We start from the raw sequence: 52,873 nt of genomic DNA on the forward strand, positions 1-52,873 counted from the left end.
TGGGTTGCCCAACGTTGGCAGAGTTGGCAATTTTTTTGCTGACCTATGCAACGTAGGCCCAACGTTGGCAGACTTGCCATTTTTGCTGACCTATGCAACGTTGGGCCAACGTTGGCAGAGTTGGCAATTTTTTCTGACCTATGCAACTTAGGCCCAACGTTGGGCCAACGTTGGCAGAGTTGGCCATTTTTGCTGACCTATGCAACGTAGGCCCAACGTTGGGCCAACGTTGGCAGATTTGGCCATTTTTGCTGACCTATGCAATTTCCAAAAGATGATTATATCCTCTTTATAGTCAACTAGCATGTGTTCCAACACTTATGGAGGTAACTTTATCAGAACAAAGAAATAGCCTACCATGAATCCTGCAGGGAGAACAGGCCAAACATCCATACCAATTGTGCTGTCAATATATTGTACAGCAGATGCAATAGTGACATTTAAAGTTTAGTTTCTCTAGTGACAGGCTTTTTTTGTTGTAAACTAATACTTTTTAGGACTTTTTCTAGGTCTGCAGGAGTGATAAATAGGCCTAAAACTAACATTGTGCCTGCAATGTTTGTGGTTATACGGCTAAATAATTTACATGGTTATTGAAAGCAACATGCCAATGATCATACTTCAAAATTAAACTAAACCCAATTTTACTTATTTATCACTTCTTGACAAAGCAAATCATAATGTCAAATGATGAAAAATTAATGTATGTAGGTTAGCTGAATTGAACAAGTGGAGTACACATTTAGTGACCCCTATTTGTAAACTTCAAAAAAATCAATCCATTTCACTATGAACTGCTTGTGTAAGATTAATCTATTTTCACTACAGAAAACACAGAAATTCTGAGTATAAATATGTCTTTACTGTAAAGTATGGTACATGATATCTTTTATCAGCCACCTCCTCCCAGCTGGGATTGGGCAAGAGACTAGATTGAGTCCAAAGATTCTGTTACTCCGGGATTTGTTTCTCATGTAATGATTGCACAACCTGAAAACTGCAGCACAATTAATAGTCCAAAGTGAGTTGAGTGAACTGGGATGAGACTGATCAACTGCCCTTAGATGGCCTCTGTTGTTACATGGTAAATAGTACTGCATTATAATTGAATCACATTATAATTTCTGGCTAGTCTTTATGTCAAAGAAAACAAACTTCACATCACAGAAGATGAAACAATGAGAGAGAAAAACGAACAGCATGGGAAATGTGATGTGAGTCTGAATCCAGTGAAACCCTTCGGAAAATTCACCATTTGAGAGTCTAGAGCATGTGTCATCACCAGCCGTGCTGGTAAACACACACACATCGAGTCACATAGCAACACTTGGGTGCGCAGGGTGCTTGTCCCCGTGGACTGCAAAAGTCATGGCACTGTGCTATGGCACAAAGGCTTCTGTCAAGAGATTCCATTCCCTCTCTGCATCTCTGTTTTGTTGGTTTTTCATGAGCAGTCACTGTAATTTCTCCAATACACAGTGTCATGAAATATCAACTCAGGTTGTGTCTGTCTTTAGGCTGTGAGGAAATTGCCAATAACACATTGAGTTGACCATGAGGGTCAGTTTCCATGGGGACATCTAAACTCAAGTTTCATTCTTTGGTTCAGTAGGCGCTTGCCGCGCTTCATTTGTTACCTGGGTGCTGTTCTCAGCAGGTTTATCTGTTATTGGCCTGTGGACCTCATTTGGGTCCATGTGTGATTCTGTCAATGTGTTTGCTTGTTCATGAGTCTCTGAGTGTGATTGTGCATCAACACCTGCATTTGTGTTTGCGTCCATGTCCACGTCGGCCTCGTGGTCCGACACACATCCGAGGCCCGTGTGACAGAGTTGGCGCTCCAGAGTGGTGATCCGCTGTTTGAGGTGTTGCTGTGTGAACGAGAACTCTCCGAGCAAGCGGGCGAAACGCGTCTGCAGAACGTCCAGAGATGACTCCAGCTTCTCCACCTTCTCGTCAGTATCCATGACGGTCAGAGCTCCAGCGGCTAGGCCTTCGTCAAGAAGCCCTTCCTTCATCAGGATCTCCCTGCCTCGTTCCTCCAGAACTTTCTTTGCATCAGGATACTCCATCACAGCCTCCATCAGGTCGTCTTTTGACAGACAGAACAGGTCAGAGTAGCCGATGCTGCGGATGTTGGCAGTTCGCCTGTTGCCCATTTTGCTTCCTTGAATGTTGAGGATGCTGATCTCTCCAAAGCATCCACCAGCAATCAGGAGAGCGTACTGAGTCACTCCGTCATCTGCCACGACAGCAAGTTTGCCCTCCTTGATGATGTACATTTCTTTACCAATGTCCCCTTTGCGGCATATGTAATCTCCTGGGCTGTACACCTGAGGACGAAGCTTCAGAACCAGCTCCACTAACAGTCCAGCTTCACAGTCCTGGAAGATGCGCACCTTCTTCAGTGTGTCCAGGTGTACGTTGATGGCAATCTCTGCCCGCAGCTTGTCCGGAAGGTTCTTCAGCACTTCCTGCTCGTCGACAGCTTTCTGATTGGTCCAGAGATAGTCAAACCACTTAATGACTCGTGTCTCCAGCTCCCGGCTGACTTTGCGGAAATGCATGTAGTGCTTGATGGCGTCTATACGAGCCTGGAATTCAGCTCGCGTGGCGTTCATGTTCGAGATCATGGAGCCCACGTTTCCCACAATGGTGGCAAAGATCAGCACACCCACCAGGAAGTCAAACACCACAAACACGTACTCCTCATCGCGGACGGGTGCAGGCATCTCCCCGATGGTGGTGAGTGTGAGGGTTGACCAGTATAAGCAGTAGACGTAGCTACGCGTCAGAGACCCATACTCTGGGTTTGTGATGTTCGGGTAAACCCACTGGTCCGAGCCAAAACCCAGGGATTTCGAGATGGCATAATAAATGCAGGCATTCCAGTGGATGATGATAAGGATGTAGAGCACTAGGTTGCAGATGCGGAAGATGTTGGGGTAGTTGGTGCGCGTCTCGGTGCGGTCGAAGAACTCAAACATGCGTGGGAAGCGGACCAGGCGGTTGAAGCGCAGTTGAGGAGTGTGGACTCCTGTGCTGATGTAGGCCAGGTCAGTGGGCAACATGGACAGTACGTCCATTTTGAACTGAAGGGTGTGGATGTAGGCGTCCCTCAATCTGATCAGATCTCTCACCAGCAGGCCCTGCTCCAGGAAACCTACATGGGACGTGGAGACAGGAACAGGGTAAAGACCTCCAGCCAATTGATGAACTCCTAGTACCTCAACAGTTCACAACTGTTTACAACAGTGACATACATTATTCTTTTTTTCATGAAAAATTCCTTCATGGCCTTAAAACTGCTTGTATCCGTATTTACATGCTTTATCTCTGATGTGGGAGAATGGGGGTAAGTTGCATACAGAGATCTAAACACATTTAACACAACAGAATGATCTCTTCTCTTTGATAGTGATTTTCAATGATATTGTACTTCTGTTTTCTGTATAATTTAAGTTTGGTGTTCATGAGTTTTACCTGTGCGTAAGCGTACAATGGTGTCCAGGATATAGATGGAGTCACAAAAGTAGTCCAAAACAAGCCACATAATAAGGTTATGGGTCTGCAGCTGGTCAAAACATGCCCTGTAAAAAAAAGAGAGGAAACAAATTTGGTTGCTAACTGCCTCGTGGCCTTTTATGTTGGTGAAAATACTAATATGGTCATGGAGGTGCTTCTTTTAGCTTGATTTGGGAAGAAACTATTGAGATTTATACAAACCTGGCCACCAATAAGACCCAGTTATAGAGCACAGCAAAGGCAATGACAAACAGCCAGCGGTAGTAGATGTCATCAGATGGTGATATCACAAACGTTTCCCTCTTCTTCCTGTAAGAGATCCATCCGCAACAGGAACACATTTTGCTTAGTACAGGAGCAATTTGCATATTAGCCTGCTACAGCCGGGAACAAAAATGTGGTCTATGGAAGAAGTCATTCCACTGTACTTGATGGCCTTGTCCATGTTGCCGTTGGCGTCGGTCTGAGTGTTGCTGATGCGGCTGGGTGGCGGCCGGAGCTCAGGCCCCCTGAAACGCTCCAGGAAGGAATCTGGTCGCTCTTCCTCTTCTACCAAACTCCGATGAGCCCAGTCTCTCAGAGTGACCACCAAATTAACCAGCCTTGGGGAGAAAGAGAAAGAGAAGGTTGAGTACATGACGGAGAGAGAAAAAGATTGAGAGGAGAAGGACGAGTGAAATGACATACAGTAGACACGCATAGCCTATAGGATGCGGTGTATACTGTGTGAGCTTCCATACCGTGACAGGGCACCTCGCCCTCTGAAGGAGTTTCTGGATGGTGCTTGAGGGTCCAAGTCTGCAACCCTCTCGAGTTCAGATGAGGTGTCATCACATACCGACTGAGACCTGAAGTTCACACGGCAGGTCATGTAGGAGCACTTACACACATAGAATCACCAAAAAAGGCATGCACATCCTTATAACTCACCGGCTGATTGTGCTGTCTGCTCCATCCAAGTCGTCTTCCAGGGCACTCCTCACAGACAAGCGGTGGGCGGACAAGGATCTATTTACAGCCCCCTGCCCTGTCATGATGGCTTCTGTAGAAGATAGTAAAGGCAAGGCAAGGCAAGGCAAGGCACATTTATATATATAGCACATTTCATACCAGGGCAGTTCAAAGTGCTTTACATTACAAAAAAAAGAGAGATGACATACTGTATATGCAATGAGATGATTCGGATAAAAAGTTATAAGATTAAAATAAACATAAGAAAAGTAAAGAAGCTCTTTCTTATAACCAGGTCCTTGTAGCGGGATTATGAAAATTGTTTCTGTTTTGCTCATTTATTGTTTGTACAGTAAAGAACAAAATTATTCATTCATACCCCTGCCAAATATTTTCTCTTTATCAATGTGTTTGTTCTGACTTCTGACTGTTTGTTGGCCACATCACATGTCAAAAGGTTGCAAGACAATGTGGTAGAAAGATGGAATCAGAAAAAAGAAGCATTTTTAATTTTTAAAATGGTGCGCCCACATTTAAAAAAATAAAAATAAATAATGAGTGGAAACATCTTTATTTGCCATCACATCTCTCAAAATGGTTCTTATAATACCTACCAGGCCTCTCCATATCTCCACAATGATTCTAAACCACACCTTGTTCCCATCCGGGTTTTGAGGAACGATTATTTGCCATCACTTTGGCTCACATTTTTATGGATGAGGTCTGGACTCTGTCTGGGCTACTCTAACATTTTCTTGTTCACCATTTATTTCCCATTTGGCTGGATGTTTCAGATCATTGTCTTGCTTAAAGGTCCAGTGTTGCCTATGAGCCCTATAGGTTCCCTGCTCCACATTTTTCTTCAGAATTTTTTTCCCTCATGATGCCATTTAGTTTAACAATGCTGAGGCCCCATTGTCTGAAAAAACACTCAAAGCAAATAGCTGTTCTCCACTCTGGGAATGGTGTTTTGGTGGTTGAAATTTTCATCCCATCCCAAAATGGACCACTTGATCATCATGGAGGATGATCATGAATCACTCTTATCCAAACATGCACAACTCCGCTTAAGTTATAATGTAAATGTAAATGGTAACACTAAAATAAGGGCCTACATTAATATTCTGGAGGAAAAGATTAGGCAGTCTGTCAAGAGACCTGCCCCAATAGATGCCATTGGACCATTAAACCCCAAAATGATCCAAAACGTACTGCCAAAATCATGGCAAGAAATAGTTAGAACAATATCAACATTTTAGAGTGCTCCAGTCCAGTCAGCCATTTTAGAGTGAGTCCAGGCCTCAATCTATAAAATAGAGCATATAGGCCAGAGTGATGGCAAAGAATTGTTCATGCCTAAGAACAAAAATGTGGTCTAGATTCATTGTGGTGATATGGATAGGATTGGTATGTATGTTATACATTATTTTGACACCCCATTTTTCATAAAAATGTTACAGATGAAAGCGCTTATTTATTACTATTATTATTTCTACCACATTGTCTCACAACCTTTAGGCACATTTTAGAACAAACACTGAAAATCAACATTAAATCAGTATTTGCCAGAGATATGAATCATTTTGCTGTACATAAATAATCTACGGAGCAAATCACATTTTATTGTGATATTTTGATTACTGCCTAGTTGGCTGGGTATGAGGGCCACTGAGTCAAAACACTGCAACACTTTTCTTGTTAGTTGGGCTTATTTGGAGTTAAAATCGTTGTTTTACGTACGGAAACCTAAGAAGCACTTAAAAACAATAGATTTCTCTTGAGATCTTAACATAATTCAGAATCTTGGTACTGATTGTTCCTCTTGTTCATCAGGGAGTTTAAATCCATGTAGCATAACATACCAGTAGTTACGAGACAGACTCGTGTGTCATTGTGCACCTGATGAGTAAAACGTCTGTGACTACGAGCTTGATGAGAGCTGTGGGACAGAGAGCCGGGGGGGTTGACTGCAAACACCCCCCCACACGGGGCTGCTGTTGCTATCACAACAACCACATCATCTACACAGCAACATGGCATCTATGTCCGCTATGTTTTAGCCATACCTTCTCTGAATCCAATAGCCTACTATGGATATGGACACATTGAAAAACGTGGTGGAGGAGAACATATATAGGTGAAAAAATGAATTCAGGCTAGATGAAGTACAACTAGAGAAGGCAGTGTAACACTGTGAAGAGAATACTGAATGGTAGACATTCGGGTTTATGGAAGAAATAAGAGAGAGAAGGTGACATGTACACTCTAAAGAGGATTGCCGAATGGATGAATGGTTGACATTCAGGTTTATGGAGGAAATGACAGGGCATTTAAACAAATGTTGCCAGTGTTTTGCTAATTGGCTCGTAATTATGGGAACCCCAGACAGCCCTGAAGACGCCAAGATGCTCAGTGCTCCCATGGGTTCCCTGCTTGGCTAACAACATCGCTCTCTCAACTGTCTAACATTTAAACATTTAAGAGTATGTACATAAACATTTAAGAGTATGTACTACATGAACATCACCTCAGATACAAATACAGAGTACAATATCGCATCCTATACAAACACAAACAGAAGACTCGCATTCAAGATCACATCAACACGTATATAAAAACAATGGCATCTTTTTAAAAAAATAAAATAAAAATCTATACTGTCGTAAAAGAATCCATCATCTATGCACCTACAAATTGTGTAAAATTATGTTTACCTTTGATCACTTTATTGCTCAAAATGGGCAAATCCTTGTGAAAAATTGACAAACATGTGCAAAACATTTGTATCCAACTCTCATCCTGGAGATCCCCAATGAAAAAGACTTCCAATACCACAGCGAGATTTAACAAAATACACCTCTTAGTTTAATCCTCTCAAAATATATCCACCACACGTCTTGGCTGTCAGAGAACCTGCCAGCGAGTTTACTTTCTGGACTATGAAACAAGAGAAGAAACACAGGAAAGATAGAGGGCACAACAGAAGGAGGGAGAAGAGGGAGGATAAGGAGAGAGTGAGAGAAGAAAAAAACAGGAGGCTGATTTGCTGATCAATTCCCACTGTGCTTCACTGGCCCTCCTCTTCGCTCTCTCTGTCTCCACTAACTCAGGTACTCAGTGGTGCACGGATCTGTGGTTGCACTGGTACTGGGACTTCTTGTGGAACTAATGAAGACCCTGTAGAATAAACTCCATGCCCCTCTCTAGTCTCTACCTAACAACACCCCTCTCTTCTGCAGCTTAGCAAAAGATGGGTGAAACATCTGGAAGATGCAAGGTTTTAGGTAATGATCTACTCAGTGATTCACATTTAACACTGGAGATTAAAGGCAATGCACATAGGAAAAGCATAACATTTACAAACACATTTGAAAGTCGCAAAATATTTATTGCATAGTAATATAAGAGGTACATCCATTTTCTTCCAGAAAGGCACCAACATTGAGTATACATACTAAGAAATTAGAGTGTGATCAAATGAATATATACATGATATATGTACAGTACACTGCAATATAAAATTGTAAAGCTACAATTTCCAAAACACTCCGCACCAACACACTTAAATTGACACTGGAGGAGAAAGTGTACAAAAATAAGAAAAAAATAGCAATAATTTAAAAACTGTAAATATTTCCATATACCAGTAATCGCAGCTTTAGTGTTGTGACACTAGAACAAAAGAAAATAATTACAATATTCCGAAACTAGTTTTCCAAACTTTCCTCCCACACCAATCCACTTGCATTCATGTCATTGCTTTCAGAGGAAAAACATGGCAATTAATGCAACAGGTAACGACTCACACAGACAAATAAATGTGACCCAACAGTTTCGATGTCAGTTCTATCAGACCTGGTCCCGTAGCTTGGCAAGTCTTGAAGACAACTCATCCTGTAAACATAAGAATGGTTGAAATTTCATGTAAACAAACAAACAAAGTCTGATTTAATATGCTCCAAACGGCGTCTTCTCAATCAAAATGGTATCCATTAAACAATACGGTCAATGCCTTCTCTCCATAAATAATCTATTAATAAAGCCTAATGCATGAGTTACATTTCAGATATCCTACCTGCTCTGCAGATGCCACACTTGCTGTAGCAAGCGATCCCGTTTGGCCTTCTGGGAGCTCCATATTAAGATCCAGTCTGTTAAAGTACAAGCATGCACATACACACACACACACACACACACACACACACACACAGACACAGACACAGACACAGACACAGACACACAGATACACACAGACACACACACACACGCAATTTAGTATCACTTGATCACTACTATATTAGACTTGTTTCAGTGTATGTGTGCATTGTTGAGGAAGAGCGACAAATGTATGTGTACATGTGTATGTGTGTGAGAGAGAGAGAATGTGTGCATTAATGTTTGAGACACTTGCCCTGCTTCGTCTGCCATCTCCCTCATCAGACCATCCACTTGACCCTGAAACATCAGACAAAAAATACTTTAGGAATGCTCTAAAATGTTCCATCATCTCGGCACACACACAAAGATGGATTCAGATGGAAAGTGAAACCCATTGATGTTGACTTTAGCGGGTACTGAGTAGTACTGCTTGTGAGACTACGGGTGGTCACCTGTGGGGTGGTCAGTGTGGTTGAGCTGCTCATAGTGTCCTCCATCTGAGCAGTCTGGACATCCAGAGTCTCAAACTGGCGTTCAAATTTATCCATCAAAGAGGAGACCTGCTCAATAGAAACAAACACACCTTACCATCTTTACTTTTAATAAAATGATTTAACTGTGCGTGCACGCACACACACATGCACACGCACACGCACACCTGATTAGTGACATGCCACTGATAACACAAGTGAAAAAGCACTACCCTCGACAGGAAACAATATAATCACAGGAAATAACTAATTCAATTGTAGATACTTTAGCAGATAAACCAAAACAGAGCTCAGTGACACTGAGATACAACAACAATGCCTATGTAACACACTGAAATGAAGCCTAAGGCAGATGTTGCCAGCGTGCCCAAAGCCACCGACATTCAATCAACACATTTGTTTTTGTGATGTTATGTAGTATGCAACACCAGATGGGTGCAGGGAAGATGAAAGATCTCACGGTCGTTCTTGGGCTGGAGCCTTTTGCAGAGCTATAGTATCTACAATAACTGACAGCATGATACCATTACCTTCTCCAGATTCATGCTCTTCAGCACAGCATCCATGCCCTTAACAACGCCAGCCATATCCTTGGTCACCTGTGACAAAGGTGAAAGTTATGCCAGTTGTAAACCAAAGACTTATGAGATCATACAGAGATAGATAAGGCACAATGTAGAGATACAGTATGACAGTTCACTATTATGGCTGTGTGCAAATGCTTATGTATAATACAAAGGGGTTTTTTTTAGTAGTAAGAATTTACCTTGTTCATAGTGACAGCAGTCTGAACCCTTGCTGCTACAGCATCAACACGTGCACTCATCCTGAGATAGTTCACAGATTGGCTTTTCTGTCGAATGGCATTCTCTGCATGGATGCGTGCTACTTCCATGTTTCCCTTTTGGATGGCCTGAAAGTCAAAATGAACATACACTACCAATGAAAACTAACCCTCTGACAACTAACACATTATATGGTCTAGTAGTACATCACATTCATCTTACCTTCTTCACTTTGGCCTTTTCAACTTTCTCCTCTTTATCACATTTTTTGGAGCTCCGCTGCAGCTCTTTAGCAGCAAACTTTAAGTTGAAAAGATGCTCTGGTGGAGAGAGTTAAGGCTACCTACAACACTATGTTGGATATTTCGAGTGGGTTATTATCAGCTGAGATGACTCACTATAATGTGCACCATTCCCTGCATCTGCTTTAGGGCCAAGTGACTTAACTTGTAATGCAACTCTGGATATAGGTAATGCGTCAGTTATAGGTAGTGCGGAAGTAGTTTCGGGAAAACTTGGCCTAACAGTTTCACGAAATATGCTCAGTTAGCTCGATGATAGGCTACTATTTATAACTAAGAAGGTATCTAGTTACCATCGAATCATTCTAATCAAAGCTGCATGGACAACTTAAGCTAACTTAAGTCAGGGAGCTGTGATTTCCATGTAACATATTTGTAGGCTATACCCATGAAAATGAAAACAAATCAATTTCCTCAGTCTCTCACCAACGTTATGGATTCAGCAACATAGCTCAAATACATTAGACCACAGTCCACATGATACTGTCTTGAAATACGATGCAAGTTAACATAATATGTGACCATTCACAGCGAAATCAGTCGTTTTGCGCACATCGTTATTTTGAGAAAATCAACAATAACAAACTTCCGGGTTAAAATGTTGAATTTCACGTTTTCGCATAATTCGGCTGTATACAGTCTACAGTTTCATATCGTGAACGCATTTCACTGAAAAACCTACGTTTTGACTGTTAAACCCGGCGAAGATTCAACACATTTGCTGTCATTCCCGTTGTGCACGCGCTGCTTAAACAGGTGATTTCTCCTCTTCTGGCATATCGTGACAGGAGAACCATGTCAACTTTGGATGCGGTTATCTTAGCGATAGTTTGTGTAATACCCTCGATATACATATCGTTGGAAAGCTTAGTTTATGGCCGTTCACGTGAGCACAATAACTTAATTTACTAAATTTTACCGAAACGACTGGTTCCGCTTTACAGGGTCACATATTACAAAATATCTATTCGCTGGAATTAAGTCACCAAAAAGAAATTCTGCGCTGCATTTTACGATACATATCACCTCACCTGGCCATACCATTCACGTTCATTTTTCCAATTTCATGTGGCCCGATTTTAGCAAAGGATACTGTCCAAATTCGGCATGTTGAAACTTTATCCGTTTGTGCACTTCTAGAGACAAAATCACGAATTGTTTTCAGCGTTTTCAATGATATCAGAAGGGTTGTACTGAATGTAAATACTTCCGTGTTGAACTGGAAAAAATGATACGTCAGTATCACATGTTCTGAGTCAGTTTTTGATGATGTCATTCCACAATGAAACCATTCGACTCCTCCCTTTCAATGCTTTGTGCTCGGCCCGGGTTATACGTCTCCCCAAAATAAACGTGTTTAAAGGTTATTCTATGCTTTAAAGCACGAGATACAACGACCCAAGCCAGTATATTTACTGCACATTCAAAAACAGAACTAAACGATTTGCCTGTTTGAACCATCTGTTACCATTCACCACTGCTATCCCTTCAGATGGGGGAAACAAAAGATGAACTTGTTCTTTATGATAATAATTGATCATGATAATAATAATCATCATCATAATAATCATACTACTACTACTACTAATTTAAAAGAGGGCTAGAGCTATCCCGATCTAGGATATTAATTCTCTATATTTGGTCAACCAACACCATTGCAAGACACATACAAAGCATATCACTTTAACAGCCTGCTCTAACCAGCAATTAAGTGAGATCAAAAAGTCATTGCTCCATTTCAAACTGACTATAAATCACAATGAATGATTCAAAAGATGACAATTGTATCCACTTCTCTGATTAAGGAAACATGTAGAGGTGACATGAAAATGTAAAGTTAATTCTTGTATACTTTAATCAAAATAAAAACACAACCAAAATATGCGTAGAAAAAAAAAAGACAAATCACATGAGCTTATTACATCTATAAAACATCACCATCATATTAACAGTGGCTTTCCCACCACTCAAGTCTATTAACACAAAAGAGTCCCTGAAGAGAGACCGAAAACCAAGATGAGGAATTGGCTCAAATTGTAGTCACATTAATGCTGATTGGATGGTCATACATTTGTGCTCCATGTTGATGGGTTTGACATTTGGTGGAGTCCCAAGTCTCCCTCCCTCAGGGGAGGAAGAGGAGGTATTATGAAAAGTTGAGAGTTAAAGAAATCATTCGCAACGTACAACAATCAAGACAGGAGCTTGGAGAGCAGTAGGACATTTTAAGGGACATATGAAAAAGACACGTGTGTAAAGAGATGACATTAGTAAAAAACCCGTTATCTGCTCTAAGTGACACTTGCTACAACACTAGACCAGCGTGACTCTTCGTCTTCTCTTAGGAGCAGATTTTGTGCATCCTGTGTGAGGCCTTGATCAAGACCGCAGAAGGAAAAAAAAAAATGTATTATAAATGTCTACCCCAATTCACCCACTGCACACTACCATCAGGCTACAATTCAGATCAAAAAATCACACCAGAGTTCAGGAGGTTGGCACCAAAGATGATTGTTCTTGAAATTGCTGGAAGCAGAAAGTAAAGCTCAGAGCTAAACAGTCTATAGGTGATCACTGTAATAATTAATAATAGTCTTTTGCTCTTCAGATGGCCTGTAGCGGACCAGATGAATCTCGAGGAAGCACGAAGCTGGCCGATGGAATCCGCCGCCATCCACACCTTCCACCGATCAGCTGCCAGATGTTTTCTTACCCATGTGCAAAATGTGTACTACTATTAGGAAGCGACAGCAACGTCTATCATAAAACAGTGTAATAAAAATATAAATATTATTTTGTGGTGGTCTCAAAACAGTCTTCAGTGTGAGGAGTGGAAAGAGAGAGAGAGAGAGAGACAGGGAGAGAGATGGGTCAGTGCTTGTCATGAGCCCACAACTCCAAACCAGACGCAAACCAGCAGACTGCAGCCCTTTACACAATCACCTACCCATCCTCGGTTTTAGGCAACACACAAGCCCCAGGTGACAGTAGGGCAGGGAAATGGGGGGGTGGGGTCTTCCAAAAAGAAATCGGGACAACAGAATGATCAGTGGAGGAGGAAGAAGAAAGCAGCACCATCTCCACATGAAGGGGGGTGGGGGGGCTTCCAAACTGTACTGTGAGAGCTACTGTGGTTTTTGATCTGAGAGTGAATGGAACAGCACCATGTTGGGTTTCCACAGCTAGTCAGTGTCTCGGTGAGGAGCGATGAGAGGAGAGGAGAGGAGAGGAGGAAGAGCCGAGGAACAGGGGATGCAACATGGAGGAGCTCATTTTAAGGCCCTGGAGCAGAGTAAGGCTGAGGTGGCTGATTATTGGAAAGATTGTTACCAAGAGGTTTCCTTGGAAGTAAGACACAGACACGCACAGACAAACAGAGCGGAGGAGAAAATGATGGAGGGGGGGAGAAAGTATTAAAGAAGAGTGTGAAAGAACAGAGAGAAAGGGAGGGGAGAAACGGAAAGATGGAGATACAAAAAGCACCACTGTCCGTAAACATACACTCCTACACAAATCAAAATAATTAAAAAAAGAAAAAAAAAAAGAAAAAAAATACAATAAAAAAATAAACTATACAAAATCTTTTAAAACATAATAAAAAATGATAAAAAGTCAAAATCCCTGCAGTATTGGTATTAGTGAGTCTGAGAGGAGGGCTGGGTGAGTGAGTGTGTGTGTGTGTGTGTGTGTGTGTGTGTGTGTGTGTGTGTGTGTGTGTGTGTGGGGGGGGGGTCAGTGTGACCAGCCCATGAGGTGGCTGACCCGGGCTTTCTCAGTCATGCGTCGCACCCGACCCGACCGCGACCTGCCCAGGTTGAGCGGGTCTGCGGCGTTCCCCTCCTCCTCGGACTCGTCGTTGTACAGGACAGTCCGTCGGCCCTGGTTGCGCGTGTTGACCCGGGCCGACTTCCCTGTTCGCTGGCTTGATCTCTGTCCAGCGGCCGTCTGTGGCAAGGCTGCTCCACTCTGCCCCTCCTCGTCTTCCTCCTCCTCCTCCTCCTCCTCTTCCTCCTCTTCCTTCTCCACTTCATCATCCTCTGGCTCCTCCTCTTCCTCTTCCAGCTCCTGCTCGGAGTCCTCCTCAACCTCCTTGTCTTCTTCCTCCTCCTCCTCCTCCTCCACTGGCTGCTCAACCTCCTCATCCCGCCGCAGTCTTTTCACCTGTGCCATCGTTTCGTGGCTTATCAGTTTTCTCTTTGTGACGGCGGCAACCTTGCCCTTGTCTCTATGGGAAAGGCGTGGCGCTTTACTGTAATCGTGGTCGCCGCCATCGGGAAACTGCCCCACCTCCACGTCACTCTCTTCGCTCTCTGACGAGGAAGAAGAGGAGGAAGACGAGGAAGAGGAGGACGACGACGACGATGAGGAGGATGAAGATGAACTGCCAGATGCAGGCATTTGTTTTGTGATTGTGCGCAAAGTGCCTCTCCTGTGCGACTGCCGGCTGCCGTTGACAGTTGGCCCATTACAAAGTTCTGGAAAACAAACACAAACAAATATTATGGCCACTCTGGGTACAAGAGCATAATACACTCAGCAGACTTCCGGCGCAACGCTTTGTGCATTATACTTTTGCACTTCTGCAATGACAGAAGGTTGCAGCACTGTACTGATAAACTTTACAATTTGACATGTAATCTTGAGTGTTCTGCATGCATGGAGAGGTTTCTGGAAGGTTAAGATATGCAGAGATTTTTGGCAAGTAAAGATATGCAGAGGCCTCAATACCAGAGTTTTTGGCAGGTAGCCCTCGGCTGCGCATTAATCTGTTGGCCCCTGGTTGTCCTGAGGAAGATGAGGAGGAGGATGAGGAGGAAGACGAAGACGAGGCCTGGCCGTCTTCATCCACAGAAATGTCATTGGATTCTGAGGCTGTTGAGATATTTGAATCTTAGATAGGGATTTGCAAGTAAAAGTATAACAAACAAACAAAGAAACAAACAAACAGTGCCCAGTGGGTTGGACTGGGTAACAGAGCTCATACCTTGTGAAACTGTGCGTGTGCGACTCCTGGATCGCTGCTGGGTTTTTGGTTTCTTCCCTGATGACTTGTTTTTCCCTTTGGGACTAAAGAATTGCACAAGATGATATGCAGAGATTAATCAACAGCAGTGTCCATACAAGGATTCTTTATAAAACAAAAAGATTTAATGTGTTGTCTTACCTGACTGGTGGCGATTCCTGTAACCGCTTGCTGTAGTTCATTCTCTGACGATTTCTCCGTTGGTTTTGTACAGCAGATTTATAATCTGAGATTATGGAGATGATCTGCCTCTCGAAGAATGCCGACAGACTCAGAGTCATACTGAAAATCTAAGAAATATCAGAAAACATTAGACCTGATCACTTCTAACCAAGAATCATGAATGAAACCATTTGTGAAAAGAGAAAAAAGTTGGGACAAGAAGTGTGACAAAGGTCTTTTTCTTTCTAAATAAGGACTCACCCTCGACTTTTTGTTTGGAGTGTACGCCTTTGAATTACTGAAAATCAGACGGATGTCTTTGGCAAACTCTGAGGGATTTTCATAATTCCCTACAGCTAATGTCTCTGACACAGTCCCCAAATCCATTGGAGTGTCAATGATATCTCGATAATCCTGCAAATTGCAGAGAGAGAGAGCAAAATTACATTTAAACCACTGAAAACAATTTCTCATAAATTGATGTAGCCACAGTAGTGACACCTACAACATGTTATCATAAAGCCTTTGAAGAGGCAGCTCATGGCAACGATAGGCTCTCAACACTCCAGAGAGGTCAATAGGCCATCTGGGCATCATCTCAGCACCAGGGTGAGAAACGCCAACATGAGGAAGGGCACTTACTGGATACTCAAAGAGGTCGACGGGCTGTCGGAACGGCTCCGAGTCGGGGCTGTCAATCATCCTGCGCAGGAGATCCTTACACTGGTTCCTCCACGCACTGATGTCCAACGCGACCCCTCGCTTCTGAGCCCCGGACCCGCCCTGCTGGTGGAGAACATTTAATATGCGTACATTAGAGCTATTTTGGAACCGCCGTGTTAATTAACGTTAAGCCCCAGAGGCTTGAGAGGGGTCGATCCATATGCTATTCATACATTTTTCAAAGATAAAAATAAACCCTACATCAACGCTCAGCCTCCCCTCTTTGAAAACGGAAACCTAAAACTTAAACACCCAAAATGCTGAGAGCACTGGAATCAGAATTCATGTCTTCTGATTTTTAGAATAGTCTACGACTGTTTCTTATCTTTATCTTACGCTTCAATTATGGCTAGAATTCACACATTTGACAGGACTAATTTCTTCATTCTGGTCCTGTATCGTTCCTGACAACATCTTTCTGTGACTGTCTTCAGAGATAACAGGGGGGGATATTAGGTTTTTGCTGTGTGATCCAGTTCTGCATGGGTGCATCCCCTGTGTTAGTAGTTATCTTCTTGCTGGATTGCCAGGGTACTACTGATAAGGCTCTGCTTCAGAGTGGCCTACGTAAGCTAGGATGCCTAATGTCTTCTCTCAGCAACCTGGAAAGACACCATTTTCCTGTTTAGTTCAGCTGGTGGATCTTTACGTAATGGCATGATGTCTCTCTCCCTTGGTGCACATTGTTGTAAATAAAATTCTGTTCCTGGATTGTCCTACCACTAACTGACTGGGTCCTGACTGAGTCATTCATCAGTGGTATGAAAACAACCCATCAGTACTCACTTGTTGACCAGTGGATGTCCCTGGGGTGTCGGAGTCAACATCATTCTGACACACACACACAAACAGGAAAGAGAGGGAAGAAGCTATTCAGCACCAAAAAAATGATTAAGACATACATGATCCAATCACATTATTGCTCAGACGACACGGCTGATCTTCAGACCAGACGGCCTCACCAGACAGTTGATAAAGCGAGATGAGTCGTAAGAGGATCATTTCCTGTATCTGTTTGGAGGTAGTAGGTAGGTCCGAACTCCAAAGTTTAGTTACTATTATCTATCATGTCCGAAAGAGTGTTTCATTGGCATCACACTCAATGACAATTAAATAGTACACATTATATTTAAACAATGTATTTATCTTCTCTTATTCAGAGAAAAGTGTATGCTTGACGTAATGGACACGCCTATTTAGGAGTTCGGAACTACATGCCATTTCGTTCCATTGGCCCTTTAATCCCTTTAAGATGAATCTTGGTAACTAGTAACAATCTGTGGCCTTACCTCCTCTTCAACACTGCTCAGCTCCATCTTCATCCTGTGGTGAAGGTCCACTATGTCCACACAGCTCTGATCGCTGGAAGAGAGATGGACATTCACAATTCCGAATGTGACTCATGGTCACAACACAATCAAGATCCCTCCATATTGCCAATGAGAGCTGTTACAATAACTAGAGTTTGACATAGATCGAGCTGCACATAACATTACTAACATCCACACCTCACACTATAATGATGACATGAAAAATTATATTGTTGGGCGTTTCTTTTTGGAGCAAGTGTGTGAACAACAGAAATACTGAAAGCCCATCAGAATCCACCAAAATATCCAAATATCTTTATTGTTACATTTGTCCATCACTGGCAGTGCGGACAGCCCTTAACAGACGGTAAAAGACGGATAATTGTGCATTAGTCTGTGATGGGCCCCCCATTATAAAACTTCATTAGGTGAGGAATAGTGAGCGCAAGTGCCTGCTGGTTCGCCGTACCTGATGAAGCGCAGCAGCACATCAGTAACGATCTTGGCGGCGGAGACGATGGGACTCTGTGGCTCGTTGAAGATTCGGGCGTTGTGCTCGATGTAACGCACCTCCCACATGAGAGCAGAAATTCTCCTACAGGGTCAAGAAGACGGGTTTATGCCAATGGAGCCACAATTATAAGTTCTTGTAGTCATAGGACTGTAGATAGATAGATAGATAGATAGAGATAGAAAGACAGTAAGATAGAAAGACAGTAAGAAAGAAAGAAAGAAAGAAATTTGACTGGGGAGTGAGGCTGTGAGAGCGCTACCTGTAGAAGCGGTTCCTGAGGCGCTGTCGGACAGTGCCGAGGTCAGTGGGGTAGGCCACCACAGAGCAGTAGAGGGGATAATCCCTCAGATCCACAGGACTCTTAAACTCCTTCGCCACATCTGAGAGCATCCAAGCAAATGAATATTAAAGTCTAGTAGGCATATTAAAACCTTTCCTAATGTGTTATAAATATTTAAAAAGGAGCACTTCAGGGTTTTGAGCTAAAACTAGAGAGCTAGCTACTTAAAAGGCATGCAAAACCTTGCAAACACCACCCAGAGCATTATTGGTGCCGTTAGAAGCTTGCTAACATGCTAATTGGTGTCTTGGTCTACAGTCAACAATGTTTCCTGCAAAGTGAATATCTTGGATGGCTGGTGGGAGCTATTTGTTTTATCTGCCTTTCAAAATATCTGACGGAATATGGTAGTCATATCAAAATAATACCAAAACAAGTTGCCTGATAACAGCATCTCTTAAAAAGTGGCAAATTGTTGCATAATGTTTGTATGAGTGCGGTCTAAAAATGAACTAGGGTAGGGGATGTTGCCTTTGAGGTAAATAATAAGTGGCTAATATCAAATCCCTCGTCAGTATCATATCCCAGGAGGTGCTGGCGCGCATCTCGTACCCAGAGAGAGCAGCTGATCGATGGCCTGGACCACTCGCTCGCAGTCCTCGTCCCGCGTCTGCGCCCCCCACTCGCCCTCCTGGGGTTTGTACAGGAGCGACTGGAACTCGGCCTCCGACACCTGGACACAAGCTCCGAACTCTTCTGGGAGCTCCGCTGGATGGGCAGAGAGAGAACAACTGGTTATTTATGAGGCTTTGAATATCAAGGTCTCATAAGGTGAATCATCTCACACTATTCAGTTACACATTCAGTTGAGCCAGATTTTCAAACCAAGAAATTGAGCTGGGCTAGAAATGTTTAGCAGCAGGTAATGACAACAAGTAATGTTTATTCATTTGGTCACATAAGACAGAGGCACATCAGAAGCGCATAACACTTCTTGATGTTCCTGCATCATGTGTGACCCTTTGGGTGTGTTCGTAAACTGCACACTGGGTACTCCATTTGAAGGGACAGAGCTTGACGTCAGTCAAACTGAAAACAGTAGAAGAAGGTGTTTTGAAGAATTAGGACAGATTAAAAAATGATTTACAAATGGCCGAGACCTTACTAAAGTAATTAAACAAAATTGTTTGCCGAGGTGTCAAATCACCTTCACTCTTATTAAGATCTTGAATGAATTTTGAAGCCAGATTGAATTTACAAAGACACCCAGAAAAAACAAACAATATAAGAGCTGTAACTGAATGTTGCTAGGCTATGCGGAGTACTGCATTCATACTGTAGGCTACTACTGTAGGAATTTCTATAGGCTCGCAAAATGTGTTTTTTTTCCCTCCGGTTTTTCTTTGCGTTTCTGGCTGGACCACGGACTGGGCCACGGGGAGGTTGGGCCGCATGTGGGCCGCATGTGGGCCGCATGTGGGCCGTCATTTGAATAAGCTGTACTTTGCTGCACTACCTTCTTCAGGTATCGGCTCCAGATCCCACGGACTCATTTTCTCTGTCTCTCCATTGTCCCACCTATTAAACACATTCTATATTAGCATTTCACACTTCATTTCCAGGCCTTAGGCACCACAGACATTATACTGTAATGATTGATTCCCCCTTCAATCCTTTCTGGAAACAAAAACAGAACAAAAGTCACATTCAGTACACTCAATACACCACACCCATACCTAATATTGTAGCACTGGAAGAGACTATCAGGATATTCTGGTTCGAGCGGCTGCTGGCTTTCCACTGATCCGAACCACCATGCGTCATCGATTATGCTCCTGAATCTTGAATCTAGTCACACAGAGACCACATTAGTGCCCATGAAGGACACAAGCATGGGACGAGCAACAGGCTCAGGATTTATGGCAAACTGACTCACTCACCAGGTTGCCAGTTGCGTTCTTTTGCCTCGTTGTAAAACTGCTGCAGCACCAAAAAGTCGATGACATCAGGCATGTCATGATACCTGCAGGACAAGGACGAGGGGCTCTGTGATTCAAAGTACCAGTCTAACCACGGAGTCGGAGAAGGTATGCAAACACCTTACAAACACCACAAGCAGTTTGCTTAACTAATAACGTGTCTTCTGGCAATATAGTTGCCAATCCCCTGCTGTGATATTTTAACTGGGTGGTCTGACCCAGATCACAGAAATGCATTGTGCATCACCCAGGAGGCTAGTTGCACAGAGAGGTGTGTATTCTTAATAAATGCTTTTACCATGAATATAAATTTGAGGATAATACCAATAAATTTTTTAGAAAAAGAGGCTTCAAAAAGCAACAAACTCTCTGTCACATTTGATGTTTTTTGCTCTCGAATATTGGCACAGGATGCCCTGAAGCATGAGACTTGGTTGTACTTGAGTGTGTGTGTGTGTGTGTGTGTGTGTGTGTGTGTGTGTGTGTGTGTGTGTGTGTGTGTGTGCGCGCTCACTTTAAAATGAAGGACTCATTAGTCATCTTCCCTGAGAGTGGGTCTAGGAAGGCCAGTTTGAGGCAGCAGAGGGTGGGCGGTCCCACCTCATACTTTATACCAATCACCTTCACCGACTCTTGATCCTGCCACAGGAACACACAGACCAACAGCAGACCTCATTAATGCATGAAAACAATGCATGGTAGCAAGGCAGATATATATATATATATATATAAATACAGCCAAGTTAGGGAGGCCAGTTAGCCCCAGGTGGCCAACTTACCCTGAGATCCAGTTTATTCCAGGGCTGTTTCAGACGATTGATATTGTAGGCTTTGGCCCTACGCACTGCGCGTACGTACGCTTCATGACCTTGGCGGAAGTAGATAAGCTATAAAGACAGAGGAGCGAGAGTTTGAGACCGTTTCAGCTACTTGTTGACGGTCAAAAATGATCACGTCTACATATGATCTGGCACTAGAGGTATAGATGCAGAGTGCAACTCTGCTCAACTTGTCAACTGATTCTGTGCATTGAAACTCGAGACACCTGACATACAGTTGACATGTGACCATTTACTCTAAAGGTTCGAGCTCCATACCTCATCCCCCATCTGAGGCACGAAGGGCAGTCGGCGGGCTGTGGTGTCGGTGACCCACGAAGGAGGGGTCCACTCAGCAGATGTACTGCCCGACCCGGGCTACACACACAAACACGCACAGAAAAGTTTCAACAATCCGTAGTGTTAACAGTGCCCGTCCAGCACAGTATTAGATACACAGCTAAGAGGCCTTCATAAGCAACAACACTGATTTCATGACATAAAATATTGAGTCAGATATTTAAGAGCATATACTATGTCTATTAGATGTTGCAATGGTTATATCATTTAGGTTAGAAAACAGGAATAGAAATATCAAACCTTTTTAGGTTCTTTTGGTTTCTTCTTCTTTTCTGCCTCTTTCTTTTTCCTCTTCTCCTCCTCTTCCCCCTCAGCCTGGGTCTCTCCCTCGTTCTCAGAGCTGCTGCTGGCCGGGGCTCGGACGAGACGCCTGGTGGACCGCTTCGGAGGCTGAAGGTTGATGCCTGCGTCGGCAGTCCAATCCGAGTACTCGCTTGACGAGTCACTGTAGAGAGAGGTGCAGGGGAGAGAACAGTTAAATTGTGATTTGAACTCGAACTATTAGTAGAGTCCTTGACACCGGACACTGGAACACCAGATAAAACGAATCAGCCGTCCACGTCGACGCCACCCTGCTCGCTCATTGAGGGTAATGAGGCCGCGCTGCTTGGCCGAGGGCATGTTTATGAACTGGAAACCAACAACAAACCTGGAGCTGCTGTCGCTCTGCCACTGAGCCTCTCCGTCTGAGGAGGCGTCGCTGGCATCCGCCTGCTCCTCTTCCTCCCGCTGCTCCACACACACACACACACACACACACAGACACGTTAACCCACAAACAGCAACGCAGAGCAGCTTTCTGAAGTACTTTTATCAAATTAGAATCGTTTCTGCCTCTGCCCGAGAGCATTTCCCAGATTGTTTAACCTCTTTAAGACCTTTCTAAAGGGGTGTCTGTCTGTGAACTCGGCGGCGTTGGTGAAATGAGCCCAACCCGGTAGCCCTACCTCTGCCTCGCTGTCCGAGTCGGAGCCGTGCTGCGAGCGGAGGCTGCCGCTGCGGCGTAGAGCGCGGCGCTCGCGGGCCGAGCGCGTGTGGTAGGAGTGGCGCTGCTGCTGCTGCTTCTTGCGCTGCGTCCGCCGCATGGAGCGCAACGACATGAACTCCGGCTCGGCCTGGGATGGACACACACGGACACACACACACACACACACACACACACACGTCAGCATCAACTGGGCTGTTGGAACGGACATCCTTGTCTAGCTCAGTTGATTAGCGTCATAAAATGGCCGGACTCACTCGTGTGGCACTTTGCACAGGTTTCCTCCTCTTCTCCGTGTTGTATAACGAGCGCTCGGACTCGCCTTTGGCCTGTCGACTCTGTTCCATCACTCTGAAACACACCACACACAGACATCAGCCAACCGCGTACAACATGATCACTAAATGGTGGTGTTGGTAAGAGCAACATAAACTGACAGATCCCTGAGGCTTTACTATTCCTTGATGATCTTGGTACACTTTCGACATCTTGCAACACAAAATGGATGCCTATGAGCCCAGAGTTACAAGTGCATAGCAACCAGAATGTTCCTAACGCCATTGTTTTTTTAGATCAATATTAATTATTTAACTTGTAAGGACATAACAAATGCACTTGCTTACATGACTTCAAATAGCAACAATATGCTGTTTAGAAACAATGGCGTGCCTGAGACTGCTTTTAAAAAGGCCTTTGTTTAAATCAACTAATATGCAACACACTTCAGGACATAAAGTCCTGAAATAAAGTGTTTTCATAAATGAATTGAGGAGAGCTCCAGCTTTGTCTTAACAAATGAATAACCTACAGCCACACAGGCCATGGCCAGATAGAGCCAGACTGGGTGCCCCATGTCCCCTCTAGAGCCTCCTGTACCTCAACATGCTGGCTGGGACTTCGTTGACCACCACCCTGCGGCTCCAGGCCAGCAGGTCTCGCTCGGTGGCCATCTGGCTGCGGGGGGCGTTGTTGTGCATCTGCCGCACCCCTTCCACCTGGCCGCTCCGCCGGAGGCCCACGTTGGGCGGAGAAAGGAGGTCGGCCCCTTCACCCTCAGCAGCTGCACCTTCACCTGCAGAAACACATCGAGTGGGAAAGGTGCGTCTGAGTGCCTAGTTCAGGTCTCTCTAAGAAAGATCTGTGGTTACTGGACCAATGTCATGTACGGTGAAGTGACCGGAGAAAGTCTATTGCTTGTGTACAAGGACTGATCAGTCAAAGCCATGGTTATGGAATAACTTTGCAAGATCTACACAAAATAAACCTTTTGTAATGATCAAATTATGTTGCCCTTACAAGTTTTTTTTTTAACAAATGCCCCCTATTCAAGCTTTACTCAATAGACTACAGTCTTTCAAGAATCTTTCCCAAATCTTGTCAAAGTCTTCTGGTGTTAGGATGGCTTTAGTTGCCCAGTTACTGTGGAAATAGCGTGGGTGGACTATGGGTGGCTCTGAAACACTCTCCTCGATCCTCGATGCTCGGTCCTCGAGGCTCGTTCCCACTGATCTATAACACTGGATAGACTATCCCATTGCTGCCACCCCATCATTCTTTATGTAGATCAGTGAGGACGAGGATCGAGGAAGGAAGGAAGGGAGGGTGTATAAAAGACCAAATGAGAGGCACCCTATGTGTGATGTGCCATAAAGAGCAGTAGTGTCTCCCTCACCTGCTTGCCGATCTGCCGGGACGTTTCACTCCCTATTCAAGCTTTGCTCAAGACTACAATCTTTCAAGAATCTTTCCCAAATCTTGTCAAAGTCTTCTAGTGTTAGGATGGCTTTAGTTGCCCAGTTACTGTGGAAATGGCGTGGGTGGACTATGGGTGATGTGCCATGTGCCATAAACGTGCCAGAAGTAGTAGCGTCTCCCTCACCTGCTTGCCGATCTGCTGGGACGTTTCGCTGGTCCTGCTGATGCTGCAGCTGCCTGATGAGGTCGTCCAGCGGGCTCTCCTCCGGTTCCTCCTCCTCCGACGTCTGCTGGCCAATCACCTGCTCAACCACCTCCCCGTCACCTGGGCAACACCACAGTAGCCACACGGGCGTCACTTCATAGGCACACAAACTCCCACTTTGTTGTCGTAAAAGAGCATAATGCAATTGTGCTACAACCACAGCATATGTAGGATATGTTATCAGGTATACACTTTAAGTGTCTTAACAGACCTGGTTTTGCTTGGCAAAGGACCGTCTATGCAAACTGTGCAACTTTAATGTTAGTGATGTGCCTCTTTTCCTTTTGGGCCCTTGTGATGTTTATGTGAAGACTTGTTGTGCTCACATCAAACTATGCAACACACAGCTTACAATGAGCCATTCAGCCAACTCTGCACACAGGGCAACCCAGCCCACACTGGCAGTCAGAGCCTGTGTTCAGCAATTTGCTACTCGATGCTATTCAACTGCAAATGGCCATTTCTAAAGGGAATTAGCTTAAAAATAATAATAAATACAATATTCTTTTTTATAAGAAATGAATAGATGAATGCTAATGATGAATATTAACTCAAGTTGACATGTAATGGTTACATCAAAGCAGAAGTACTTCACGGTCTATTATGAAGGTGTGAACGTGTTCACAAACTGTTGCCAGTACATCAGAGAACATTCGTTTACTCCCCTCAGTAGCTTATCTGGCTAGATTTTCACACACCGGACAGCTCTCCCCAACCTTTACCATAATATTTGACCTTCCCTTGACTTGTGCAGTGCAGTGCAGACACAATTCAACAGATTATTTCGCTTAAGTGAACTCTGCAGAACCTTGATCACTCCAGGATGAGACCTTGAAGCTAGATTTACCACCAGGTTTGCCATTGGCCATGTAGCTTAAAAACTGGTTTACCATTGGCCGTGTAGCTAAGAAGCTGGTTTACCATTGGCCATGTAGCTTAAAAGCTGGTTTACCATTGGCCGCGTAGCCAAGAAGCTGGTTTACCATTGGCCATGAAGCTAAAAAAAAACTGGTTTACCATTAGCCATGTAGCCCAGCTGGGGGACGAGCTGCTCCTCTTTGCAGTTCTCTCTGCCCGGGACCAGCCGCTGGAAGATGGGCGGGTGGGGGTTCCCGTCCACATCCACTAGGAAGGGTGGGGGCATGAGGTGGGGGGCCTGCTGGGTCTGCTCGTCCAGCACGTAGTTATTGGCGTCCCGGATCAGCGGGCGGAAATCCGTGTGATAAAACATCTGGTCAGGAATCTGATGGGAAGGAAGACAGATGATGTCCATGATCAAGCAACTTTACAAGGCACAAAGTATAACTCTGCAGTGTAAAGACAATTTTGTAAGTTTGAACATTTGCTCTGAACAGAGCGTGTCATGCATCTTGTTCCTACTGCTAAATCAGCAACACGAGCGTGTTTTTACCTTCTCGTAAAGCCTACTGCATCCAAAACCAAATATGAGGACGTGGCCGTGAGAGTCTGTGCAGGCAAAGTGTTGACCATCAGCCGAGAACTTGCAGTCAAAGACGGCACCATGGCCTTGTCCCTCGATCTGAAAAAACAATGGCGAGAGGGGGAGGAAAGTTACTGCACTGTACAGCATGGTCACCCACCACAACGAACCAGTAACAACTCAACCACTGTACCATGTTAAAGAAGTTTCGGATCTTAGTTCCTCTGCTGAGGTCCCAGACGTAAATGTTCCCATCGTGCCCTGCCGAGAGCATGATCCGCCAATCAAACGGGTGGGCCTCCAGCACAAACACTTCATCATCATGACCCTGCACAAAAAAACCCCACAAACAATTAAAACATGCCAGTCAGACCCAAACTACACCGCAACTTAAAACGCATGGAACAATCTTCTGGCCAAGACCCTTTCATTTAAAAAGGAAATTTGCCCTGAAAAAAAACAAACAATCCCCACCACTTCCCATCCAACCACACTTACTGATAACACATGAAGCAGTTGGCCACTGGTAGAGCTCCATACTTTCAGCAGGCAGTTAGAAACAGCAGTGATAACCATGCGGTCACTGCGGTCCCACGCAACCATGGTAACGACCAGTTTGGTGGACTTGTCCTCTCCCGACACCACGGCACTCCTGTTTAAGACACACACACAATGACAAAGGCCTCAGGATTTAGGCACTTGGTTGACCATTTCTATTTATGAGCCATTTCTTTTCCCTCTCTTCCACATACGTAAATCAGAATACATTAGCCTATTATTTTGGCATCTGCCTCTTGCTTGCTCCATCATAATCCAAATGGGCTCGGGCAGTGCATCTATTCTTCGCTTGACTGTGTTCTGTTTAACCTCATCAGGCTTAACCTAGATATTTTCATTCTAATCTAGCCAGATTTTCACATGGCAACAGGTCTACCTAGCCATGCACACATAAATCCCATCTTCACAGAAGCCAAAATAGTCTGGCCATTCACTATTAAAAGTCTGCCCAAAGATTAATCTTGTGTGTGTTTGAGCAACAAAATACATAATGGCGCAAATCATCATAATAATAATAATAATAATAAAAAGGCTCTGTGTCGCCCCCTAGTGACGGGACAGTCCCTCACCCCGGCAGACGGGCGCTCATGTCCAGACAGACGCTTTTCCACTCCTGCTGCTGGAAGTGCCAGATCCGTGCCGTGCCATCGCGACTCCCACTCACAAACCTAAGACTGGCATAGACACACACACACGAGGGGAATCAGAGGGAGGCCATTTGCTACTGGGACCAATTGGGGAAGCCCCGGGGGGTTGGCGGAGTCTGACTGAAATTCTAAACATACCCATCGCTGTTGTTGCAGAACTGCACGGCCAACACTTTATCCTGAAAAACAAAAACAGAGGGCCTTGAGCAATCGCAGAGTAAGTAGCAAACTCCTTTCACAGACACCATTTCAAATCACATTCTTAATCATCTCCAACTTTCATTGGCTGTGCGGTCTCACCACGTGAGCGTCTAGCTCGGAGAGCTTCATGGGTGTCTCGGCGCCCAAGTAGTACACTCTGATCACATGGTCTGTGCTTCCTGTGGCCAGGAACATCCCACCTGTCCATGGAAATGAGGAAAGGCCGTGAAAATGTGAAGACGACAGACTGAACACTGCAAACATGTATGGGCACTGAAATCAAATCCTCAAGATGTTCTAGCAAAAAAACTATCTGGAAATGCTGACTGTGGCAACATGGCGGGACCAAGAAATGCCTGATCACTAGCCACTAAGTCATCCATCCCATAAGCATTACTAAGTTCACAACAAGCTGGGCATGTCATCCATGTGTAATTGACTGTAATGAAGCAACACGTCTAATACACAACTATTCATGGAAGAAGGAAGCGCATGGCGAAACGCGTTGCTCAGAAATAAAAGCTTAAAAGTGTAGTCCAATGGTGTGCTGTGCGGTGATCCTTTGTTCTTTTTTACACAACTATTCATGTGTATATTTCTTTCATATTACATACATTTTATGTTTAAGGCAACTGCATGTCAAATTATGAAGGAATGCAAGCTCTGTATCACACAAAATGGGCAACCAGAGGTAGAGCCTTACGACTTTAAACAATCAACTGTTTTTTTCCCCCCTTGTAGCAAGGCATCATTTCCACAGACCTCTTCTGAATGGTAAGTAAATAAGTGTGTGAGTGTGTTTAAGGTGAAGTGGGTCAACCCAGCCATACTCACCACAACTGAAGGAGCAGCAGGAGATCTGGACTCCGGGGCGTGAACGCTCAACAAACTTCACTGGACGGTCACTACACAAGACACACATCAGCAGTGACGACATTAATTGTACAATCGTAACTCATGTCTCAAGCTTCTCCACACACACACTTAGCACCTGAACTTCTCTAAACCAATAAATACAATGAGTTTGCATTTTTCTTTAAAAGTGAAGTTGAAATTGAAAAAATAAAATCAGACTGAACATGTCCTCTCATTTCCCAACACTCTCTCACTCTGGCACACACACACACTTCACTCCAATAGCGGGTGCAGAGAAATTCCAACTGTATGCCCAATCCCACTCACTTGAACTTGGTGGTGAGGGCGTTCCACTGCCAGAAGCACACCATGCCGTCTGCCCCGGTGGAAGCCAGCACTCGAGCAGAGCCTGTGGTACCTGGAGAGAACTGGACATGGTAGAGACACAGACATCATGATGAGTCTCTGTAGGTCTTAATGTATACAGTTTGATGTGTATGTGTTCCATTACGGCCCTATTCTTCCATTTTGGCCCATACGTTTAAGATTTTTGTCACCTCACACTCAGATCTTAAAGCCTGAAGCTATCAAAGCCATTATACAATAATCTATTTCAAAATATTAAACAGTTTGGCCTATGCCTGAATTCTGGTTAAGTGTCAGAGATTTAAGTCCTGGCACACCCTTTTAGGGCCAGTTTCCCATACATGGATTAAACCTAGTCCCAGATTAAACACAAACTCAAACAAAAACTGTATTTGTAAATTAACTTTTCTGTGATTGACTGAAAATAAAAAGATGCAAACCCAGAAAAAAAACTGTATGTGGATTAAGTCTAAGACTATTCCTAGTCCGTACAGTATATGGAAAACTGGCCATTCCAAGTCAAGTGTATAGCATTAGTTCTACGACAGTTGGAGGCTGTCCAGCCAGGAGGCGACGGAGACCTGTATGGATGTGATGGAGGCGGCGTGGCCCTGGAGGACGGTGATGGGTGCACAGGTCCTCAGGCACCACACGCGGATCACTTTGTCGCAGCTGGCCGAGGCGATGAGCGTGTTCTCATAGTTGACAGTCATGTCCGAAATTTCTGCCGCGTGACCGCGGAGAGTTGCCAGGAGACGGCCGTCGTCTGTCCCCCATATCTTCACTAGGCAGTCGTCGGAACCCTGGTGGCAGCAGGAAACAGCTCATGTTACTCTACTCTAAGCCACACCATACACACCCACTTTCCTAATCTCTCCAGGAGCAAGGAGGACGAGACTTCTATAAACTCATTTCACTGAAAGTTTAACTTTTTTGACAACAGCAGCTGTTGTGGAACATAATAATTATGTGTCTAAAACATGTTGAGGAAATTACCTAATACCATTCAGCTTGGTAGGTTTCACAATCTTTTAGTCATCACAATAAGCCATTTTCTGAATATCTTTTAACTGAGTGTAAGTTGCAACAGTGAGGCTTTTAAAATGCCCCCCTCCCCAACACACACACACACACACACACACACACACACACACACATGCTCCTTACCGTGAAGATGCGTCGTCCCGTGCGGTCAAATGCCACACAATAAACCGAGGAGAGGTGCCCCAGGATTCGCCGGTGCATCTTCATGTGTTGATAGGTGGAGGAAGGGAGGGCGTGCCCAAAACGAGCGACGCCTGCAGTCTGTCGGGCACCCATGATAGATGCTGGGAAAAGAGAGAGCAATCAGTGCCATTGAACCCCATTAGAGACTTTCACAGGGCAACTAAACTTACGTTTAATCACAGGGCAACTAACTTAAGCCGATATATGATCGCCGCTCTAGTTCGCTCTTGTTCACGGCATTGCGCCTGGATACAAGCGAAATCTGATCATAATCCCTAAACGGCACGGAGGACAGGAAGCTGGTTTCATTACTATGGACACCACAGCACCATGGGAAAAGCATACCGAAGTTGGGTGGCCTCTCCGCACTGACTGGAGGTTCTGGTGGGCGTCCCCTGTGTAGCGCTGCCACTGTGGAACTGCTCCATACCGTGTTGCAACCTGGGTCAGACAGATGCACGCAGAGAGGAAGAAGAGTGAGAGAGAGGGAGGGAGGGAGGGAGAGAGAGAGCAAAAGAAAGAAAGAAAGAATGAAAGAAAGAGAGGGAGAGAGAGGGAGAGAGAGGAAGATAAATTAATGCATGCATACATCACCCGACTTTATAGGGAGAAATGTGGACCATAACTGTGACACATTACAATTCTCATGTCTAAAACCCAGAGGCATTTTGATGCTTTGCTAGATGACTGAGACGGGAACTAATAGCTTGTGCATTTCGCACATCTCCTCCCACCTTTTTCAGGCTGAGGTTTGTGGGGAGGAAAGTACATCCAAGATATTTCAGGGAGAACCTACAAAGAGGAATACTTAAACTATTTACAGACAGTGGCAGCACTCTGTAATACAGCAAGATATGCAAACACTGAGAGTGAGTTGGCACTGTAAAGGGACAAGGGCTGTAATGTTCTACCTGGCAGCGTCATTGACACAAACCTATGGAACTGTTTCTACACATGGGTTAGAAAACAAAATAATTGTGGACCCATGTTATAATGACTATCCATACAGTCTGGTGAAAACACAAGTGAAACCACACTGTAAAATAGTGCAACCGAAATGCAAATACTAAGACAGTTGGCACTATATACAGTACTAGAACTGAAACGTGCTACCTAGTTGAATCATGGACACAAGCCTAAACATCTGGGGTAAGTTTCCCATACATGGATAATAGCTTATAACAGACCTTTGATGAAGATCGCCAGTAAAACAAATAGCGGAGTCTTAGATTAGGCTTAATCCACGTAGGGAAACCAACATCTTGTGTCCATGTATGGGTTACAAGCTACTGTAAATACAATCCATGTTCAACTTCCATTTTCAATGTCTATTCAGTGTGGTGAAACAAACACAAGTATGCAGCTGTGTGCCTATGAGCACACATTTCCTGTCTCCAGGTGAGGCCAATTTCACGCTGACTTTAACATACTTCTATAAATCGGCTCAAATTGTTTATTTTGGGCAGAATGCGTGTGCTTAGAAAAGGCAAACTGTGCAGTGCCATTTACAGTGCTAGCACATGAGGTAGCTGCAAAGCTAGCTGCCATGGCCGTCATATCAATATGTCTGCTTCTATGGTTTTTAGATGGAGCCATGAGAACGATTGCATCACAAGAGCAGATAATTCTTGAGCCTTGTCGCCCGAGATTGGGAGTCAGTTCTACCAGGATATGTGAAACACCATGTGAAAGTGTTAGCAACAAACTAAACTGTACAAAGCGATCAATGTGCCAAATGAAAAGGGCAGTGCCTTTTCCAGAGGCCCCTCTGGTGTAGTGGTACCATTTCAAATCAAGTCAGGCTTATTGGCCATGTATACTTGCGAATACAAGGAATTTGGTCTCTGCATTTATCCCATCCGAGAATTAGTGAACATACTCAGCACACAGTGAGCATACAGTGAGGTGAAGTACACACTAACCCGGAGCAGTGAGCTGACTTCATACAGCGGCTCTCGGGGAGCAGTGAGGGGATAGGTGCCTTGCTCAAGGGCACTTCAGGCGTGGACTGGTCAGGGATCGAACCGGCAACCCTCCGGTTACAAGCTCGAAGCCCTAACCAGTGGTAGGCCACGGCTGCCCCTAATATGAAATATTCAGAATATGCTGCATCCAGAGATCAACACTACCTAGCAGCCAAGCAAAAATTCATTACCTGGCCTTATTAATTGATAATAAAGATGCCTGAAATTTCACAGATAATAAGTGTGAAACATGTTCTTGTGTGACTGGAAAATAAGAGGGACAGAGATTCTGAGACACTGCCTAAATGCAGTTTTTTTTTTTTTTACATCTGAAAGATTCCGGTAGAAACAGGTGGCTGACAGTGTTTGCGGCCTAAACAAATAGTTGATTACTAGCTTTCAAAAACACCTGAGCACACTTGAATCCCCTCGACAGAAATGTCTAAAAAATTTTCAGACGGAGAGCAAAAAAAAACCTTAAGATAATCAATCTACCTATATAACAAAAAAATACAAGCTACCTTACACATTTGTGTCCCAGACTGATGACTCAGGTTTCTTTTTTTCAAGAGACACTACACTACTAAAGGGGCACAAAGAGGTGTGTGTGTGTGTGTGTGTGTGTGTGTGTGTGTGTGTGTGTGTGTGTATTCCATACCCTTTGCTGTGCGGAGAAGAGACTGTTTTCCAGTGCCCAGTAGGGTACAGACCCCAGGAACACTTGGTGGAACATGCTGGTCAATCAGTGGTCCCACCTGTTTACACACACGCAGCAGGTAATCTGCAGGGATATGCTGGTTCAGCGCCACCTGTAAACATACAGAAAGAGAAAGAGAGAGAGAGAGAGAGAGAGGGAGAGAGAGAAACCTCAACAGTTGATAGATATGATATAACAGTAATATGTTTGCCTCAGTCAATTATTTCTTGTTATGGTAGTTTTAAAGTATAGCAGCCCATATCTGCCACATACATAAAAAAACCCAAAATAATAATAATAATAATCTAAAAAAAACCTCCCCTAACTAATTCTGAAAGATTATCGAATGTTAAGATACTAATTCAGTATTTTCATATTGAAATACAAAGGGGTAATTATGAGATGATAAAGTACAAACATTTTGAGTACTTAATATGTCAAAATGTTGACATAGAAGGCCCAACTCAATCTTATTTTTTTTTTTTTTTTTAAGTATTTCAAAATATTGATGTGGTATAGTCTTCTAAGATATTTCATGTTTGTGGCCCTATTTCCACATGGCAGAAACCATATAAAATGGCAAGTAGCCTACAGAAGTTACAGGAGATATTACAATTAACTTCGTGTTGTTCTATCACCCTCTGCCACCCCCCTCGGTCTCCCTTCTCCCCCACACACGTACACACACACACACACACACACACACACACACCAGTTAGACTCAGGCCCAACGACCAATCAGAGTCAAATTTCGCCTTATCCTGGGCTCACTCAAATAGTAACTGGCATTTGATTGGTTGGGGACCTTTGAGTGACGCCTAGGATAACCAGTCCCGCCTTGTTCTGTTTGCCCTCGTTTAACCCCTCCTCTTGAGTCCGCACACAATAAGGAAAAAATACTAACAAAACATTTTTAATTATAAAGATATAGCTTTACTATGAACCGTCCGTAACTTATGCCTTGTTCATCATTCCTGACGTTAAGGCGGAGTAAGAGACATAAGCCTCAAAACAAAATATCCTACCACAAAAAACCCAAAACGTACGATTCAAAACAAAAGTTACAGTAAGAATTTGACAGTCAATGATGCGATAAAGTTATTACACTCACCCAGTCATCGAAGTTTCGCTTATATTGTTTCCCATCCCAACTCCACCGTTTCGGGATCAACTGGAGAGAAAAGCGCCGCGTGGTAAACGCAAGAGTCGAGTTCTCATATCATGTATATTCCCTCTTAATACAACTTAAATAGCTGTCGCTTAGATATTACACATCAATAAAGCCGAAAAGCGGCAGATATCGCGCACATGAAACGCGAGAATAAAGCTAGCTAATGTAGCAAGAGGAGCGCGGCTTACCTCATACTCTTCCAGTTCCTCCACCAGGATCTGAAATACACACACAGCGGGTTAGCTATCTATAAACAGTTAAACCATACTTCGTTTATGCTGAAGACTGCGTTGACACACCGCGTTTAAAACACTCAACGTACCCTTGCAGATTTTTTGCACGGTCCCGACTGGAGAAATCTGGCAATCAGGTAATACAATTCTGAAAATAGAAGGACGCATTATCAAGCCATTCAGTTCTAGCATTAGCTTAGCCTAGCCTAGCTTAGCCCCTGTAGCTAACTGCTGAAAGTATTATGTTAACGTCCAAGTGAAATACACAAGCACAACACCCACCAGCTTCAAGTTGCGAACATTGTTCGGCTTCCATGGTTATGTCATTACACTGGAGTGAGGTTTACTGGTAGTTAGTTGTAATCTCCTAAATTGTTGAATTCAATTGAATCTCTTTAATTGTTCCCAGCGTTCGGCCCTTTCCTCGGAGCCTCGCGCAAGCTGCGCTGACTGCCTTTATTTGTTAGCGCCCTCCCTCGACCGTCGAGGATTCATGGTCTGCAGTAGTAGGCCTACCACGCTAAACCGCCAGGGAATAAGTTAAAGCTGCAAAACGGTGAGGTCAACCAGGTGAACACCTCTACTGCGGGATAGGGAACAACCGTGTGCCATGAGTCGAGACTTTTACATATTACTCTGAGTCTGGTGGAGAATGCCATGATGTATTTAGGTCTGGGAGAATGCCATTGCTTAGAGTAGGTTTATGCTTATAGGAGTTTGCACTTCTCTGAACCATTTGATAAAACCACACTATTTTTATAGGGAAATAAGTGTGATTTCCATTATGCGCCCTTTAAATGGTTAACCTAGCCTCTTGTGTTAAGGCAATAAATACCTTTGTGTTTATCACGTGATGTTTATTACAGTTGCAAACAATTATGATAGACACAGATTGAGGAAAACGTACATGATCATTTTATTATGAGACATCCAGAGCTTTAGTGGGAACGCACACAACCCCAAGTCTTTAGAGATGAATTTTCAGTGTTAAAAAATTGCCATTCTTGTTTTTTTTTTTATTCCAAAAAAGTCCTGCATAATTACACACAATTTTGTAAAATTTATTTCTCCCATTAAGTTAGGTTTATTTGTCTTCTTAACAAATCAATTCAGCTGCATTATTATTCAAATGTGAAGGAGACCACCATTTAACTGTACCTGGAATGTTTTCAGTTATTTGTCAAGAATGCTCGATTATTCCTCTTTCTCATAGACAATTAATTTGTAAAGAAATGAAACAAAAACCCCCAAATTAAGAACGACACTGCACAGACCCCAGAGTATAAACAACCACTAAACTGGCACAGACTGCGCTGGTGAACCAAGAACACACCATCACCTACCACCAAGCCACCAGCCAACTCCCACTACAAACTCCCAAACAAGGACCTAACAATATATTAAAAACAATGCAGACAAAAGTATGCCTTTGCAGATTCATGACACATTTCTTCTTGCTTCTGTAAGTTCTGACTGCCCAGAGTTTTTTCCACGTGTTATCTCATAACACTGCATTGATCATATATGCAATGAGCATGGGGCCACGGAGGCCTCCCTGGGAAACGTCAGACGAACTCACATCATCCTTTTGCTGGCAATGGAGACACCTGATATGACTGAGGCTGAACACATTTAGCTTTGTTTTGTGCTAAAAACCTGTACCAGTATTTACAAAATTGTTGATAAAAATATTTCTCTGGTGAAGGTGGAGAAGAAAAAAAGTAGGAGAGGGGGAACGGGGATCCAGGTGTGACTGGGGGCTGCTGAAGGAGGGGCCTGAATGGACGGATGGACAGATGGATGGATGGATGGGTTGGCGTGGTGCTACTCGGCCTTCGATTCCTCCTTCTCTGGCTCAGGCTCAGCCTCGGGGGTCTCCTCCACCTGCACAGAACCAGGCACACAGTCGACTTTAGAGTTCATTCAGGATTCTCCACCCACCTTTTTTTCAATCAGGAGGACTCACAACAATAAATATAAACATGAAAGTAGTGCCAAAACTTAGCAATAATTACACAGTTATAGAGGGAGTATCATGTTTTAAATAAACCCATGACATATTTAGTACTTTTATATCAGTTGGCCCTGCTCCCCAGATACATTTTCACGGGGATTATGTTCCTATAGTGAATGTGTCCCTGGTCATTACAAGTTTGTGAGGGGTAGGACATGTAGTGTAATGGAGCCATCCATACTTGTGAACGTTAAGAAGGCTCAAAAAGTAAGATGCCTTTTTTCACTGATTGTGGGACAGTAGCCTATTTCCAATAGCATCAGTAGCATTACAGGCACTCATAATAGGGACTAATTGAAGTGATTAAATGCATGCATTCTCCTTCTCTAGCATGAATGCATGATCTCATTAAGAAATTAAGAGCACAGACCTAACTAACAACCTTATCAAAGAGTGCTGTGATGCCCCCTGGCAGGAGTCTACAAAGTACACATACATAAGTATGCAAATACTGTAACTCTTCTGAGATCTCTGTGTTAATTACATTTGCTGTGTCTACTACCATGTCCACTACAGGTAAAATCAACTTGCTCGCCCCAACTTACTGTCCCATGAGAATCATACCTCGTTGGTCTTGGTCTCCCCATTTTCAGACTGGTTCTCCTCCTTAGGCTCCTCAGCCTTGGCCTTCTTTTTGTCCTCCTTTTTGTCGTTCACCTCTTTATCTTTCTGTTGGAAGAACAAAAGAAAGTATCTTGTATGTGTACCGAGTCTAAAAAAAAGTCAATAACGGGTTTGATCTCTGAAAGCCCAATCTTTTAACTATTAGATACAGTAACAAGAGACACTTATATCTTTTATGTTAGACATGGATAAAACTGAAGAAAAACCCCAGAAGAAAGCGGAAAATAGAATGAGAATTTCAAAGTCGAAAAGTTGGAAAGAAAGAGAAGCAACAATGCTTACCTTCGGTGTCTTTTTAGGTTTAGGTTCTGGTTTAGCAGGGGCTGGTTTCTATTACAGAAATGAAAAAAAAAAGTGTTACAAAAATCATACAGAAACGTTTAATCATGGTCACATGTATTATATTCCTATATAATTTTTACAAACTGGTTTTCTTTGTTTACTAAAGAACAAAGAGACAATTCCAACTAAAAATATACATGTCCAGAGGCATCACATTAACATAAAGTTTTTTTTCAAGCATAACAGGCACATAAGGGGAAAAAATAAATAAATGTATACTTACACTTACTGCCGATAACCTGGCGGATCTTCTCTGGGGCTGTAGGTAGAGGAAATACAATTGAAGTTAAATGTAAATGAGCAAGTGAGTGGACCTGCAGTGCAGGTGGCCAGAACACCTGACTGTAGATATGACAATTTTGCCCTCACCAGTTACATCCGTGCAATAGCAGGAGTAACCACTTAAATCAAAAATAAAAAGAACATCCACTTACTTCCTCTTTCACCTCTCCATCGGTTCCCTGCAGGAAAAAGACAAAGATAACTCAATTATTTATTGCTCACAGTTAACTTGCACAACTTTATCACATAAGAACACAACTCATGTTTAGCTGAGGCACCTATTTAGAACGGAAACGTTTTCACGGCATCGGCTTTAACATTGACAGGGGGAGGGGCACAAAATATTCCCTCTCTACTACGCCATCTGGCGATAAGAAGGTGTCATGACAGTCATCTTGCAAATCGAACAAAGAAAACGTATGAAAATGTTTTATTAACACGTCCCTTCCATGGCTTTACAGCGACGATTAAATAAATTGAATCCCCCCTCCATTTTTCTATGACCATTAGACGAGCGATAGCGCGATATTGCGTCTAAAAACCTGTATTCATTACAACCTGCGTTCGAGATGGAGAGTGTAGGAGCTGCAAAGCATGGCTGCGGTTCCACAGGCATGGAGATTCCAGTTCAGCGCAGACACAAGACTGGTAGCAATAGTGCTGCTCAGGAAACCCATGAAATAACACTCCACTCTTGAACAAATTATCGCAAATACACTAAAAATAACACGAAAATAACCGTAATGCAATTATCAGACCGAGATTACAAGTCCCAACGACAGATTTTTTAGAAAAATCACCGTTGTCTCGAGGGCTTCCTAATTTCGCTACGGATTTATAAGGACAAAAGTATATCCGCATGTCGTAATCAGGTCGTTTACCTACCTTTCTTTTAGGCATGGCGAATTCCTTTACTATTTTCTTCTTTAAGGTGAAACTAAGAGGTTATCTGTTTAATTTGGACTTCACAGTTTAGATAGACAGGCGTTCGCAGAGCTCTGGTCCTGTAGTAAACACACTGTTACATTAAAACCAGTGGTTGAATGGGGGGGTGGAGGTGCGGCCAATTTCTGACTGATTTTAAATTTGACCAATCGAGGAACACCTAGATGTGCTCCAGACGAACTAGATTCTGAACTCTGTAGTCTTTTACGCGCGAAATCCTGAGTGTAAATAAATGGAATGTAGGCCTATTATATTTTTTACATAATATTGTAACAACACGTTGCCTTGAAAATGCTATTCGACGCATATGCATTTAGAAAGACGAATCGAGATGGGCTGTTTATCAGCTTGTCGAAAGAATATTGTGGTTAGATATATCAAGAAAGGGAGAGAAAAGCTGGGATGTCGAGATGGGGTTTGGGTTGTGGAATCCTTTTCATCATGGCGACATTGTAGCCAAATCTGTAGGCTATGCATTTCCAAGCCTTTTTGTTTGGGGTGCACATAAATCTGCCATTTAGTGGTGGATAGAGCCGTTTTGGCTAAATGAGGTTCACTCCTCACATCTCTGACCTGAAAATGGCTGATACAAGAAACAATGTGAAGTCAAATGTTAGCCTGTAAGCTTGGCGTGTTGGTCAATGGAGCACATAATGTCTGAGTGGGAACAATAAAGGCAATTTGATGAGATGGCGAGGCAGCCCTGAGGAAGGGGGAGGTTGAGTGAGATCTAATACGGGCCCCTCCAAGACAATTGTGAAGGAGGCACAGTGTAATAATGCAATAATAGACTACAGTAGTCGGCTATGTAACAATGTAATTCACAATTTTGAACTGTAAAACCAATGCAAAAAAAACCAACCTCTGCTTATTATTGGGTATCTTTGAAAAGGGTGATACTGGAAATCAAGTCATGTGTAGGCTACTGCATTGTGCTGTGTATGAAAGGACACATAACCTAAACCTGAATCTGCAATAAGACCATTAGCCTTTTTATAATCCATCAAATGATATTGCAGTAAAAGCTGAAAATAAAACAGGCTAAAAAAAAGAAACAGAAACTAGAGAGAGCGTCTCTGCAGATAATTTCTTTGTGTATGCATAAATTGGGTGGAAAGGGTGGATTCTTGGTGTGACACAAGTCAGCTAAAAATAATAAAATCACAGTATATTGAAAACAAGGTCATAGTCAATGTGCAGATTTTTTGGCATCAATTTATTCATACAAGCTGCTATTGTTATGTAAGCTAGTGTTTTGTGCACATTTACTATTGTGGTGTGTAGGCCTATATCGTTCAGATTTTTAATTTTGTTTTATTGTAGACTCCCCACACAAGGCAATGCACATGTATTTAAATAGCACATTTCATACAGGGGTAAATCGATGTCTTTTACATAAGCAAAAGTGAAACATTAATAGTATTAGTAGCCTAAAAGCATTAAATGACAATAATTTTGAGAAATGGTCTAAAAGTAAATACGAATAAAGAACAATGAAAGGTATATAAAGTAAAATCATTAAAAGACATCTGATTAATAAGTACATTTGATCAGTTATAGCAGGCAGCATTTGATAACAGTTTTGTCTTTGGGCATAAGGGCATTTGTGATGCCATTCAGAAGATGGTTGCAGAGCTGATCTAGCAACTGAAAACTGCTTCACCATGTTTAGTTCTGACCGCGGGTTTCACCAACAAGCATTTGTCCTGTGACCTCAAAGGTCTGGAAGTGTAGGTTGAGGCATGTCAGGTAAATGTATTTAGATCCCGTTCCAGGTAGTGAATTATAAGCAAATTGTGCTTTGAAGTAGGCTAAATCCTGTGACTTAACTGAGGCTGCAGTGCAGCGAGTTAAGAATTGAAATAACGCCGTCAGTTTTTTTTTTGTTTTTGTGAGAACCCTAGCTGCTGCATTTTGTATTACCTGAAGCTGTTTGATAGTCTTTTAGTAAGGCCTGTGAAAGGCCCATTGCAGTTATCAACCCTTCTGATAAATGACAGAAGACCTCAGAATGTGAAGGACATGCTATATGAGGAAAAAAAACGTAGCCTAGAGTATAAGTCACACCTGGAAGAGTTGAAATTCTGCACTACACTACACTGCAACTAACTAAACTAGTTGGTGTATACAGGGTTAGATGGCATTTGGGACCCATTATACTACAACTGTAGTGAATAGGCCTGCCCTACACTGAACTCACAGCAATGATGTCACCAGTGTGGAGTAGTTGTGCTTTGACACCACTTTCTTATAAAAGAATGTCAATTATTGATTGACTTTAGCTTAGATCCTGGACTACTTCTTTGTCCAAATTAAATTTAATCTCTGATCAAATTAAAACAGAAAACTGTAAATGGGAGTCAAACCAGGCCGCCATTTTAAAAACTATAGCGGCCATTTTGAATTTCAATTGGCACCATTCTATTTGTCATGTCCAAATATACATTTTGATGCCTAGATCATTACAATAGGTCCAAGTAGGCCTATATTGTTTTTATTTTTATTTTTTTATTTTTTTTTTACATTTGACGAGACGGACATCTTGAAAAATGGCCCCAATCTTGGATTTTCAGGTGGCTATTGGGCTTCTCTTAAAAAGTGTTAAGCATTGTTCATGCCAAATTTGGTGCTTGTATACAGAGTGAAAGATTCTACGGAATACTGACTTAATGTGCTGTACTAATCAAAATACAGGTTTTGGGTGGTATTTGTCAGCCATGGGTGAGACTGGAGGGAGCAAGCGGGTTTGGGTAGAGAGGAAACAGGCTACATGAGCTCAGTGTTGATCAGAGAGACTGTAGTATCAGAGAGTAAAATGTGATTAGGCAAAACAGAGGTGACCACTGCGAAAGCATTGGTACCTCTGATCAATTGCAGCGGAATGCAACCAGAGGCGGTGGAACAAAGGGCGGTTCTAGGTGGCACAGAATGAAAAGGGTGAGGGAGGTGAAGAGGCGTGACCTTTATGTTGTCTTGTGACACAGTTTTGAATGTGAATGAGGTCAGACCTGTTGGTTTTGTGTGAACTGAAGGACTACAAACCTGCTTTAGTGTACCTGGAACAGGACGTCCACAGAGCTTGGATATATAAGTGTTTTTAATTACCTCTTTTGTGCCATGGCACATTTTGACACTGAAATCCCATGGCAGAACAAAAACCCAAATATTACAAAAAATAAATGTATACAATCTAAACTTTTTTTTTATAATATTCAAGACAAACCCAGGTGCCTTATGATCACCTTGCTATATACCCTTTCAGTAAAACAAAGGCAGGGAGAATTATATGGATACCTGAGTAAACAAAAGAATGGGTTAATATGCTTACAGTTGTCCTATTTAATTCATGACAAAAATGAAGACACCGGTTTTGAAAAGGTAGCCCTGTGGTTTTTCATCTATCATTTCATCTTCTTTGTCTGAGGATCAAATCATCCACTGTTTCAAGAAGAGTAAAGCATGTGAGCATCATGGAGAGATTAACATTACCCATGAAATCTTAACAACTAGCCTGCATGTAATTGTGTTTTGAATGTCTGTAAATCAACAATCTGCCTACAGCAGTTTAATTTCATTACATTGACACACCAGCACAGCTATACTCTGTGAGACCAGTAGGCCTACAATATAAACAATCATTTAACGGAAGATTATCTTTTTGAACCAATGAAGTGAAATTACATTATTTTCCTCTCACTGCACATACTGAAAAACAAGAGTCTAAATAAAAGAGTTGAGGACAATAAATGACAACCAGATTTCTTCTCTAGATCTATTAGAATAGCAGTATGGTATTGTGTTCTCCCCAAACACCTGTCTGTCAGGAGGTGCAGATCTGTTGTGATTAGGATAGGCCTGCTGGTGCGTCAAACCAAAGTGTCTAAATTCTAAATCCAGACGTAGTGTTCTGGAACAGGAGTTAACCAACACTTCATCATGCAAGACAGAATGGATGTAGCCATTTTTTGTTAATTTAGAAAGAGTTGCTTTTCGTATCTGGATTACTGTTTCAGTTAATTCAGTTGGACAGACAAAGCATGTTATTGTACGGTATGACAACTGTATTTTGAAAAAAAAGAGAGAAAAACTTTATAATTGAATTTTGGTCTAATAATTGGCTGTCAGACAACAGGTTGGCCTTGCAAACATCAACAACAGCACAGCGGGCACTGAGTTAATATCTTTTTAACTAGAATGTGTAGAGTTATTTAGGCCTACTTTGTACACAAAACTCATGCTCATCTGATAGCATTAGAAAAGGTGGTTTGAAGATTTTATTACACCTTTTCTAATTTAGCACCTGGAAACATACCTACAGTCATGCTAATAAAGCAACCATGACTAGTAACCGGCATCTTGAAGTTTTAATGGTTTATGGCATCTGTAGCATTAGAATGTGATGATGTTAAAACTGAAGTCGGCCAGTGATTGTGCAGGAATTTACATTTGTTTATGTTTATATTTAAATTTATAGCATACGTTTTCAGAGACTGGGCTGCATAGACCGGGGTTTTTTTTACATTCAGAATTGAAATTTCAAACAAGATTGCATACAATCACTGACTGAGCCTTTAAGTGTGGGTTAAGCACCCTGGTCATTGTTTCCAGCTGAGCATACAGTATGCCCAGTGGAGGCAATGCCGCAAGCAGCTGCCATTAACAAGGGAGTGCAAGAGATTCCGCAGTTACATCAACAGCAGAGATTTTGAGACATGGCTAGAAACTGATCATAAGTCACTGGGTGGGGGTGCAGTCTTGGGGTGGGGGTGCAGTAATGAACTTATCAGCCAGATCATAAAGGAGATCATTTACACATTTGATTTAACTCTGTTTATGTGAGTACAGCATGAAATGCGAGTATCTAGGCTAACCATACGATACTCGCATACGCTTGACCAATGTGGTGTTTTAGAAATCGAAAAGCTGATGAACTCCTGGTTTAATAAGGTCCAGGGAATGAGTCAAACTCAGCTGTCAACTGAATGAGGAAGTCAAAGCCTATGAGACTGTAATGCAATGCAGATGATACTTACAAAGCCTTCTAAGCTCTCTTAACAAAGCACAGTAGCATGGCCCTGAGCCCAACACACACCAGAATATACTGAATATTCTATTTACTTAATGGTACAGTCTGTAATTCTAATTTCATATTTTTTTGTCACATTCAACTTATCGCTTCTCACTGTCCTCTAAAAAGTGTGCACTAAAATAAGACAACTCTGGTGTTGCTTCAGTAGCACAGAGGATGTGCATGAGTAATTTTATTGGCTATTCAGCTGAAATAACAACCTCTCACTAGAATCAAACTGCACTTAAAAAAGAATAATATGTCAACAAAGGTGAAATAGGAGTTGAATCAAGGGTTTTTACTAAGACCCTGCACACAAGTTCAGATTGCAGAAATAGTGCCCTCTGGTGTTCAACCATCATAATAATTTAAAGCAGTGTGTACCACTCAATCTCTTTCTATATGATATTCTTGATACTCTTTATGATTATGGTTATACCCCTTTCCAGAGCAAAAAGCTTAACACTGAGTTGTTGCCAAGCATTTAGACCAGAGAGAATACAATCTCCTTGTAGGTTAAATCTTGAACATGCAGGTCCTTCCCATTTTAAAATGTTTTAATTAATCTGTATGATGTCCTTTTTTTATTTTGATTTGATGTTTGGATTATTCAGTAGCCTATTTAGTTTTGTTAAATATCACCGCTAATCACTAAAAGAAGACATAACCAAAAATATATCTAAATATAAGTCAAATATATAACCAAGACAGCAAGTTAGCTTCCGTCAGTGCCAACCCTCTTGACCTCTGTAATTGTATTATCTGCATGCTCAGTAGTTGAAGACAAGAATCTTCTCTTTAGCTGAACACCACCATGGGTGCCTCTCAACATCCCTCCTTGATCCTCGATGCTCGGTCCTCCAGGCTCGTTCCCACTGATCTATAACTAACACTGGATAGACTATCCCATTGTTGCCGCCCTATCATTCTTTATGTAGATCAGTGAGGACGAGGCCCGAGGAAGGAAGGGAGGATGTCTAGAAGACGAATGAGAGGCACCCATGTATCTGGCCAAGGGATTTAATGTGTGCGCCTCAGAAACTGAACCAGTTGTACCTGACACACTGTTCTACCACCTGAGTGCATCCACAGGGTTTAATAACCCATTCAAGCTTTGTTTAGGGCTCTTTAACCTAGAGCATAGCATGCTTAGGGTTCTTTAATCTAGAGCATAACATGCTTAGGGTTCTTTAACCTAGAGCATATTATGTTTAGGGCTCTTTAACCTGAGCCATGTTCAATGAAGGCGCAAAGTGTGTTGACCAAAATGAGCACACACAATTGAGGAAAAATTCTCAAAACGTCCAAAACTTCATTTTATTCCCCTTTTTCATTTGCACCAGAGGTACAGACATACCAAGCCATGTGATAAAGTTACAGAAAGTGAGATGAAAATGTTACATTATCATAGGTAAGAAAACATGGAACACTTTTTGCATGAATTACAGTTTAAGATACTGATGTGAAAACCCTGTAAAAAGTGTCTGGAAAATATGCATTCAAGTAATATCACATGTCATGATTGAAAGATCCTTACGCAAGTATAAATAAGCTCAAATCAAAATAACTTCCCTTACCTCCGAACTACTATGGCTCACCGATTCATTCTTATAACACGTAATATTCCAACAATCACATACATCAGTCAGTCAATACACTACAGATGTGCACACGTTAATATTCTACTCCTATTTAATGCACATCGGTGTCGAGTAGTATCTGCAAACTTAGGAGACCTAAACCTCGAAGGTGACGCTGCCACGACACCGCCAACTCAACTCAAAGCCTTATACTCTTGTCTTTGCTCCTTTGCTGATCTGAAACGTAATAGCCAAACACACCTTAAGCCTATACATTCAGCAGTAAAGTTTGAACATGACCCCTACTCAAAGATTTCAAATAGATGCTATTGCATAGATTGTCTAGATATTACGGATCTTAATAAGCGGACAGAAAAACATTGATGTGGCTAAACAAAATGTGTAAACCTTAGAAAAGTTTTGTTTCAGGTATAAAAGACTGTATGGTCCTGGTAAAACTGTTTCTTTGACATCTGAGTTTGGTAAATGATGTACCAAATAGGTTCACAGTATACAGTGGTGGGAATGCCATCTTCCTGTTAGGGCAGGAAGTCTCCCTTGGCTTAATATTTTTTATGACTGTAATGTGACTTAGTAATAACATCACTGTGCTCCCTGTACCGTGTTTTTTTTCTTCTATGTACAGTGTGTGTGGGGATGTGTGACTGGCTGACACCACAATGTTGGTGTTCCCATCATCACATACTGTATACACACACCACACACACCGTTGGTAAACTGATCAATAAGTAAGTGAGGTAAAAGTTATCAAAGGCCTGAGGCCTTAGAAGGAAGTACGGAGAAACACCTTCACAAGACATGACAGATCCGAAATATTGTGTGTCTGTGTGTGCCGCTCATGGCACGGCTGTGTGACCAGAACTTTGGATTACTTTGCTTGAGTTGACTGGTGGTGAAAATCACCCACAGCTCCCATTCAGTGCTGCTCTTATCACCCCTGCCCCCCTTCTCCCTTGCCCTCCATTTTGGTCTAGCTGCGAGTGCTATACATGTCAGAGTCCTCAGGGTGGGCCTGGCCATGGTCCACAAGCAAAGGATCAGGAACAAACTGTGGTGTCTCTACAATGTAAAAAGAGCAATGGAGATACAGTTTATTTTACCATCTGTAGACAGAAAGGCTAACATGTAAATGTACCAGCTTGACTATCCCCTTGACCATCTCCTACACAGGGGCAATTAAAGTAGTAACTACACAGATGTGTCTCAATTATATATTTCTTAACAGAACTCGAAAGCAAATAGGTTACAGGTGAAAAAATATGAGTGTGACTGCATTCAAATTTCAACTCACCAGTAACGGCCTTCACTGGAACAGGCTCTTCCAGGGCTGCGGGGGTGGTCTCTTCCACAGACAAGGCCACGTCGTCTACTGCAGGCGGGGGGGTTGCCTCTATGCCAGGTGCTTCAATAACAATGAAGCTGGGTTCACTGCTAGAGGAAGCGGCTTCACTAACGGCTGCCACAGGTGCCTCAGGGGCAGGGAGTGTGGCTTCCTCTACAGCTGGGGCTGGGGCTGGAGCTGGGGCCTCTTCTGCAGCTGGGGCTGGAGTCTCAGTGGGTTCTCCTGCAGGTGCCACCTCTGGGGCTGCAGCAGCAGTAACTTCAGGGGCCTCAGCAGGTACAGGTGGAGTGTCTGGAGTAGGTTCAGCAGCAGGTGCAGCCTCTGGTGCAGATTCAGGGGCAGCCGCAGCCTCTGGGGCAGGTTCTGGGGCAGATGCAGCTTCTGAGACTGGGGCAGCTGTAGCCTCTGGAGCAGGTTCAGGTGCAGCTGCAGCTTCTGGAGCAGCTGGGGCAGGTACTGGGGCAGGTTCTGGGGCAGCTGCGGCCTCTGGGGCAGGTGCGGCCTCTGGGGCAGGTTCTGGGGCAGCTGCAGCCTCTGGGGCAGGTTCTGGGGCAGCTGCAGCCTCTGGGGCAGGTTCAGGGGCAGCTGCAGCCTCTGGGGCAGGTTCTGGAGCAGCCTCTGGGGCAGCTGAAGCCTCTGCAGCAGGTTCTGGGGCAGGTTCAGGGGCAGCTGCAGCCTCTGGGGCAGGTTCTGGAGCAGCTGCGGCCTCTGGGGCAGGTTCGGGGGCAGCTGCGGCCTCTGGGGCAGCTGAAGCCTCAGCAGCAGGTTCTGGGGCAGCTGCAGCCTCTGGGGCAGGTTCTGGAGCAGCTGCGGCCTCTGCAGCAGGTTCGGGGGCAGCTGCAGCCTCTAGGGCAGGTTCGGGGGCAGCTGTAGCCTCTGGGGCAGCTGAAGCCTCTGCAGCAGGTTCTGGGGCAGGTTCTGGAGCAGCTGCGGCCTCTGGGGCAGGTTCGGGGGCAGCTGCAGCCTCTGGGGCAGCTGAAGCCTCTGCAGCAGGTTCTGGGGCAGCTGCAGCCTCTGGGGCAGGTTCTGGGGCAGGCTCTGGAGTTGATGCAGCCTCAGTGACCTCAGCAGGGGCCGCTTCAGCAGCCAGTTCCACAGCTGATGCCTCTTGAGCGGGGACAGCTTCTGGAATAGCCTCTGGGGCAGGTTCTGGGGTAGTGGCTGGGGTTGTTTCAGCTACAGGGGCAGATTCTGGGGCTGCTGGGGGTTCTGAGGAGGGCTGAGGGACTTCTTCAGATGGAGCAGGAGGGGCATCAATGGCTGGGGCTGGATCAGATGATGTAGACTCAGGCAAAGCTTTGGATTCAGGGACCTCAGCTTCCGGTACTGGACTTGACACTGGCTGAAAATGACAGAGTGGGAAGAATAGTTATCATATGTTGGCTATTCTTATTTAACAGATTGAAAAAAAGCATAGCATTGGCAAACATACCATTTGCTTCAGTCTTGCAGTTAAACACTCCGTATGTTCACATGCAAAGTTGAGTCAAGCTATGGTTACAGCTTGACTAGGCTATTTACTGGCACTGCAGTCCTTGTCCCAATATAGAAGCATGGGAGGGGAATCAATTCATTGATCGAAGTATATCCGACTCCGCTATGATATGCCCCCTTTCAGCTTGTTAGTATTGGGCTGTTCCTGATTGTCAATTGTTTTGGTCTGTGACGTAATGGGTCAAACTATTTAGCTGGCAGCAAATTGGTGCCATGTGGTGCGATCAATTGGACAACTGAACAGCTCTGTACATTTCATAGGTGATATTCGCTTTATTTGTTTTACAAATGAGATATCCCTTGTGGTAATTGAGAATTGTGGAGCATGTGCAGAGAACCTAGGCCAGGATTAGGTCCAACTGAATATGTACAATTTGACTAGGATTCTCAAGCCTACAGTACATTACCCACCGCCCCTGCTTTTGTAATGTATTGAATATTGCAGAATGGCAGAACTGTGATATCATTATCTTGGGCAAAGTATCATAACAGTATCTATGTGTAAGTTACTCTGTAATTTCCAGTCCTACAGTGTAATGTGGCGGATCAGTGTCAATCCCCACAACTGCTGATAACTTGAGTAAAAGAAGGACAGCGTAGTACAAGAACAATGGATAGTGATGGATCCTTGGGGTGTTTATGGAATCATCTTACACGCACTCTGCATACCCAGAGAGTTAAAATAAACAAAAAATATCCACAGATTTTTGGATGCCTGACTGTCATCTTTGTCACATGTGATAGTGTGCTTGCTTATGTACCTCAAGGCTGGTAGCTGAGGCGATGATGGGTTCTTTGGGTTTCGATTTGAAGACTGAGGCCACAGATGAACTTGCAGCATATATCTTCTTACCGGTCACCTTCACAGAGACAGAGACAGAGGAGAGGAGATCAGATCAGGTCATAAACATTTAAATTTAGACAATTAGTGTGACTGTTAATTCAGATGAGAAACTGCCTTCCGCAATTTCAGGTGACCTACCTTCAAGACCCCAACTGTTTGAGTGGGGTAGCACACGGCAGTTCCCACTGTTGTCATACCAAGTGGCACACCCAGCCTCTTTAAGTGTGACCCTACAAATACCAGGCACAAACCAAACATGTTTAGTATTTTGAGTATTTAGAGTGACACTGACAACCATTTGTATGTGAGGTAAAACAGAAAAAAGAAAATATTCCCACCAGAAATCAATCACAAATAAATACTGTATAGGAAAGAAATTCATCAAAACCAAACAACACAATCATAAGGGTTCCTATCCCTTGCCAAACCTAAAAGTTCATAAAATAATTGGTAATCTCTTGATTCCAAACCTGTTTAAAAACTTCCATAAGTAGTCAGTCAAGACTCAAAGTATAACTTTTCATAAAGAAAAAACATTTTGCAGCTAGGCTACACTGGTGCACAATGTGTTCTCTTCTGTGGAGCGTAAAAATAATTTAAGAAGACTATTGCCGTTGATTAGTGGAAGCTAATATTTCCAGCACACACTCTGCGAAAGGTAAGCAAGGTACATAAATGAGAAGTCTGGCTATTGTTTACATAGATGTCTGCTTCTCGAGGTCACAGAGTACCCCCCGCCCCCCGAAAACAATTGGTTCTGCCTATAGCTTGACTTGCAGCAGCCAACAGAGCGGCCAGGCAGCTACAGTGCTATACTTTGGGGGCATAAACATCAGGGCTCAACAAGGTTGCTCGTACCAACAATATTCTGTGACCTCCAGACTCAGAGAAATGTGAAAAATCACCAGAATTCTTCTTTAACCCAGAGTTGCTCAAAGGACAATAGCCCTTTTAATACAATTGGCATAATGTGAGTCGCTTTGGATCTGCTAAATTAATAAATAAAAATAATATAAACAGTCATTCATTGTTGAAAACCAACAAGACTAGTCTAAGTCTAGTAACATTTAGTTGAATTCTGAATTTCGTGTGGTCTCAATAAAACTATTATGAGTCGCCGGTCATTATCCCAAAATAACCAGATTAAAACACTAAAAAAACACTTGTTTTTAACAGCAGCACTGGAGAGCACAAGTCTTTCTGATACTAGATGCAGTATCCAGAGCAGTATCAGGGTTCAAGGATTGAAGGCAATATGCCTAATGAAGGCCTGGCCTTACCTTTCCGTGCCAGTATGAGTCCTGCCAAACCAGACACTGTTATGACACCCACTCTTGGGAGGAAACCCGGGGGAGGATCTCTCAAGAAGTTGTATGTATCTACGAAATGGAAGAATCAAGCATTTTATATCAGACGAAGAATAGCAGCACAATCCCTCTCAGCAGTGTTCACAACCATTTAAAAAACATATCCAAAAAAGTAAAAGATCACCGCTCATCCGTGTGAGGTGCAGGATTTAGAGTAAACTTGTAATTTTAAAGAAGAATACGCACACTTCAAGTCTTTGTGCAATTTTTAAAAAAAAACTTTACTGAGTGAAGCTTTCGGTCGTTAGACCTTCATCAGAGACCTGATATCCTTCATTAGACCTGATGAAGGTCTAACGACCGAAAGCTTGCACTTAGTACAATTTAAAAACATTTTTTGCACAAACACTTGAAGTGTGCGGATTCTTCTTTAAAAAACATATCCAACAAAAGAAGTGTACACACTGTATCATTACTTCATTCTTACCTTCTCCTGTCTGGTAAACAGCTACTGCACCAACCTTGACTGAAGTGCAGGCATTCTACAGAAACATAGAATTTTTATTTACAAGACTAATTCATAATACAAAGTTCTAGATTGCTTTAATTACATGCAATCGTAATTTCCATTGCCCTGTGCGGGATTAAACAATATTTTCTTTCCATAACATTATGTCTACTGCTAAAGACACTCTACGTTAATTTCACCACAGGCATTTGACATGAAAATGTCAAAACACAACAATACTGACCAAAAAGGGTTGCGAGAATAAAAGTGTTCAGGGGAAAATATCAAATCTCACTGATCATCTGGGTACCTTCACTGCTCGAACATAGGGCTGCAGTCCCACTCTCACCACCCCCAAGCCTCTCTGTAGTGGCCCCGGATGCTCCTCCACATAGTGCATTGCAGGAGGATCAGGGGAGTAGATTGTGAGCTGTGTGAAGAGAGTGAGTCAGTTGTTTGCTTTGACACTGGTCTACTGCCAACAAGCAATGCTTATGTGCTGCTTACATATACACATATACTGTACACCTGTAGTTGTAGTACTAGTAATTTCAGTTTTATGCCATATCAGCATCTATGGATATAGCAATTTAGAGATTTAAAACCAACAATTTAGAGATTTAAAACCAACAAAAAAATGCACAGATAAAGCAAATGATTTCAATAAGATTATTTAATTCTACATGTTGGGGGTGTGTCTGTCATCGCACCTCTCGTGGGGAGATGAGCTCTTCATGTTTCTCTTCACTCATGGCATAAACACGAAACGAGGCCAGCCCCAGAGCAGCCGGGACGGCTGTCAACTTCACGGCCTGGTTATGTGGAAAACATTTTTAAGTCAACTCAAGATAGATTGACAAATCTCGCATCTGTATGTAGCCTGAAATAAGTCTGTGATGACTATCGGATTGAATACATTAGGTCTCATGCTTTGTTTGTAATATTATTATGTTTCATCAACAAGAACTGAAGATGAATGTGGTGAAAAGCCAGCGAAATATCCGAGGATTTCAGACGCCGTGACCTTCTGGCCAACTTGAGTGCACACTGCTTTCCAGACTCGCTGATAGGATAGTTCATTAAAGCCTCACCTCTTCTACGGGATTAAGCTACAATGATCCTAATCTCATTTTTCTTGTCTGCTGATACAAAGCGGATACATATATCACCGTACCAAGTACATAGGAAGTCAACGATCCTACATTTTGAGAAAGTACAACAAAATGCATCGTAGTGATTCAGTATTAGCCTTTAGTACAACATGTTCTCAGAGAAGCGTGCATGTAAAGACAACGCAACGTGCGACGGTCGCTCTCCACCGTGCTGATTACGCAAGCCATTTTATCTCGTATTAATAAACGAGGGCATACTGGAAATGTCAACACGATAAAACAATGTTATTCAAACACAGTCATTCAAACATAGCTGAAAGTTTTTCGATAGCAAACCCCACTCACCTTGGAAGCCATGATGGTCCCTCCCCCTCTCTTTCTCGTATGGAAACCAAAGAGGGACGCAAAACGCGTGGAATGAATCGCGACCCCACATTCTTGTATCCTCGGATGTGCATCCTTGCACCACCAGTAAATGGAATGATACAATGGAATGCTAAGAAACCAACTAACTTAGTCGCCACAGACTTTTCTTAATTTTTTTTCTCAAAATGTCTTATGTCCACACTCCACAGACAGAATTTTGGTAACCTTTTCAATATGTCAGTATAGCATACAAATTGAAGTCCTTCTACGAACAAACCTAGAATCCAGAAACGCCTTAGATTTTTCCAGCTTTACACTACAAAAATCGAAGGTAAACAATGTTAATTGTATGCACTAAAGTCTATAGTTCTATTAAAAATAAACCATGCATTTTACTCATGCTTGAACCATGATTTGTTTTAATTCATGTTTGGAAATAGATAGGAGAATCATATTTTTCAACAGGTAATTGATAACTTGTTTACAGTTGTTGATTTTCAACAGTAGCCTGCCTTCCCCTTGCTGGTCCGGTATCACATTTCTTATGCCTGTTCAGCCTTATAAGTGTTGAGAAGAGGGCGCTGAGAAAGTTCATAGGCTACTGGTTGTGGAGGGCAACAGACAGGGCCGGTAGACACCACAGACAAGGTATCTTATAGCATATGCAGATGTTTTGCTCTTTGAAAAGCAACCTATGGTAACCATGCATCACTGTAATACCAACAGTCAGCCATAAGCTGATAAATCTCATAGCCTAAGTATAATCCTCATGTTATACCCTTGCCTTAAAGCTGCGCTCAGTGTGAGTCCCCCACAGAGGTTTAGTCACCTGTTTCATTAATCACATTATACCATGCAGTCCCTCTGTGATGTTGCTCTGAGATGTATCGGAATGAGTAGAGTATGACAGTGTGACGGACAGTTGCAAAGGGCATGAGAATGACCCATGGTCACCTTTGACCTTAAGTCCTGTGGAGACCTCTGTGCCGTTTTAGATCAGTCAAAGGGGAGCTGAGGAGATGGTTGGGGATGATGAAAGGTAAAGGTAAGGTGAGGATACACATCAGAATACCAATTTTTTCTAATATATGTTTGCATCTCTGTTAGGCTAAGTGTCACGCTCCAATAGTCCAGACTGTCACTGTTCAGAATGGTCAACACTGAGGCTAAAACATTCTGAGTCAGGATTCTGGAACTGTGATAACCCACGTCATCCCATCTAGAGGGTGAGGCACATAGTCATCTATCAACACTGCATATATATTTTGACAGTTTTTTTTAATCGAACCCTTAAAATATGATTGGGGAGCTCGGGGAAGAGCTGGGCTTATGCTTCTA

General features: G+C 43.1%; 5 protein-coding genes across 8 annotated transcripts; all 5 read right to left on the reverse strand.

The window, feature by feature from the left end:
* Positions 1 to 1,491: 1,491 nt before the first annotated feature.
* cnga2b (cyclic nucleotide gated channel subunit alpha 2b) lies at positions 1,492 to 4,559 on the reverse strand. The gene is made up of 7 exons (XM_062537394.1): positions 4,456 to 4,559; positions 4,266 to 4,373; positions 3,954 to 4,127; positions 3,727 to 3,834; positions 3,484 to 3,590; positions 1,638 to 3,163; positions 1,492 to 1,518 (listed from the first exon to the last, which is right to left on the reverse strand). Exons 1-7 carry the CDS (start codon positions 4,557 to 4,559, stop codon positions 1,492 to 1,494), a joined length of 2,154 nt encoding a protein of 717 aa, XP_062393378.1.
* A 3,284-nt stretch (positions 4,560 to 7,843) lies between these two features.
* Positions 7,844 to 11,445, reverse strand: LOC134080435 (charged multivesicular body protein 1b-like). The gene is made up of 8 exons (XM_062536872.1): positions 11,306 to 11,445; positions 10,133 to 10,230; positions 9,892 to 10,038; positions 9,656 to 9,724; positions 9,087 to 9,194; positions 8,888 to 8,931; positions 8,552 to 8,627; positions 7,844 to 8,370 (listed from the first exon to the last, which is right to left on the reverse strand). Exons 1-8 carry the CDS (start codon positions 11,319 to 11,321, stop codon positions 8,326 to 8,328), a joined length of 603 nt encoding a protein of 200 aa, XP_062392856.1. The 5' UTR covers positions 11,322 to 11,445; the 3' UTR covers positions 7,844 to 8,325.
* Positions 11,446 to 12,044: 599 nt separating this feature from the next.
* On the reverse strand, positions 12,045 to 34,142 carry brwd3 (bromodomain and WD repeat domain containing 3). Of its 3 annotated transcripts, none has more exons than XM_062536834.1 (40): positions 33,969 to 34,142; positions 33,776 to 33,834; positions 33,642 to 33,671; positions 33,394 to 33,453; positions 32,244 to 32,394; positions 29,967 to 30,062; positions 29,562 to 29,722; positions 28,976 to 29,197; positions 28,356 to 28,456; positions 28,008 to 28,078; positions 27,273 to 27,373; positions 27,111 to 27,151; positions 26,895 to 26,999; positions 26,266 to 26,419; positions 25,961 to 26,095; positions 25,738 to 25,866; positions 25,344 to 25,569; positions 24,246 to 24,386; positions 23,243 to 23,438; positions 22,624 to 22,717; positions 22,329 to 22,496; positions 22,031 to 22,110; positions 21,622 to 21,826; positions 21,301 to 21,399; positions 20,983 to 21,090; positions 20,718 to 20,842; positions 20,165 to 20,247; positions 19,961 to 20,072; positions 19,741 to 19,802; positions 18,837 to 18,992; positions 18,204 to 18,324; positions 17,900 to 18,025; positions 17,410 to 17,482; positions 16,907 to 16,951; positions 16,040 to 16,180; positions 15,659 to 15,811; positions 15,377 to 15,525; positions 15,197 to 15,279; positions 14,941 to 15,084; positions 12,045 to 14,687 (listed from the first exon to the last, which is right to left on the reverse strand). In XM_062536834.1, the coding sequence occupies exons 1-40, from the start codon at positions 34,000 to 34,002 to the stop codon at positions 13,945 to 13,947; spliced, it is 5,283 nt and encodes a 1,760-aa protein (XP_062392818.1). In that variant the 5' UTR covers positions 34,003 to 34,142; the 3' UTR covers positions 12,045 to 13,944. The 3 variants fall into 3 exon arrangements, with proteins under 3 accessions (XP_062392818.1, XP_062392819.1, XP_062392817.1); XM_062536835.1 differs by having other exon boundaries at positions 16,040 to 16,183; positions 23,243 to 23,432; positions 33,969 to 34,141; XM_062536833.1 differs by having other exon boundaries at positions 16,040 to 16,183; positions 33,969 to 34,141.
* Positions 34,143 to 34,578: 436 nt separating this feature from the next.
* hmgn7 (high mobility group nucleosomal binding domain 7) lies at positions 34,579 to 37,991 on the reverse strand. The gene is made up of 6 exons (XM_062536877.1): positions 37,834 to 37,991; positions 37,101 to 37,127; positions 36,890 to 36,925; positions 36,607 to 36,654; positions 36,265 to 36,369; positions 34,579 to 35,570 (listed from the first exon to the last, which is right to left on the reverse strand). Exons 1-6 carry the CDS (start codon positions 37,846 to 37,848, stop codon positions 35,511 to 35,513), a joined length of 291 nt encoding a protein of 96 aa, XP_062392861.1. The 5' UTR covers positions 37,849 to 37,991; the 3' UTR covers positions 34,579 to 35,510.
* Positions 37,992 to 44,253: 6,262 nt separating this feature from the next.
* On the reverse strand, positions 44,254 to 51,604 carry apool (apolipoprotein O-like). 2 transcript variants are annotated; one of them, XM_062536850.1, is made up of 10 exons: positions 51,515 to 51,604; positions 50,768 to 50,869; positions 50,368 to 50,487; positions 50,037 to 50,091; positions 49,523 to 49,621; positions 48,381 to 48,472; positions 48,160 to 48,258; positions 46,917 to 47,246; positions 45,854 to 46,640; positions 44,254 to 45,621 (listed from the first exon to the last, which is right to left on the reverse strand). In XM_062536850.1, the coding sequence occupies exons 1-10, from the start codon at positions 51,524 to 51,526 to the stop codon at positions 45,533 to 45,535; spliced, it is 1,785 nt and encodes a 594-aa protein (XP_062392834.1). In that variant the 5' UTR covers positions 51,527 to 51,604; the 3' UTR covers positions 44,254 to 45,532. The 2 variants fall into 2 exon arrangements, with proteins under 2 accessions (XP_062392834.1, XP_062392833.1); XM_062536849.1 differs by having other exon boundaries at positions 45,854 to 47,246.
* Between the last annotated feature and the right edge of the window lie 1,269 nt (positions 51,605 to 52,873).

Source organism: Sardina pilchardus, chromosome 5, assembly GCF_963854185.1.
Source record: "Sardina pilchardus chromosome 5, fSarPil1.1, whole genome shotgun sequence".
Taxonomy (NCBI): Eukaryota; Metazoa; Chordata; class Actinopteri; order Clupeiformes; family Clupeidae; genus Sardina; species Sardina pilchardus.

What these genes read in the sequence shown, in the direction of transcription:
- LOC134080435 (XM_062536872.1), bottom strand. An exon ending in CCACACTGACCACCCCACAG is followed by an intron (nt 8,932 to 9,086) that starts GTGACCACCCGT and finishes CTGATGTTTCAG; the next exon opens with GGTCAAGTGGATGGTCTGAT. An exon ending in GTGTGGCATCTGCAGAGCAG is followed by an intron (nt 8,371 to 8,551) that starts GTAGGATATCTG and finishes TTATGTTTACAG; the next exon opens with GATGAGTTGTCTTCAAGACT.
- brwd3 (XM_062536833.1), bottom strand. Translation starts at nt 34,002, where the DNA reads ATGGAAGCCGAACAATGTTCGCAACTTGAAGCTG. An exon ending in GCAGTAGGCTTTACGAGAAG is followed by an intron (nt 25,570 to 25,737) that starts GTAAAAACACGC and finishes CCTTCCCATCAG; the next exon opens with ATTCCTGACCAGATGTTTTA. An exon ending in TCGACCTCTTTGAGTATCCA is followed by an intron (nt 15,812 to 16,039) that starts GTAAGTGCCCTT and finishes TGCAATTTGCAG; the next exon opens with GATTATCGAGATATCATTGA.
- hmgn7 (XM_062536877.1), bottom strand. An exon ending in AACCTAAAAAGACACCGAAG is followed by an intron (nt 36,370 to 36,606) that starts GTAAGCATTGTT and finishes TTCTTCCAACAG; the next exon opens with AAAGATAAAGAGGTGAACGA. An exon ending in GGGAGACCAAGACCAACGAG is followed by an intron (nt 35,571 to 36,264) that starts GTATGATTCTCA and finishes GGTTCTGTGCAG; the next exon opens with GTGGAGGAGACCCCCGAGGC.
- apool (XM_062536849.1), bottom strand. An exon ending in TGTTTACCAGACAGGAGAAG is followed by an intron (nt 49,622 to 50,036) that starts GTAAGAATGAAG and finishes TCCATTTCGTAG; the next exon opens with ATACATACAACTTCTTGAGA. An exon ending in AAACAGTTGGGGTCTTGAAG is followed by an intron (nt 48,259 to 48,380) that starts GTAGGTCACCTG and finishes GTCTCTGTGAAG; the next exon opens with GTGACCGGTAAGAAGATATA.
- cnga2b (XM_062537394.1), bottom strand. Translation starts at nt 4,559, where the DNA reads ATGACAGGGCAGGGGGCTGTAAATAGATCCTTGTCCGCCCACCGCTTG. An exon ending in AACATGGACAAGGCCATCAA is followed by an intron (nt 3,835 to 3,953) that starts GTACAGTGGAAT and finishes GATCTCTTACAG; the next exon opens with GAAGAAGAGGGAAACGTTTG. An exon ending in TGGGTCTTATTGGTGGCCAG is followed by an intron (nt 3,591 to 3,726) that starts GTTTGTATAAAT and finishes TTTTTTTTACAG; the next exon opens with GGCATGTTTTGACCAGCTGC.